Genomic DNA, 72089 nt, shown 5'->3' on the forward strand with positions numbered 1-72089 from the left:
GTTCACTTTCTTCCATTAATTATTCTATGACACACATCACTTGCTATAAGTACTGCATATCATTTGTATATCTGTTTCTAGTGAAAGGACTCAAAACTACTCAGAAGATCAGCATCAACAAAGTGTCATTTGAAAGTAACATGGCATTTGGGAATACATATGTGGATTAATTTAATGATAATTACTCATGGACCTTGAAATTCTATTCTTCACGTCTTCCCAGCTTACCTTACCATTGGTGTTGAAATAGAATGCCTTCTCTCCTTCATGAGTAGCAAATTTGAGGGCCAAAAGAGCTTTTGCATATGATTTAAATAAATTGGAAGTCTCACATTGGAGAAAATTGTCTGTCAGATACAGAATGAAGGGAGCTGCCATATAACAAGTCAGACTATTGCTCCATCTAACACAATGCTGTTTACAGTGACTGGTTGCAGTACCCCAGAGTTTCAGGCAGGAGTCTCTTCCAGCTCTTCCTGGAGATGCCAGGGATTGAACTTTGAAACTTTTGCATGCAAGGCAGATGCTTTACAACAGAACTGGTAAAGGGGAGAGGGTGGCGCTGTGGTCTAAACCACTGAGCCTCTTGGGCTGGCTGATCAGAAGGTTGGCAGTTCAAATCCTCGTGATGGGGTGAGATCTTGTTGCTCTGTCCCAGCTCTTGCCAACCTAGCAGTTTGAAAGCATGCCAATGCAAGCAGATAAATAGGTACCGCTGTGGTAGGAAGGTAAATTATGTTTCCGTGTGCTCTGGCACCCATCATGGTGTCCTGTTGCACCAGAAGCAGTTTAATCATCCTGGCCACATGACTCAAAATGCTGTTTGTGGACAAACGCAGGCTCCCTCGGCCTGAAGTGAAATGAGCACCGCACCCCATAGTCGCATTTGACTGGACTTAGCCATTCAGTGGTCCTTTACCTTTACCTTTTTTACCACTGAGCTACAACCCCTCCCATCGAAACCTAGTTGTGTAAAGTTCAGCTATGGCTTTGTAGGTCATAATTAGCACTTTGAATTGGGCCTAGAGAGAGCCAATGCAGTTGTTTCAGCAATGGGGTGATATGCAATAGGGAGCCAATGCAGTTGTTTCAGCAATGGGGTGATATGCTTCTGATACCTTTTCTGGGCCATCAGAAAACCATTGGATCCATTAATCTCTTGGGGCAGAACATTCAGATTCTGGAGGTTGAAGAATCTGGGAAGCCTAAGCCACAGGTGAGCAGCCTGTGGCCCTGATCTCATTTCATTTGGTCCCTGATGCCTCCTAAAGTTGCCCCCATTCTTCGGTTCTTGCCTAGGATTAGGCATTCTAATCTGAGGTCACCATGGCAACTGTGGGTTTCATTTTCAAAGTAGTCATGGGATGAATATTTTATTAGTATATTGAGGGCAGATTTTCTTTCTTTCTTTAACTGATTTGGCATTCAGTAGCAGAATGTTCAAACCCTGGGAGTTGTCACTAGTGTAATCAAGGGCCCATTGGTTGAGAGATGATCAAGAAGGCAAGGTGACCCAGACATGGTTAGAAATGACCTGACCATTGTCCACCGCATCTCCCACTGCACACTGCTCTTTCAATCTACTCTCTTTTGTGTGCTGCATTGTAATATTATATGTCAGCAATGTGTCAAGTCACTTATAATGAATGCTTGCCACACTGTTAGAAGTTTGTTGACAGGCATTGGTGCTGTGATGGCGAAGCAGCACCAATTAGAGTTTCTCTGCTCATTTCAATGAAGAGAATATCAGCATATGCTAAAGCAGAGGTAGTCAAAATGATGCCTTCCAGATATGGACTACAACTCCCATCAGCTCCAATCATCATTGGTTAGGAATGATGGAGCTATAGTCCACAACACCTAGAGACTACCCCTGCACAAAATTAAGTATGACTAGATCAGATCCATTCCTTGACATTAACTTGGCTTGCACAAGTGGTCTACACATGCACATACACAGGATCTAATGGCTGAAGAACAATGCTGCATTGTAATCTTTATCATAATCATCCTTATCAGCAATTATAACTGCGGAATGAAGAGTAGTAGTTAGTAAGAGCTCAATTATAATGATTCTCTGTTCTGGTAAATCAAAAGCACTTAAAATAGATGAAAGGGCAACATGAATAAAGTCACAATTTCTTGTGTAATCCCTAATCCTGACACTGTGTGACCTTCTGTGAAAGGATTCTGTCTTTTCAAAAGTCTGTCATGCTTCTGTTTGTATGGGTAATGCTCACTCTGTGAAGTTAGATCTAAGAATGCTAGCAGTTGTCAAGCTTTCAAAAAAAGACACATGAGCTCAGCCAGTTACTAGTATCAAGTCCCCCTTAGGCTGTAGTGACAAATTTTGTTTAGCACTGGAGACTTCTGAATAGCACTAAACAACAGCAGTTAGGACTGGTGTCAGATTTCAGTTTCTGTAATTCTAATGTTTGCTATTGCCTTAATGAAAACAAATGAAGTATCACTGGTTAAGCTGCAATTGCCAGTGTGTGCATTCCTTACCAAAGGAGGGACCACACCACCACCTAGTCTCATTCCCTCCCTGTTCTGGATGGAAATACCAATATGCATAAATAGCTCAAAGGCAAACGACTGAATTCAAATGTCTGAAATTCCTCATCTTCCTTCTGAATCACAGTGAAACATACGGTACATGTTTTGCTCTCAATTTCATTGGGTCTAACCCTCCCTAGGCTGCCCATGTCACCTTCCTGAAAGTAGCTTATTAGTGTGAATTATTCTACAGAAACATATATGATCTCCCAGGAATCTGCATATTTTCTTAGGGGCCAAATTTGATAAGACCCTTCAGTCTTAATCTGAATCTGACCCCTTGCATCTGCTATTTGCCTTGGAAGAATGGACATGAGCAGATCTTCGAATGCAAATAGCAGGCACGGGGGGCTGGATCTGGATTCCATCTCCCCCCTGCCCAGTGTCTTCTACTGACATTTTAAAGGCTATTCATGTAATTGTTACTTGTGTGGGTGGTGTCTCATCTAGTCTGTCTCTAAATCAGAGATGGCTAACCTGCAGAAAACCTCCAGATGTTGTTGGACTACATCTTTGACCTTCAGGTAGGTAGCCGTGTTGGTCTGTCACAGTATCTGAAGAAGTGTGCATGCACACGAAAGCTTATACCCCACACAAACTTAGTTGGTCTCTACAGTGATGCTGGACAATTTTTAATTTTTTTAATTTATTACATCTTTAACCGTTGGCCATTTTGTCTGGGGCTGATGGGAGCTGAAGTTCAGTAACATCTGGTAGACGGGAGGACCTGTGACCTAAGCAATATCTACACAGAGGTTAAGAAAATAACTCCATCCAAGAAGGAGCTCTCCTATTTTCTGAATAGTAGATACCTTAAGACTCCATGGGGCAGTAGATAAAGTGACTGCAATCCCACTCCTTCCCTTTGAGCCCCAGAGAAGGTACTGTGGAGCCATCTTTGTGGAGGTGAGGGGAGGCAGGGCACGTGTGTGTGTGTGTGTGTGTGTGTGTGTGTGTGTTTGTGACTGTGCATATATGCAACCAATAAGAAGTGAGAATTTGGATGGTCTGTTTAAGGGCATCTATGCTGGCCCACTTGAAGCATGCAAACAGATACAGTGGTACCTCAGGTTAAGTACTTAATTCGTTCCGGAGGTCCGTACTTAACCTGAAACTGTTCAGGTTAAACCTGAAGCACCACTTTAGCTAATGGGGCCTCCTGCTGCTGCCGCGCTGCCGGAGCACGATTTCTGTTCTCATCCTGAAGCAAAGTTCTTAACCTGAAGCACTATTTCTGGGTTAGCAGAGTCTGTAACCTGAAGTGTATGTAACCTGAAGCGTATGTAACCTGAGGTACCACTGTAAACAGAATAGCAAAGGGACTACTGGGTTTGTGATCTACTTAGGCCTGTGGGATGCCATGGTAGTAGCTGGGTGTAAGGAATAGGACTGCTTGGGCAAAGGTGAGCAGTAATGCAGCTCAGTCCCAGCCATACAGAGTAACAATACGGAAGTCAGGATCTCGTCGCTAAGAATGGAAGGACCTGTCAGCTTCGACTCATGCTGTTCCTTGTTTTTCCAACCTTAAAAACCAGTTCTTCATATTTCTGCAGCAATTTGTGTGTGTTTAAAAAGAACATGTTCACATGATAATTCCTCAGTATTGCAGTGTGCATTTCTCCTAATAAACACAACTGTACATAATACCATGCACTTTTGTATGCTATTTTCAGTAGTATATTCGTTTTTAGACACACTTTCCCCTAATGTATTTGTTTTGGAGAACTGTATAGCAAACTAAGATAGTTGCAAATTTTGAAGGATGGCTGTGTTTCAGTTCTCATATTGTTTCAGAAAGTGCAACTTTGATACATTCACCCTTGAATGTGAACAGAATTGAGTGTCCCTCCCACCCCCTCCTGCTGGTGGACATGCATCTGCAGCAACAGCAGGCCTTTTTTTTTTTTACCATGTTTTACAATGTTAGTGGCTAAGAGTGCATCTTTTCTGATGATAATAACCTGGTTTGAGGAATTTCCTTTTAATTGTGGTTAATATTTATATTCCACCCAACTCTTTTTAGATACTGCTTGGGCACTTTCTGGGAAGAACGGAGCTCTGACATTAGGATTACTAGAGAGTAATTACATACAAATTATTATGCTATCCATAGTCATGTACGTGCTTATCTCTGGTTCTCAGATCTTGCTTCACTAAAAGGTGGATCAAAAGTCAAAGTGTTGCTTTGATTAAACCCATAATTAATCCTCGCTAGAAATCAGTTCCAAGGGCAACCTTGTAAGACCCTAAGTAGCCTGTTTGTGATGCCTTATAGCAAAAAAAAAAAAAAGAAAAGGTGTCATGGAGATAACGCATATGTGAAATGCTACCTTTGTTAAAATGATGAAAATCCACAGGGCATAAAGGGTACTGCTGATTTTAGAAAGGACTAAAACAGAAAGTGAGTGATTTTTTAAAAAAGTATTATATATATATGAGATTTTTAAAAACCGGAAAACATGTAGGTATATTACTCTTCAACACAAAACAAAATATCAATTTATCATTTTGAACAGACAAATATTTTCTCTTCAAGTTTTATTTTTTTATGCTTGTAATAATTCAAGGCAAATTCTGTGTGTGTGTGTTTGGATTCTAATGGCAAAAAATATACCTTCAATGGAGTTGCATATGCATGAATATGAATATTCATATGAATATTCTTTGCCTGACTGTGTGGCATGAAGGCCGCTCCTTGCAAGTCCCTTTCCACCTGGCCTAGGGCGCGGGACAGTTCACCCCTCTGCTGTGGGGCATGAAGGCCAGTTACTTGCAAGGCCCTTTACACCTGGCCTAGGGGGCGAGGCCCAGACTCACCCAGCCCTACTGAATAGGCTCCTCATGAGGCCAGAGGAACATTGCCCAGCTATTGCTTTATTGCTTTAATATGCTGTAAACCACTTTGAGATTTTTATTTTTATTAAAAATATAAAGCGGTATAGAAATTTAAAAATAAACAAATAAATGCTTAAAATTTCCTCACAGTGTAAAGCACAGTGAAGTGTGTTGTGGTGACTGACTTGAGTATAGTGGCTTAATTGTTTGTGGATTGTAATCTATGACAAGGGTGATAGATTACATTATTCTCAGGATACTTCTATTCTCAAACATTATGCCATCCACTCTTGAGTGTCTAGAAGTAAAGTCTTCAAAGGTATAAAGAACTTGAGCTTAGATGATACCAAATCATCAGTGGCAGGGGAGGTTGCTGAGGGATGTATGGGCTTCAAGAAGATCTCTTCTGAAAGCAGATTGTCAGTGAATTTTACCTTTCCAGAATACAAATGGTAAATATGTGAAACGCAGAGACAAATCAATTTCTTCTTCTTTTCAAGTGAAATTTCAAGCATTTTAAAACCACCCATTGATTACAATTAGGGCCAGATGTTGCTTTATGGCCTCAAAGAGATCAATACATAAATATTGCTTCATGATGTGAGGTGACACTGCAGTTCATGTCAGATCATTCAGATGAGTACTGAGCTGTATATGCCCTAACCTGAAACACATTACTCAGAAGTTAGCCCCACTGATTTCACTGTAGTAAGTTTAATATGGTGGTCTATGTCAAATACATTGTGGAAATGTTATCTCTATGAACGCACACAAATAGGAACACACACATATACCTGCAACTGAGAATTGTGTCTCTGTAATCAGGACTCAGTATACCTGCTTTGCCACTGGAAGTTCAGGAACAGCTTCCCTCTGCAAACCATTTAATGTGTGTGGAACTGTACTCCATTGAAATTCATCGTAGAATCAAATACACCACAGACTATAGTTCCTTTTCCCCACCTAGATGGGTGAGAACCAGCTTGACTTTAGAGTAGGCAAATTTGGCTTTCAGGGATCCGATGTACATACTGAGCATCTGTGTCCAAGTCCTGTGTATCTCTAGCCTAATTCTATTTAGCAGTTGAGAACTTTGACTATTTAATTTTGAGCTTTCGTATCATTGGGCAGGCAGGGTCGGGGCCCTGCAGAGGTACTGCCTTTGAGGAATGTTCAGGATTGGTAATTCTGCTTAGTTGTCACAAATATATGTGAGGCTGGACTGCTGCAATGTGACAATGGGTTCAATAAAACAGTGCCAACATCTTCACATTAAACTGAAAGTGGGCGTCTGCAATGACAGAATTCTTGCTGAGGTCTGGGTTTCTAAGGAATATCACAAAGCTGCAGCCTTTTGAGTTTTTTCAAAATTGCTCTAAAATTAAGACTAGGAAGGAAGTGAGAGAAAAGAATACAGGCCTATACATTTTTGGAACTGAGCACTAAATCTTTCAGGGCAAATAATGGATGCTGACAGTGCAAAGGCATTATTTGGTGCTGTTTGAAATTTGCCTGTCCTTGTTATCCCACTGTGTCTCAGGGAGTTGAAAGCTATGAAAAGGCAATTACATTTGCTGAATGATTAGTGGGAGATGTGACATTTGTGTATGTCAAAAATGTTTAACTGCATTAACCTTTGCAAAATTTACACTGACACCTTAAAAATTATACATCTTGTGCGCCACTTGAAAAATCTGAAATGCCCTCCAATGTAAAGCTTATTTACATTTGCTTTTTTACAAAATAAATGGCCCTCATATTTGAAGAGAGATTTGCCAGAAAGTTGAGAGTGCTGAAGCAAGGAAAGTCAAGTGTGTGAAGGTGCTTGGTTGCCTCCCAATTGGAAAAGTGAAGTTGAAAAGCAAACAAAACCCTCACAGAATGCAATTTGCAAGAAGAAGACAAGTTCAAATACAAAATGCATAAGGTATTTAAGTCTCAAGGAAGCAGCTTGCAAACTTTTATAGACCTTTACTTTAAAAAATATTAATACACAGGATGTCAGTAGATTTTCAAAATGTTTTCCCCAAATATATTCAAAGTGCAAACAGGCAATTAAAATGCTCTATGCCACTCTTCTTTTCATTGCCACTTCCTCCAGCATGCTCTGTTTCTGCTGGGACTGCTCACCTAACCAGGTTTCTTTCTTCTCTAAAGAGTCTTCCTCACTGGCGTCAATGTGAATGCTCAGCTGATTGAACTCCATGCCTCTTGTGCTTCACTCCACTGAAATCTGATTTGTTATGAGACAGACTCCGGTGGAATGAAGGACAACAGAATCCATGGAACTTTCTTTGTGTACCTTGGTAACTGGGGCAAACAAACATGTCATGAGAAAAACAGTCAGTAGCAGACACAGGTTGAGTGAAAATTAACACTGGAAACAACATTAAAGGCAGTATTTGTACAGCTCTCCCCCCTCAACCTGATACCCTAGATGTTTTAGATGGAAACTCCCATCAGCTTGGCCAATGATCATGGATGATGCACATTTCTGCCCAAGGCTTCTGAAGGGCAGCAAGTTGGGGAAGATTTGTATCAGGCCCCCTTATTGTTTACTTAATATACTTTATGCTTGGATACTCCCCCCCCCCCCCATTTCAAACTATTCCTCCAGTACATCATCTTTTTGTTTAGCACACAGGGACATTGAAGAGGATTTGTTTTTCTCTGTATCCTCATCCTCTTTAGATTTATCCTTTTGTCATGAACTCTATCAGCAGGCAAGAAATTCTGAAGCACTTAAAGGATTATCCGTATGCTATCTTTGCAGCAGAGATCATTACAATATCTCTGGGAAAGCTTGCGGTTATTATTCATTTGTTGGTCTTGTCGTCTAGTTTTGAGGATCAGATGCTTCACATCTGTGCATTTGTCCTCACATTTATAATAATTCAGAAATACCGACTTTTGAAATGGATGAACATCTGTAGGCAAATAGTTAGATAACACTTAGTATAAACAAGCCCCCAGCAAAACCTAATGGTTTATTTCTAATCTTGCCTAGAATCTTTTCTCTCTTAGGGTAAATTCAGGTGGCTGATGTTTTCACACTACTGTATTTCATTTTCAGTCACAATAGGTAGGGGTCCACATGGACATCAGTTGCCTAAAGGGTCTAGCATGTAATGGATCCTATTACCTCTATACTTTCAACAAGCTACCAAAATGGCACACAAGAATTCAGTGTACAATGTAATAGACATGTGACACAATGCAATAGAAAGGGCAGGCCACAGTCTTATGCAAATAGAGTGATATGGACAGAAGTACTGTGATAGTTATGGACTGAAAGCAACACCTACTTTATTGTTTTCACAATCTCCTATTGTGGTAGATAATTTGTTATACCTAGGACAGGGGTTGGTTTTGTTTTGTGGATGTGCCTGAGGAACCCACTGGAGATAAAACTGCTGTTTTATTACACCCTGTGGAAATACAGAAGAAAATGTGGGTATGACCCCAAAGATCTTACAGGGAAAAGTAATCAAAGGAAGAAAATTCATGAACAAGGGAACATTCAAAGTTTTCGCAGACATAGAAGGGTAATTCATACAGTGAAGTTTAAAATGGCGCTATTCAAATGAATTTCAAAGAGAGCAGATCATCATTTTCATCCTTTGTGGGAAGACGAGCTTGCTTTATTTCACAGCTTGTTGACTTAATTGTGGAAACTTTTATTTAACATTCACTCTCAGATGTTGAATAGCATCTTCCATTTAAAGGTGCATCTTTATTGATTTTCCAAATAATACAAATAAAAGAATAGAAAAGCACAAGAAAGGGTGGGACCAAAAAAGTGCATGAAAAAATGAGTTAAAATAAATGTCAGAAAAATCACCATGAGAAAAGAAATAATCATTTCCACTTTACATAGGAGGAAAGAAAACCTTATATCTAAGAATACCTTAACTAACATTTTGTAATTCCTAATCTTTGATTTAGCAGTGCAGTCCAGTCCTCTATATTTATTTGTTTAATTTCATAAAAATGATAGATCATTTGATTGTAAGAAACAACAACCCTCAAAGTGGTTCTCTTAGAGGTGAGCCTCACTGAATTTAATGGGACTTGCTCCTAAGTAAGTGTACATAGGATTGCCATCTAATTTACACCCAAAATCTAGCTCTGAAGCAAAAAAGTGATGCTCCTACCATTTCACAGAGATCAAACTGAGAAGCTGAGAAAACAAACTCAAATGTACTATAGAGCATTCATTCCAGAGCATAGGACAGAGTTCATTTTTCCTAAATCTCAAGAAATTGCATCAACATCATCTTTCTTTCACATCCTATACACATTTACTTCCAAGTACATGTGTATAGGATTGGGTTCTTTTTAAATGTTTCCAAATAATGTTCCTTGTAGTGTCTAATAAATGGGTCCAAGATCTATGAAGCCAATTTAAGCCCTATACTGACAGAGTTCCTTCTTAAATTTTTAAATCATTAAGAAATAAATGTTTGGCATTTACTTAGAAATACATCCCTAGTGAGGCATAATTCTGAGTATAGGTGGGTAGGATTGAGTTGCAAAAATGTTTAGAAAAGTAGCTTTGGTATAAACAGATTGTGTTGTGAATATTCCCCTGCAGAGATAATGAGATCTTGTGATAGCGAGCAAAGATTCTAAATCCTGAGTTACTAAACCACAGAAGTGCTGATACAGGTCTTCAAAATGCTTGAAGGCTTTTCTTTTAATGTACAGACCTGCTTTTGCAAGTCCTCTCCCTTGGGTATGTTAAGACTTGTTTGGAGGTTTTTGGGAACTTCACAAGAACAAAAGGAACCTGTCTGCTGAAATTCCTCCCTGAAAACCTGACTTCTTTGTAATGCATTTTCATTAGGCATGTTTCTACGGGTCTTGGGTGAGATCAGCCCCCAGACTCTCAGCTTCCTTCCCAAAGTGTTAACCCTTTCCAAGGCCAAGCCTTTAGGGTACATGAAACTTGAATAGAATGGAAACCAAGCTGAGGACATTAGTAATGCTCCCAGCCAATAACTACCTAATAAGCAAACTGCAGGTTACCAAAGCGATAATGGCTGCAAGAATACGATGGGTGTTGTGGCGATGTGATGAAGCACATTCCACAGAAGGAGCTGACATCCAAAATTCCTTTTTGCAGGATCATTAAACAAGTGTACTAAACCATACCTGTTTGATAGACGTTAATCAGAGCTGTTTTAGACAATCTTGCATTAGTTTCCAAGAGAGTTTTGAAAATAGATGGTAAAGAACTATTACTATATACATTTGCATCCAAATTTCAAATCAAATTCTATCGGAAAGGTCTGAGTGAACTTAAAAACTGTCCTCTGAGTGATCTTCAATGTTTCCTGGGCACATTAATGCAAGCTATATCCTAATTTATTAGGCAGAGCTACCATATGCTCAAAGAAAGGAAGACAGCTTTCTTCCCAAAAGCTGTCTTCTGTGCTCAGAGAGGACAATATTTCATGTGCTGAACTTTCAGTTGTTTCCATGTGTCTGAAATCAGTGCTACAGATACATATTCTCCTGATGAGAGACCTTTCCAGTGTCATCCCCTCAAATAAGTCCCACAAGGTTGTCCATTTCCTTGTAGAAATGAATGCATGGAGGGGTGAAGCCGTGTTTGCTACCTGACCCCAACCTCTAACTGTTACGTGTTCAAGGCACCATTTGCACAAGAGCATATGCTCCTATCAGAGATGTTTGACATTGGTGGACTCTCCTTCACTGGAGGATTTTAAGCCATCTGTCTTGGATGCTTTAGTTGAGATTCCTGCATCGCACTGGGTCGGACTAGAAGACCCTTGGGCTCCCTTCCAACTCTACAGTTCTATGATTCATATACCCAAACATGTGTGGGCATTCTACTTGTAAACTATATGCTCCAATTTTTGCAGCCGATGCATCATGCATAGAAAATGAACGTATGCTTAGGTGTATGTGTGTCTAGCAAACCAATGCATGTTTAGGTTCCTATGAACATGGGCATCTTGGGAATATCGGAGGTGGGCTAGCAGTCCACAACCTCAACCTACAACCTGCAATCTCAACCTCCCTCCATTCATTTATATAATGGAATGAATGTTTGAAAGGGTCCATGCATTATACATCAAGCCAAGTCATTGGAATGCCTAGCTTTTTCATTTGAAAATCTTTCTACCTTTTTTATGTTTGAGGTGTTTGCTGCACAAATTGGACTGCCTTCCTTGGAGATTTCTAAGCAGAGGTTGGATGGCCACCTGCCATGTATTATTTAGTTGAGATTCCTGCACCCCAGGGGGTTGGACTAGATGACCCTCAGGGGTCCTTTCCAACTCTGCAGCTCGATGATTCTTTGATTCTAACCTGATTCATGTGGCTGGCTTTGAAGAGCCCAGAGTGGTTATTCAAACCATTCTTGAATGAACTGGCTGGTTTTAGGCAGCTTTCTGAAAGATCAATTCCCCAAAACTTTAAAGCTGTTTTGAGGAGGTCTTTCTCCTTTCCTTTTCATTATATGATGCTGTGGGAATAGCATATGAGCACTTGGGGGGAAGAGAGCGGGAGGTGGGGGTGAGAATCTCCCCATACAGATCAAGACATTCTGCCAGTTATTTTTTCTGCTTACCTTCCAACATCAATGAAAACAGCAATTTATCCCTGTTTAAATTCAAGGTACTTTATAATCCTAGTCAAATAAATATGGATTTAAGACCTTGGGTCTTTTTAAGGAGAGAATATTAACAAGACTGGTGATCAGTTGATACTGCTGTAGTTCATATTGCTTTGACTTTCTCACAGCCATTATCTCTTCAGAGAATCTTGGGCATTTTAGGGGGGGGGGGAATTCCCTGCCTCCCGCCACCATCCCAGCTACAGATGGAATGTGTTGAAAATCTTTCTTAAGGGTGAAATCTTGGGTCATTCAGGCCAAGTCTCTTTACAGTAAAGGTTTTGTGAGTGTACCCAAAATGAAAATTAAGGAGAAAATGGACACATGCACAGATGCTTGACACAATACATTGCCTTCAATGAAATTTGGAATTTGGCTGTTGGGGTACATCTAGATGAGCACCATAAAGGAATGTGTATATACAAATAAATAAGCATGTTCTTCTCTGCTAATTAAAATGGGACTGCACGGATTCCTAAAGGTAAAATGCAACAGTTTTGACATTCTGCATTCCATATTCTTTTTCTTCCTGCACCTCATTTCCTGTTATACTTTCTGCAGCTTCAACATGTTTACTTGAAAATACATCTCTCCTTTTTACTTACTTTCAATTAAGTATATACAGGCTTTGAGACATAGTATATCCTTTCCAGTCCTGTCTCTGCAGTAACAGAACTCCCTATTCTGTCCTTTCCTTAACTATCAGCAAATGTTTACATTAAAGGATAACAGCAGCAACAACAAACAAATATAATCATACTGTATAGTAACTTACCTGTATTTTGATCAGTTTTGAATAGTTCCAGGCCTGGGGCATCTCGGCTTTTACTTTAAGCCATTACAAAAACAAACAAACAAACAAAAAAATCCAAATCAAGAGAAAGAAAAAGGAAGAGAAAATATAATATAAATTACCCTTTGCTTTTAAAAAAAAGTTGCTCTAAAAAAAGTAAAATAAAAATAGAATAGAATAGATTTCAATCAAGGTTATATTGTTCATACAGATAGGCAGGGAAAATAGAAGAGAAATCAGTTGAGCACTGAAAAAGAAAAGAAAAAGAAAGCAATAAACTCATGTTAAAAGTATTTTAAAAACAATACAACAAGCAGCACAGATATAGGACTAAATGTCTGCCCATTCAAGGTGGTGTCCATCAGTGTGAGTCTTTATTTGTCTTATGCATCGGGAGGGTTCCAGTTACCTAAATAACTTAACCAATAGGGAATGGAATCTCTCTACCTGGTTCCACCCACCCAGAACCTCACCCTCCAGGGATAAGTGCACCTTTGCATATCTGTTAGCAAACCTCACTTTTCCCCTGCACTCCATACCTTTTTTAAGTAAAGCCAAACCCGCAGAAAAGTGGCTCTTGAAGGGGATCCTTTTGAGAGCCTGCAAATGCAAGCTGACTGTCTCCAGTGAAGCGGGGGGTCTTTTTTCAGTCTGAGATTTTGCTATTAGAGAGGAAATTGTGGTCTTAGTGAGGATTTCTCTCGCATTTATCTGCAACACGTTTACTCCTTCTTTTGTGACAGGATTTCTTGGACCCGTGAACACAAAGGTGGTGCCTTTCAGATGCTGTAGGACTATTATTATTTTTATTTAACACATTTATATACCACCTTCTTTTCCAAGGAGCTCAAGGTGGTATATGTGGTCTCTCCCTCCCCCACCCCGCATTTTTATACTCACAACAATGTTGTGAGGTAGGTTAGACTGAGGCAGTGACTGGCACCCAGTCACCCAGTGAGCTTCTTGGCCATGTGGTGATTTGAACCCTGGTGTCTCAGGTCCTAGTCTGACACTCTTAACCACTGCACCACAATGGAGTACAATTCTGACCATTTTTGACCAACCATTGGTCATGGTGGCTGAGGCCTATGGGATTTGGAGTTCAAGAGCATCTCAAGGCCACATGCTGGCTCTGCTGGTTTACACTACTATCATATAAACCTACAAAGGAGTCTAAATATAACATTACATGAAGACAAAATAAGACAAGTGATTAACTTACAGAGCAGTGCTTGAATAACAGAGTGGCAGAGTGGGCTCAGCCACTCTACCTTTATCATGGCTCCCTTAGCTGCTGTTTTTAAAAGGATAATGGGCAGGGGCATGATTTAGCTAAAACTGGAAGGAATCATTGGTTGGTCTTATGAATTAAGGGTCCCTCTACTTGCTCCGCCCCCAAAACCTATACTGTTGTAGAGAGACATTGGGAGTGGGGAACCCCTCAATTGTAATGAATCCCTAGCTTATGTCTATGTAATGGGTGGGCCTCATTGAAATCAATGGGGTTTAACACTGAAAAGACACGTATTGGATTGGACTGTAGACATTTTTGTCCTGCTAATCCCACATTCCAGAACTGAGTACAAAATTGTTTTCCTGGCCAAATTCTTAGAGTCCCATAGAAATAACTGCTACTTTGAATTAGAGATTAACAGAAACAGAAGCGGAAATTTCTGCAATTCTCATGGTCATCTGAGGTCAGGAATGGAAATCATGCAAGTGAATATGAGCAGTATTTGCTTTCATAGTTTGTTTTTTTTAGTCTGCAAACATTATGGAAATAATTGCATTTTTTCCTGTATTAGTTTTGACATTTCCATCCCATAGAAATGCATTGAAATTGATTATGTAATTAAAGGCATTATTACGCATGTAAGCTTTGGCCATAGTGCATAGCGGGACAAACAATGTAGGCTTTAGCTGAAGCTGAACTGTGGTGGAATGGAAACAGTGCTGATTGCAATGAAATGCCTTCTTACATCCTAAATTGCAATAAACCCAAAATATATGTTAATCTACCTATTGGCTTTGGTTGGACTTCTCAACCATCTAGCTCAAGATAAAGGTCAAATATTAGATGTTCAGTCTATACTTATTAGTATTACAACAGCCAACACAGATGAAATACAGGGGATGTAGATATCAAAGCCATCCTGCTAAAAACTGAACCTCAAGCTCACTGAAGCTGTGAAGAATTAAATTACCCAGATGTCATTAAATTATTATTGCACAGTATACGATACTTGCTTATAGAAGGATGTCAATCAAGAAACGTTCTTACTGATCCATCTCTACCAAGCACACTTCACAGTTCACCTTTGGGGAAAATATGCTTGTGTGGTCCTGAAGCTTTGTTGGTTTTGTCCTCTACATTTGTCCAGAAAATGAAATCAAGTTATTTACTTTGGCTGCTGGTTTGCAGTATCACACGCAATATAGGAAAGCTCAGGGCCACAACATCTCTTGGAATTGTCCACTGTAAATCCAGACAACAAACAGCTGGAGAGTAATTGTATGAAGGCTTTTCATCCCCCAAACCAGGCCTTGAATTTATTCATGACAGGTGAAAAATTGTCTTCTGAAGGAGCTGCCTATTCAGGAGTGAGGAAGTATCTGGTTCCATTCCATTGCCATTGTAATCTTACTTCTAGCAAAAGAATATATATGTTAGTCGGATGGCTGCCGCAGGTTTTCAGTGCCACACAATTATTAAAATATAACTGTGACACTTTGCTACTTCCCTACAGCAAGGAATGTATACATTCATACAAGAAAAAGAATCCTATCCAAAAGGATCAAGCTCTGAAATCTACATTTAGCCACAGACTGCCCATTTTCATTGTACTATATGTTGCTTTATATGCATGTTGCATTTTTGCTGTTGATTCTAGACAGAATAATGCTATTTATTAGGAATGTGCTCTGTGGGTTTGTGTCATCCTAAAGCAGTTTCTAGAAACATGCACAAAGTGGGGTGGATGTGGTTTGAACATAGATTCACTGTGTTTCAAGCCACATGTGTTTAATTTAAGGCTGAACAAAACATCCGCATTTTGGATTGCTAAAAATACATTTCCAAGGATTGGTTCAAATTAGCTGATTTTTCTAAAAGGGTGAAATTTGCCAAAAGTATTGCAGAAACTCAACACTGTCCCCCAATGTTCTGCATTCTATAGATTATAACTTGTGATGTGTGTGCTAAATTAATTTGCCTGGATCACATAAAAGCAAATTGCCTCAAAAACTTGTGAATTACATATCCCTGAAAAGTGCTGTGAATAATCTAATCCCACCACTGAAAGCTAAATGGCAAGTTGAAGCTTGCATCTTTTATACCACCTGCCTCTGTGCATGACGTGGACTTATTTCAACACAGCCCTCTGGGTTAGTAAAAGCATACTGGTGATGGTGACACATCATATGATCAGTCTATAGCTCACCAATGCTGATAGAAAGGCCAATTGTGGAAGAATCTACCAGGTTGCCTGAAAGGCCCCAAGAGACATGCAGTTTATTACTTGCTGAAAGTTGGAAAATTTGAAACATCGCTCTCCATTCTGCTGACTGCCAAGTCCGGTTGTTAGGGGTTGCAAACAGAGCTTGTGATTCATCAAATTCTAGCCATTTGCTTTAAGAGCAGCAATTAGAGGTTCCCTTTGATTAGCATCCTTGTTCAATAATCGTAGGCGAGGTGGGATTTTTTGGTTCTCATCTGCATAGAATCAACCACAAGCCAATTTTCTGAGGTTTGCGCCTCATCAAAAAACAGAGCAACTGAACAGCAATATAGATTTCATTCAGAAAGACAGTGCTGGCTGCTTTAATTGTTAAACTAAATGTACCAGGCAGTCCCCAAACACCTCCAGGGTAATAGAGCCTATAGAGCTAGTAGTTGTGGTGACTGTGTTAAGGGTCTCAGAAGGGATTCTCCGAAGGAAGGAAGATAAATAATTTTCAAGTGAAACAATTAAGGATGGGTTGTAATATAATTGTAGAACAATATCCTAGGGCCCTAAAGGTGCTTGGATTTTACTTCTTCATTAATTAAAGATAAGCCAGGATGGTCATGTTTAATTATTTAAAGATTCTTACCAACATTTCTGGTCCTCATACACAGAGGAAGATTTTAGCTTATTTTTACTATGAGTCCCCCCCCCCTCCCATACACACAGATAGAGAAACACTATCATGAAGAGAAGACTCCCTGGAAAAGACCCTGATGCTGGGAAAGATGGAGGGCACAAGGAGAAGGGGACGACAGAGGATGAAATGGTGGGACAGTGTTCTCGAAGCTACGAACATGATTTTGACCAAACTGCAGGAGGCAGTGGAAGACAGGAGTGCCTGGCGTGCTCTGGTCCATGGGGTCACAAAGAGTTGGACACAACTAAATGACTAAACAACAACAACAACAACAACCATGAAGCTACAACTGCATTTTAAGAGTAGATCTCCTTACATGCAGAGTGAAATGATAATAATGCAATGCAAAAGATCCACATTGCGTGGAGGAAACACACATGCAGAGGCAGAAAGGGGGTTATAATCGTAGGCTCCAATAATTAGAGTCTAATTGATTTAGTTTGGTGGGAAGTTTGTACACAGCTCAATTTGGGACCAAGCTTTATTGGTAGCTTAGCCCTGGAACTTCTTTCTTAGCCCTGGAACTTCTTTCTAGTGTCAATTTGCAACAAGAAGGGTTTGTTCAGATACATTTGTTGCCCTCCTTACCAAGATTTGACCTGAACCAAGACTGATATGTACTGATATGTCTGACAATATATGTTGGCATGTTTAACTTATCCCACCACTTCTGAAGGAGGAACTGCCTAACCAGAGGTGCCAACTTGAACAAAACATTGGGGGTGGGGGAGAGGTACGCCCTGACCTGAATAATTGACCATATTATGTTGTACGTGCACACCATTTAAATGGCAACACCCATCAACTGAGGGGACATTATTTATTATTTTATTTTAGGGGGGAACAAAAACCCCTTGGCTCCTAGGAGTTGGCTCCTATGCGCCTAACTGAAATTCTAACTGAATGTTTCTCTGTGTTTCCACTGCTAAGAGAGGCCTGTATGAAATGACATGGGTGAGAGTGACTGCATCAGTACAGTGGAACATTTTGCCCCATGAAACCCACATGGTCTATTAACTGGCTGCCTTTTGCTGCCTGGGGTGTGTCTCTCTGTATGTATAATTCCAGCAGGTTTTTGCTGTGAAGGTTAAGTTTCCTCTTTGACTTTTGTTTTATTTTTAAGGCATATTTTATACAGTAAAATAAATAAATTCAAAAGATGCATGATTTCAGGTTTCTCAAATGGGATTTTAAGGACATGATTATAAAAACACTGCTGCATCCTTTCTTTACCCACCCATGCTGTCTATCTCCTATAAAAGATAGTCGAATCACAGAAATCCTCAGGCATACCTAGAAATTCAGATGCCACATTGCTTAGATGCCACGCAGCAGCCACCTGAGTGATTGCAACTACTCTCGGAAATATAATCATGTAATCATTTAGACTATTACTTTCAAGATTTCCCCCAAAGTTGGCAGTTTTTTTTCTTGTTGCCAACAAAATCGTGTTCCATCCTGTAATGAGCAACAAATGAAATAATCTAACATTCAATCTCACCATTTAAAAAATTAAACGCAAGGATAGAACCCTACAGACCAAGGAACTGTAAACTTCCCAACCAAACAGCACACGACTCAACAGGATTATGCGGTGTTGACTTTACTATTTTAGAAACTTCTAAGCCTAATATCAAACCTTGCCGCTTGTATATATGGAAGGACGTGATTTACTTTCAGATCTTACCCCTCCCATTGACAGTTCCTGTGATTCACCCACTTAAAATTTTGCACAGTGGCCCAGATCCAGAAATCTTAATCTTCATGAGGAAATGGGTTCCTACAAGCTATTTGGTATGCCAGGTGTGCAAAAGGTATGGTCTTGTGTGGGGAGTGAGGAGCCTAGATTGCCAAGCAGTGAGACAAGGCATGTCAGAATCTAACACCTTACCCCATCACCATTCTCATTCTTTCAATTTTAAATCCTGTTTCTGCTTTTGGGCTTTGCGTAGGCAGTGAGAACAGGATGCTGGACTTTTAGGCCGCTGGCCTGATGCAGCAGACCTCTTAAATTCTTTTCTTTTCTTTTTTGCATGTCCAGTATGCAGCAGATTCCAGTGGGGGTGGGGAAGCTGGAGTGCTCATTCCCAGCTACTGAATATGTCCCTCAGAATAGCTTTTATTGAATGAGGGAATAACAATTACCTGAGTACCTTTTAAATTGGAGAAAGCAGTACAACAATCCAGACACTAATCTGAGAGTTCCCTTCTCTGCCATAGATATTCCATGACAATCACAGAGCAGTTGATTGCTAATGCTTGAATATTTACCACACAAAATTAATATGTGTTATTAGGGCAATGCCTTTCTCAGGCCAGTCAAACTATCACAACAGTGTGCAAATGTTTCTGTTCTCTTGAGCAGGCTAGATGACAAACCAAGCTGGTTCTCTGGATCTTTGGCCCATGCTAGACCCTAAATTGATAACTAACAGAAGGCCTCTAAAAATCTGAGAAAGTGGAAAGGGTGGTATCACTGTTGGATTGGAAGCAGGGGCTCCAGAAACCTCAGTTCATTTCCAACCCTTGTTGGAGCAAGTTGCTCACTGTCAATGATCCTTGATGCTGCCACAGCTCACCTGCTTTGGAACCAGAACTGGATACACAGCAATAACGTGACAGAAGGAGGCTCTTTTTGTGTAGCCATTCCATAACTATCATGACATCCCCTCCAAGACAAGGCCAAAAACCAGGCTGTGTTTCTTCTGGCCTGTGCTCCTGGGCAAAATCAAAGTGTAAGATTATGGCATCCACAATGGCCACTGTACGCTTGTGTGAGAAAACGGGAGGTTCCAGTTTTCCTGGGGCAGTTGAGGGGTATGTCATGATCTATAACTGCACAGGCACCTGAACAACAAATATCTGCATCTCAGTTACAAATCTGCAAACTAAGTAACCTGCATTGTCATCTCTTATGAGAAAATCATTGTGAAAGAGCTATGGAGTATGAAGTAATCTAGAAGGCCTGGGAAAGGACAGAATCGATTAGCGTTTGAATATCTTTAGGATAAAAAAGACGCTTGCTAGATGAATCATCCACCCTAACAACTGAAATAGCCTTGAGGGTGAACACAGAAGGACAGAATAATTCCTATGTTTCTTCCAAGGCCTAAAAATAAAGCTTTAGTCTGCAGGCCTTGCCCTGCCCATGTGGCACTGTGATGGATGTGGGACTCTGTAATGGTGACATAAGGTGATTATTCAGCTGTTAGGAAACGAAGTCTAACTGTATTCTGGCTATTGCTTCTTTGAAATCCTGCACATTTCATCATGGGAAACAACAGGTTCCTTGAGAACCTATTGTCTCCCATGATGAAATGTGCAGGATTTCATCAGCATAACACACCTTTCTCCACTACTGAGAAACTAGCACTTCCCAAGGCACACTTTTCAAACTACAATGCTGATAAGTGGGAATATGGCACCTTTTGCAAAAGTGTGTTCTGGATGATAATGCCACTAGACTGTGGGAGAGGAAAGAAGCATCCCTTTGTGTGGAGGACATCTTGTAATGATAATAATAACAACAACAACAATAATTTATTACTTATATTCCGCCCGTCTGGCCAGGCCTCCCCAGCCGCTCCTGGCAGCTTCCAACAGAATATTACAACACAATAAAACATTTGTACTGAGAATAAGCCAAATGATTTATTTACTGTATATCATGTTTAATCCCTGAGTTGAGATAGTTAGGAATCTAAATTAGGTAAAATGTATAATACAAGAAACAAGGAATGTTGGAAATGTAAAGAAAAGGAGGGAAATTTCTATCACAGGTGGTGAAATTGTAGTAAGTTAAAAGCTTATTGGGAAATGATATATAATGAGTTAAAGAAAATGTACAAAAGTACCTTTGTTTAAAAAAAACCAGAAGCATTTTGTTGGGTATAGTAGATGAAGAGATTCCAAAGAGAGACCAAAAACTGTTTGTGTATGTGTCAGGGAACTGCCATCGGAAGAACAGGTGGTGGAAAGGCTCCCGGAGAATACCAGAGACACTGCAGCAGAAGAGGGAACCAGTAGGGGGGGAGCAGGAGCTCCAAGGGAAAGGGAGTCGGAGGGGAGGCTCTGGGATACTTCCAGTGAGAACAGTGAGGAGGTATCAGGACCCCCTTTAGGGACCCCCATCCCTCGCCGGAAACTGTCACGCAGAGAATCCAGGAGACGCGTTTCCGTTAAACAGCTTTTATGTTGGAAACGTTTCCGCAAACGCCCACTGTCAGATTCTACCAGCGACTGACGGAGCCATGCCAAAGGGCTCCGCTCAAGGCAGAGATTTACTACACTGAGTAATCTCTGAGGGATCAAGCTTTTACGCACAAGCAGCTCATTATCCCATCACAGCAATCTGACAGTCACTGAAAGCAGCTTGTGCAAGGAGAGGCATCATGAGCAACCCAGCCGGAGCCGGAGATGGGGGAGCAGCTGCAGCCAGTCCAAGCCTGGAAGAAAGGTACAGGATGTTGGAGGTCCAGTTAGCTCTGCAAATGGCTAGGCTTGAGGAGAGGAGGGCTCAGGATGCAGAAAAGGGAAAAGCCACCCAACTCTCGAGGAAGGTGCCAGGACTGGTGCAGAAGTTTGGGGGTGATCCCAGGAACTATCAAGCCTTTAGGACAGAGATGCAATATGCCCTCAATCTGCAGTTTGATGATTTTCCTGATGAGGAATCGAGGGTAGCGTTTGTGATTGGCCATCTCGAAGGGGGGCGAAACACTGGGTGAGACCCCTAATGGCAGCCAATAATGAGGTCCTAAAGGACACAAGGAAGTTTTTTCGCGCCATGGATCTGATGTTCTCCAGCGAGATTGAGCAGGGAGTGGTGCGCAGACAGTTAATGGCGTGTAAACAAGGGAACCGATCTGTCCGTGAGTACTGGACTGAGTTCACCATGTTGATCCATAAATTAGGTTGGGATTTGTCAGCGGAACCGATACAAATGCTGTTCGAAGAAGGACTATCTTCGGCAGTGAAAGACGAACTTTCCTGGGCGCCCAGGACGGAGTCTATGGACCATCTGACTAAATCCGCGCTGGCCATAGGAGCACGCCAGGAGGCCAGAGTTCTGGAGAAGCGGGAAGGGAAAGGGGAGCGTTGGAGGGATTTCCGCATTCCAGAGATTCCAGAGCAGCCTTCCCTGCCAGCAGAGCCGATGGAAATTGGAACAGCGCGCGCGCGCGCAGTTTCAAACCCCAGTGAAGGGTGGAAGAAGGAGGGAAAAGGCGCCAAGAAATGTTTTCTCTGCCAACAGCCAGGTCACTTTGCCAGAGTTTGTCCGCAAAGAAAGGAATGGCAAGGAATGGCGGGAGCTGTTGGGGGGGAGGCAGAGGGAGCTAAGGAGCAAGTAAAAGCCAACACCTGGCTGCCACCATCGGGGCACAGCAGCCAGGCCAAGGAACAGTGAATGTGCCCACGCCAGAACCCCCAAGACCAGCTCTTGTAATAGAGGTGTTGCTAGAGCTGGCAAACGGACACCCACTAAAGGTGAAGGCTCTATTGGACTCAGGCAGCTCCTGCAACTTTATGAGTAAGGAGTTTGCAGCCGAACACCAGATACAGACTATCCCCTTAAATAACCCTCTGCAGGTGACCACGATTGATGGGAGGGAGTTGTTGGGAGGAGCTGTTAACCAGCAGACGGTCCCCATGATAATGAGGGTGGCAAGGCACACAGAACGGATAGCGTTTAACATAGCCACCTTGGGGGGTGCACCCATTATTTTGGGAATGAGCTGGCTAGCGCTGCATGATCCGCTAGTGGGATGGCACCAGAGGGTGGTTTCCTTTAGGTCAGCGCACTGCCTGGCATATTGCACGGAGAGGGAGAGCCAAGTAGGCACCCAAGCCACGCTAGCAAGGATGGAAGTAATAGACCCAGGGAGGGTACCACGACAATATGCCGATTTAGCTAACGTCTTCAGCGAAAGAGAAGCAGATAAACTACCCCCACACAGACCCTTTGACTGTCAAATCAACTTACTCCCAGGAGCACAGTTGCCAGTGGGCAAGCTGTATGCAATGTCAGACAGAGAGATGCAGGAGTTAAGGGAGTTTATAGACAAAAACCTCAAGCGAGGGTTCATCAGAGAGTCACGAGTGGTGGTGGGTAGCCCAGTGTTTTTTGTGGACAAAAAAAATACAGATAAACTGAGATTGGTCGTAGACTTCCGGGCCCTAAATGCTGTGTCCGAACCAGTGGCTTTCCCCATGCCCAGGATCGATGACATTCTGACCAGGGTGAGGAAGGGGAAGATTTTTACCAAGTTGGACCTAAGGGGGGCGTACAACCTGATACGTATGAGAAAGGGAGACGAGTGGAAAACCACTATGTTCACCCCTTTGGGGGCCTTTGAATACCTCGTTATGCCCTTCGGCCTCCAGGGGGGGTCGGCCGTTTTTCAATCATTCATGAATCACGTCCTAGGACCATTGCTTTATAAGAACTGCGTAGCGTTCTTAGATGACGTACTAGTGTACTCAGAGAATGAGGAGCAGCATGTGCGAGATGTACGAGAGGTACTGAGCAAACTGCAAGAAAACCAGCTGTGGGTGAAACTGGAGAAGTGTCAGTTTCACGCCAGAGAGGTGGAATTCCTGGGGTACCGGTTGTCAGACAAGGGGCTGGCCATGGATCCTAGCAAGGTTCAAGCGGTACTGGAATGGAAACCACCGAAAACTAAGAAAGACGTGCAAAGGTTCTTGGGTTTCGGAAACTTCTATCGGAAGTTCATCAAGAACTTTGTCCACTTAACGACGCCCATCACGGACTGTCTCAGCAGTAAGAAGAAATTTGTCTGGACGGAAGAAGCGCAGCAAGCGTTTGAAAGGTTAAAGAGGGTGTTCGCTTCGGAAGAACAACTCTTACACGTGGATCTGCAGCAGCCAATGAGAGTGGAGACCGACGCGTCAGACAGAGCGGTGGGCGCCGTGCTCCTACAGCCGGGAAAAGATACGTCAGAATGGAGACCGTGTGCCTTCTTCTCGCGGAAGTTGAACAAATCCGAGAGGAACTATACAGTGTACGACAGAGAATTACTCGCCATCCATGAAGCGTTTCGGAAATGGCGACACCTGTTGATTGGGGTGCAGCACAAGGTTCAAGTGCGGACAGACCACAAAAATCTAGAATACTGGAGAACGGCCCGAGTACTGAACCAGAGACAAGTAAGATGGGCGCAAGAGTTCTCCAAGTTCAATTTTGAAATTCGCTACGTGCCAGGGCCAGAGAACGTCAGGGCGGACGCTCTCTCCAGAAAACCTGAGTACTTGGAGGGGGAGGGAGCGGCGGAGGAAAGACATATCATCCCCGAGGACCACTGGGTTTGTGGGGCGGCATTGGTGGGGCAAAGAGAACTGGTGGAGGGTACCGAGAACGATGAATACGCCCAAGAAAAGCTCAGGGAACTCAGGGGAACAGGGGAGAACACAGGGGGTTTTGAGGAAAAGAACGGAAAATTGTATTACAAAGGAGCACTCTACATACCAGATGGTGAACTAAGAGGCCGAGTGCTCAGACAGTTACACGACAGCCCCACGGCGGGGCACTTCGGGCAGCACAAAACCATGTGGTCCGTTACCAGGGAGTTTTGGTGGCCCAAGGTAAGCGAAGATGTACGGGAGTATGTCCGGGAATGCGACAGGTGCCAGAGAGCAAAAGGAAAGAGGCTGGTGCCAGCGGGGCTCTTAGAACCCTTACCCACACCAGAAAGACCATGGGAGATGGTATCCATAGATTTTATGACAGATCTGCCAAAATCCAGAGGAAAAACAGCTGTCATGGTGGTGGTGGATCTATTAACTAAGATGTGCCATTTTATAGCCTGCTCACATGCAGTCACAGCGGAAGAAACCGCAAAGTTGTTTGTAAAGCATATTTTCAGGTTGCATGGCGCCCCCTTGAGGGTGGTCAGCGACAGAGGGAAACAATTTACTTCCAGGTTCTGGAGGAAGCTAATGAGCTTGCTGCACGTGGAAGTAAGTTTTTCCACCGCCAGACACCCAGAAACAAATGGGCAGGCAGAAAGGCCAAACGGGGTGTTGCAACAATACCTGAGGTGTTATGTAAAGGACAGAGAAAATGATTGGGTAGACAAGTTACCTCTGGCAGAATTTGCCTACAACAACGCAGAGAACGTGTCCACAGGGATGAGTCCCTTTCTGGCAAATTATGGGTGTCATCCTCGGGCATTTCCAGGAGAAGGAGGGGAGAGGTGGAGTGTACCGGCAGCGGAACATTTTGTTGAAGAGATGGAAGCGATCCACCGTCAGCTCCAACTCAACTTAGAGAAAGCCAAAGAAGAATATAAGAGGCAAGCAGACAGAAATAGGAGGGAAGGTGAAACCATAAGGGTGGGTAACCGGGTGTGGCTATCCACCCAAGGACTGCCGTTCAAGGGAGGGTGTAAGAAATTGAGACCCAAACGGTTGGGACCCTTTGAGGTCATACAACAGGTCAACCCAGTAGCATTCAAACTCCGATTGCCCAGTCACATGAAATTGCACCCAGTATTTCACAGGTCATTACTGTCGCCGTACAGAGAGGGACGTGAGTGGGGGGAACATGAGAGGGAGGTCACCCAGACACCCGTCATAGAAGAGAGAGAACGCAACATGGATGTGGCAGGAATCATTGATTCCAGGTGGAAGGGAAATCAGGTGGAATACTTGGTAGAATGGGAGGGGGAGGAAGAGTCAGAAAACACATGGGTACCGGCAGAGGAAGTCAATGACGAGATTTTAATAGAAACGTTTCATCGGCGTTTCCCAAGAAAACCACAACCCGTGGCACGATTTAGGAGGGAACACTTCGGGACTACAGATGAGGAAGGGGAGTTTGAAGGGTTCCCAGAGTCAGGGGTGGAGGAGGAAACAGATTCCGATGAAGGAGAGGAAGACGGGGAAAGAGACGGAAAGCCGTGGCTAGAAGTGTTTGAATCCTCTGATGATGAGGAGGGTTCCTTCCAGGGCTTTCCATCCTCACCGCCAGTAGGAGAAGAGGCGGGAGGGGGTGAAGGGGGCCCTGGGGGGGAGGTGGATGTCAGGGAACTGCCATCGGAAGAACAGGTGGTGGAAAGGCTCCCGGAGAATACCAGAGACACTGCAGCAGAAGAGGGAACCAGTAGGGGGGGAGCAGGAGCTCCAAGGGAAAGGGAGTCGGAGGGGAGGCTCTGGGATACTTCCAGTGAGAACAGTGAGGAGGTATCAGGACCCCCTTTAGGGACCCCCATCCCTCGCCGGAAACTGTCACGCAGAGAATCCAGGAGACGCGTTTCCGTTAAACAGCTTTTATGTTGGAAACGTTTCCGCAAATGCCCACTGTCAGATTCTACCAGCGACTGACGGAGCCATGCCAAAGGGCTCCGCTCAAGGCAGAGATTTACTACACTGAGTAATCTCTGAGGGATCAAGCTTTTACGCACAAGCAGCTCATTATCCCATCACAGTATGCAACAACGGCAGCAAGAACTCTTTTAGCCCCAAAATGGAAGCAACAAGAAAAACCAGTGATAGAAGAGTGGCAGATGAAAATGATGGATTATGCAGAACTGGTGAAACTGACCGGGAAAATCCGAAACAAGTGTGATCAAGCTGTCCAAAAAGACTGGAGTAAATTTGTACATTACTTGAAGGACAATTGTAAGCAATTAACAACACTAGCAGGGTTGCAGTAAGAAGACTTGTAATGTTAATGATTATTACCTTTTTATATTTGTTTTAAAAATTGTGATAATTGGAAGGAGTGAAACATGAATTGGAAGATGCACAAATGCTATGATGTAAAAATGAATTATGAAAACCATGAGGTGGGAGGGAGGGAAGTCGATAAGCTCGTATGAGCAAATACGTAAAGAGTACAACAAGGATGTATTTAAATCTTATAAAATAGAAATTTAATAAAAAATATTATAAAAAAGGAATGACATAGTAAAAATGAGGACATCATGGTGTTAGAGGGCAAATGACTGAAGGAAAATGTAGCTGTTCTGTTGTCATCACTCCAAAACAGGGAAAATTGGGCAGATAATGATAGAATTGGGCAGATAATGATATAATAATAGAATTGTAGAGTTGGAAGGGATCCTGAGGGTCAGCTAAAGCACCCAAGACAGATGACCATCCAACCTCTGCTTAAAAACCTCCAAGGGAGGAGAGTCCACAATCTCCCGCAGGAGCTTGTTCCACTGTGGAACAGCTCTTGCCATCAGAAAGTTACTACTGATGTTAGTCAGAATCTCCTTTCTTGTAATTTGAAGCCATTGGTTTGGGTCCCAACTTGCTCCATCTTCCATGTGACAGCCCTTTAGATATCATATCTCCTCTCAGTCTCCCCCCCCCACTCCCTCAACTGTTCCTCATAAGCATGGCTAGGCAAACTAAGGCCTGGGGGCCAGATCTGGCCCAATCGCCTTCTCAATCTGGCCTGCGGATGGTCCAGGAATCAGTGTGTTTTTACATGAGTAGAATGTGCCCTTTTATTTAAAATGCATCTCTGGGTTATTTGTGGGGCATAGGATTTCATTCATTTCCCCCAAAAAAATATAGTCCAGCCCCCCACAAGGTCTGAGGGACAGTGGACCAGCCCCCTGCTGAAAAAGTTTGCTGACCCCTGCTCATAAGGCTTGTTTTCCAGACCCTTTCTTAGAGGTGGAGCTCACCATTAGCAGAGGCAGTAGCGCAGCTTTCTTTCAGAGCAAGATTTTGCTGCTGCTGCTGCTGCTGCTGCTGTGTGTGTTGGCAGCCTGACCACCATTTTGCAATGCCCTGGAATTAGCGTCACTCTGGGATATTTAGGATGACTTACACACATGCACACATTGTGCAGAATATTCAGAGAAAATTCTGCGAGCTGGCCTTCTTTTTCTAAGAAATCTTTCTCTGCAGACTGGTTTCAGGTTAGTTGTAGATTGCATGGCAAAACTTGTTCTGTGTGACTAGTTGGGGCAGCTCTGCGTATTTGTATGCACATCCAATGGAAATAAGTGTTGTGTGGAATGATACCATTCACATCTGAATGTCAATCCGATTTCACATTCTGCCCCAGGTCAACTATGTGCGGTTTGAGGAGAATGAGGGAGCATTGGCTTGTTTGCCTCACCTCAGCAATAGAGACATTTTCTCTCCCTTGGCACTTTCCCCCTTGAAAACTCTTTTGCACCCTTTAAAGAAGGGGTGTAAAAAGGTGCCATATGGGGTGGTGATGGAATATCATATCAGGCTAATGCTAATCACAGCAAACACAGAGAGAGAGGGTGGGGAAAGAGCGCATTTATAGCTGACACATACAAAAGCACTGATAGTAACTGATTTTGAAAAAGTAACAGTAACTTGCAGCAGACCTCACTGGCCAGGTTTGTTTGGTTCTCCTTTCAATGCCTTTAATATCTTGCCAGCAGATTCAACATGTAAAACCCATCTTTATGCATCACACATAGTAATTGAATCATAGTAGAATACACCTCCTTATCACCCAAGGCACTCAAGAAATTGCAAAGTTTGCTTGTCTTGTAAACCACTAGAATTTGCCCCATAGCAAAATAACAAACTAATGCAGAGCAAGTTTTCCCTCGGATTAATCATGATAAACATTTTAAGCATTGAGAAGAGAAAGCTTAGTGAAATTAGCTATCTCTAAATTTATGGCATGTGAAGTTCCTAGCCACGTAGAAATCTGCTTAGATGTTATTTTTGGAATATTAACATGATTTTGGACTATTTAGGTGGAGTGGTGGGGTAAGGTAAAGGTAAAGGTACCCCTGCCCGTACGGGCCAGTCTTGACAGACTCTGGGGTTGTGCGCCCATCTCACTTAAGAGGCCAGGGGCCAGCGCTGTCCGGAGACACTTCCGGGTCACGTGGCCAGCGTGACATCGCTGCTCTGGCGAGCCAGAGCCGCACACGGAAACGCCGTTTACCTTCCCGCTGGTAAGCGGTCCCTATTTATCTACTTGCACCCGGAGGTGCTTTCGAACTGCTAGGTTGGCAGGCGCTGGGACCAAGCAGCGGGAGCGCACCCCGCCGCAGGGATTCGAACCGCCGACCTTTCGATCGGCAAGTCCTAGGCGCTGAGGCTTTAACCCACAGCGCCACCTGCGTCCCACAAGAGTGGTGGGGTAGCAATCTTTTAAATACATAAATGCATTTGCCCTCATTGTGAGCGGATTTGACGAAAAACAATGAGAATTAAACAAACTGTTTGCTTTTTGGACAAACCATAATCTGAAAGTGCTTGGTTGGTTTCTGCAGAAATCATAACTTTAAAGAAATATGAGTGTAATACCAGTTGTGCAACATAGCGTATATTTCAGCCATCCTTTGCCATCTTTACAATATATGCAAAAACTTGCACAACAAATGTTTATTATGTATAAAGGTAAAACAAAAGTATCTTGCACTGAGGCAGCAATGCTATTTATTATTATTTCTTTGCTACTTTGACTAAAAGAATACTAAAAAATTAAGCTGTTTTCCACCACAGGTGCCTGATGTCCCTAGCTAGTGCAGGGAGGATGAAAAAAATGAACACAGGAGATTGGCATTGGGTTGAATTAGTCATTGGGCATGCATTGGGCATGCATCCAGCACCAGGCAGCCCACATGCTGCCTGATAGGAACCCAATGGGGTTGACCCTGTCCTGAGGAGTCACCCCCAACATGAACCGGGTGCTATGACCCAGCATAGGCTGCCATTGGGAGAGGTGTATTGGCCCATTGGTATATGTGGGCTCCCAGACAGAATCACCCCTCCTGGACCCCTTTAACAGTGAATCCCCATGACTAAGTATCCAGCCAAATGCCTTATCCACCAAAGTTGTGACAGTTGCTATGAGGTAGGTCAGGTCAGGCATGCCCAACCTTCAAGAGATTGAGATCTACTCTCCCCAAATCAAAGTTGTTGAAGCTTTTTTTGGGGGGTTGGGGGGATTCCATGATCTACCATGGACACCCCATGATCTACCAGTGGATCGCGATCTGCCTGTTGGACATCCCTGAGATAGGTGAAAACCTGCAAGCTTGCAGGAGAAAATTCATCCGTAGTCCCAAATACAGTGACTGAGTAAACCACTTCAAGGTTCATGGGCCCATTCCCCCACTGAGTGGGCTCCAAACACACTGGGTGGGTGGGTGGAAAATCCCGCGACAGTCAGCAAATATGGCATGGGTGCTCCTGCCCCTGCCCCAATTGGCCTTGCAGGTCAGGCCTGCAAAGAAACGAGGGTCTGGCATGGCCAGAGGTGGGTAGCACCAGGTGAGCTTCCCTCCTCCAGTTGTGCCAGAAGATGGCAGTCCCCCAGGATCAGTCACATCCATGCCACATGGCAAATGCTGCTCCCCCGGAGCCCCAGCTGAGTGGATATTCTAGGACCCTAAGTGGCATTACATTCAAGCCCCCTGCCATCACATCACTTCCTGCTTGGAATATTTACTCTTTCTTCATTCTGCATAAAACCTGATACCAGCAGTTCACTCACTTGATTTCCTGTCTTTTCATCCATGCAAATCTTTCTGTATATTTGCACCCTATAATATGTTCTGCTGCGGCTTTACACTTGGCTCTCTACCTGCAATTTGGAACACAACTGTGAATAAACCGAGCCCTTTCCTTTCTGAGGGCATGAAGACACATGCTGACTTATCCAATGTCAGTTAAAGGCATGCCTTTGGGAATGCTCTGCTTTGAGCGTCATTCAGCTCTGGATTGCCCCAACTTGTTTGGTAAAGCTGCCTTGAACAACAGCACATATCTGACCAAAGAGCAGATATATTTATTCATTGCAAAGTAACACAGCTGCAAATGAAGAATGAACCCAAATTGGTAAGGAATTTCAAACTACAGTGGTACCTCGGGTTACATACGCTTCAGGTTACATATACCTCAGGTTACAGACTCCGCTAACCCAGAAATAGTACCTTGGGTTAAGAACTTTGCTTCAGGATGAGAACAGAAATCATGCTCTGGCGGTGTGGCGGCAGTGGGAGGCCCCATTAGCTAGAGTGGTGCTTCAGGTTAAGAACAGTTTCAGGTTAAGAACAGACCTCCGGAACAAATTAAGTACTTAACCCGAGGTACCACTGTACTTGTGTTGCAGCCCTCTGCTCTGGAAGTGAAACACTTGTCGGAAATCAAGCCTTTATCGGGAGAAACTGGCAAGTCTCCCAGGCACCCGGCTTGGTCTCCTGTTGACCTCCCTGGCTGCATTCCCCAGCAAGATCCAGGCTAGGTCACGATAGGCGATTCTTCGCAAACGTGGGAAGAACACACCCCCTCCCTCCTGCTCCCCGGCAGGGAAAGGAGATAGACAGAAATGTATTTACATGCCTTTATTTCTGTCTTTACAGCATTACAGAAAACATGTCTGCTCTCTTCAGACTCCAGCAATCAAGTGACAAAGACTTCCTGTACTTCCTGTACAAGAGCAAGAGGAAGAGCTCATATTACACTCTGAGCTAATTCCGGTGCATCGCCCTGTGAACTGACTGTCCCACTGTTTCCCACGGACAGTCCCAACATTCCCATCATGTTTTGTTTTCAAGCTAGCAGTTTGCAGCTGCATTGCATCCATATCCTAACAACACTAACAGTCCAATCCTATATATATTTACTTAATTCACATTTTGTTCAAAAAGATTACATATAGAGCTATATGTTATAAAACAAAACAGAGATTCCAAAATAAATGCTTCTCTTTAAATCTTCTTGTGAGTAGGAGATATGGATCTTTAGGAAAGATGGGCAGGGATGTTCTAACCAGCCAACAAATTAACTTACCGGTACTTTGCTCTCTGTGGTGAACACTGCTGTCCCCTCTGGGGGTATCTCCAAAGTTCAGCTTGATAGGGAGAATGATTAACCTCTTGTCCTCCTTCTGAGTTTTGAAGGAAGGAGAATTCAGGTCAGACATGCTGGACTTCAGACACACTTCCAAAGCCAGGAGCTGGGTTTTGGGGCTGCTCTAATTTTTCTCAGGAAGAGGAAGGTAGTGCTCATCCTTGACCTCATGCTGCGCTTCAGAGGCCATCTGCAGTCCCACTAAGGATAACTCAAATTTGTGGAATCTTGTGCTTACCTCTTCCCCTGCTTGCAAATTTCACCCAACAAACCTTTTCCTAAGTTATTTTAGCATAGATTCTCCCTGACCTGTCCCAGATATGGTCTAGCTGTGCTTTGCTTCTGAGTAGATCTGAGAGACTGGGAATTCTAATATAAGGTGGAAATCCAAACAGTGTGATCTTTATTTCAGATCAGTTAAACCAGAGGTCTTTTCTCTGACTCTGCCCTCTGATAGTTTACCCTGAGGGAATCCTCAGTGGCAGGGGGAAGATAGCTGACCCTTGATCTTGATAGTGTTGCTTCTTTTTATATATGCTCTCAGGGCCAGTTGTAAGAAATAGCAAGCAGTGAGTAGTAAGGAATGAGATAGGTTTTAGGTTATGCTATGCTTCTAATAGGTTGTGTTATATTCTGGATTATGTATGTTTTAATAGATTATGTCTGAATAGGATGAGAGTGTTGGAGATACGTGCAAATGTGTATGTGAATCCGGTCTTGGGTGTTTGATTTTCGTTGTTGTGTATACTGTGTATATACGGACAATGACAATAAATTTATCTAAATCTAAATCTAAATCTATATAAATATTTTAAAATTAATTTTTACATAGTACATTTCAATTTAAACATATCATTCACCTTCACATTTGTGATTCTCTGAATCCCTTGACTTCCCCCATTGTATTTTGAACTTTACAAGCACAGTGGTACCTCGGGTTACATATGCTTCAGGTTACAGACTCCACTAACCAATAAATAGTGCTTCAGGTTAAGAACTTTGCTTCAGGATGAGAACAGAAATCGGGCTCCAGCGGCACGGCAGCAGCAGGAGGCCCCATTAGCTAAAGTGGTGCTTCAGGTTAAGTACAGTTTCCGGTTAAGTACGGATTTCCGGAACAAATCAAGTACTTAACCTGAGGTACCACTGTATTACTCTAATCCTGCCAAAGTTTTAAGTTGTTTACAGTGTTACTTCTTATACAGCTGCAATCCTTGTGAGGGAACAGAATAGACAGGAAAACAATGAAGCACTGGAGTAAGTTCTACTTAGGTGTTGAGAGTGAATTCTGAAACTGAATAATGGAGAATTGAAATATGCCATGGTTGGGCACAATTTAGGCAAGGAAAGGCAAAAGCCCGATGCTAAATCAAATAGAGGTTGCAGCTGTAGTACCTAAAGGAAAGAACAAGCTTGATCTACAAAAATTGTAGGAGCAGCCAATTATCTAACAATGTTTATTCCAAACATCGCAACAGTAACTATGCCATTATGATGTTGCTCTTTCCTGGATAGCAGTCCATAAGGCAATTTTTGAAAAGTTAAAGCAGCTACGTTTAATTATTACAATGGGAAAGAGGCAGCTACCAATTTTGCAGGATTAGCTGTGTTGCCATTGTAGAGAGACTCACTTATTACCCTTGTTTGGAAGCAGTCATGCTTGTGGATACCAGCTGCTGGAAACCACAAGCAGGGAGAGTAAACTTGTGCTAAGGTTCTGCTTGAAGTTTTCCCACGGGGAAGTGGTTGGCCACTGTGAGAACAGGATGCTGAATAAGATAGGCATATAGAAACGCACACAAAGGCCCATGTTACATTGACAATTCCCGCCCCCAAAACACTGCTCTTTTCTTCTTCTTTTTTGAAAAATGTTTAGATGTGCAGGGGTATGCATGGAACAACTAAGAGGAATAGACTTCAAGAAAACACCTCTTGGTAGTTTATTTACTAATTTTGCAGATCCAAAACTGAATAAATTTAAAATTGTTCCTGCTAATGATAGGAGCATTGCAAACCCTTAAATATACAATTTTGCAGAGATAGTCCAATTGTCTCCAGGATATCAGGCAGGGTTCTCTCCCAACCTGGGGTTGGGAGTCTTCTGCATGCAAAGCAGTTGCTCTACCACTGAATTATGACCACTTCCCATAAAATGAATTTGTGAGGCTGCATGTGACTCTGAGGCTGCAGGTTGTCCACCTGTGCTCAAATGGTGATTTTGTAAATCTGTGTCTGCCAGCTAATTGGCTAAATCCACTGCTGGCATTGAGAGTTGAAATGAATTCTGCTCATGGTAACTTACTGTGATTTCTTTTACTGTAGGCAATTAAAAATGCTTCCTCAGCAGTGCTTTGTTTGTGTCCTTTGGTTCTAAATATATTCTGATCTGGTCTTTGCTAGGCCTTTACACAAGTATTGTATTGAATAATTGTTATGTTTTGACCTGTCTGTGGAAAATGTTCCCTGTCTGTGGAAAATGTTCCCCACTGAGGTCTGCTTGGTGCCTTTGCTGACATCTTTTTACCACTAGGCAAAAATTTACCTTTCCACCACACTTTGAAGGATTGTGATTATTTTATTTTGCTTTTAGTGTTCTACTATATGCTTTCTACTGCTGTTAAGGTGGGGGAATTGCTTTGTGTAATATTTAAATTAATTGCATGTGGAGGGGGGGTTGTGTGTGAATGTGCTTATAATATAATACAGTTTTACTTACGCTTATAAATTTGTTGTAAGTTGCAAGGAGACCTTTCATGTGACAAGTGATTAGCAAGTTTAAAATAATAAATGATAATGCAAATCAGTTTATTCAGAACATTACTCCTCAGCATCACCACAACTTTCTGTGGTACATAAACTACAGGCAGTACCTGCATATATATTGTAATGGAGTATTGGTTTAATAAGTTGCCTAGACCCTGAGACACTTCTTTGTAATTTTGGATTAACACCCCATGGATCTTCCAGATTTGTTTTGATTAGTCACCTAGAGTTTGTGCACTTGGGATTCTAGGTAATTCTTGTCTTTACACCTGCAATGGGGACTGTATTTACCAAACACTTCCACTCTAGATGTATGACTGTTGAAGCAGTTCAGGATTCAAAGCTTTATAAGCTTTTAAAAGGCATGGCATTAGCTTCTGCCCCTGTGCCATTTGTAACGTTCAGTTTGGCTGTCATTTATGAGAACACACTACTTATCTTCCAGAATGAAAGAATGTAGTGTACCAATAAAGAAATCATGCTGTTCTGGCAGCAGAGGCTTTACTTTGATATTTCCAATCTCAGCTTTCACATGGCTCACCAGCACTCACTTCTGTAAGTACCACTGTTTGTTTACACCACAATTTCCTATTATCATTACAGCTCCCTTCAAAAGTTTCAGATTATACATGCTAGGGGCGTGCATTGGCACTGAATAAAAAGGTGAATATGGGTGATTTGGGTTTCTCTCCCCCTTCCTGAGTTGAAGCATAATGTCAATAGCCCTGCATCAAATCAAGGCCCCTCACAGCCACAGAGTGCTCTGTTTCTGTGTTTTTCTCTACCTATACAATTCTAAATTTACCTATACAATACTTATATCTTTTTCTAGGCCCACAGGCTTTGCAAGAGGTTGTCCAAAACATTGCCTATTTTTTTAAAAAAATAAACTAAAACCCAGAGCTCCCCCAAACTTTGCAGGCAGTGCTGTAGACAGTCTCACAATGTAAGGCCTATTGCAGACTTGTACAATCCAACAGGCCTATAGGAGAATACAAGCAACTGTATTCTGTAAATAAGCTGCAAAGTTTTTTTTAAAATGTATAAGCAAGGATATACACCACTTGGCCACCTTTTAATTATTTCATGATAAGAAAGGCAAATGCCCCTCACTCCCTCAAAAGGGATTATGGAGGAGAATGAATCCCTTTTCCTCCCATTCTACCGTACCATCAAAACAAGACAGTCCCAGGAGCTATTTGTGTAGAAGGGTTCCTGTGCCTGTAAATTTTATCCACTTTGACCAAAAGGGGTAAAAATTAAAGCCATCTTTCAAATGGGGGAACAAAAAGCTTTGTTATCAAGAGTGGCTCAGGAGCCAAATTACAGATCAAAGTGGAGAGTTTACAGAATAATTCTGAAACAGATAGGATTTTTAAAAAATAAATGAATGTATAGATGCAAGGTGAATATTGGAGCCTGTGCACACTCCTAATATATGTATATACACACACACACACACACACACACACATATATATATATATATATATATATATATAGTGGCTGCAATCCTAAACACAGTAGAGAGCAAATCATGTTGCTCAAGAAGGCTTACTTGTACTTAAGACTATACTACAAGAGCATTTTTGACTGCTTTGTGGTGAGGAAACATCTGTGATGAGGAAACATCTGAACTGTGTCAGAAAGTTTCTCTTAGTAAATAACAGCATTGTACTTTTAGTAGTGATTAACTAAACACAGGCAAATTATATTTTGGGTTAATCATATCAAGAGTGGTAGTAGCTGTAATGAGATAAAATATGAAATGAGATGCTAATTTGAAGGCCTTTAAAAAAAATTCAACATATGATAATAATAATATAATAATAATAATTTATTATTTATACCCCGCCCATCTGGTTGAGTTTCCCCAGCCACTCTGGGCGGCTCCCAATCAGTGTTAAAAACAATACAGCATTACATATTAAAAACTTCCCTGAACAGGGCTGCCTTAAGATGTCTTCTGAATGTCAGGTAATTCTTTATCTCTTTGACATCTGATGGGAGGGCGTTCCACAGGTCGGGCGCCACTACCGAGAAGGCCCTCTGCCTGGTTCCCTGTAGCCTCACTTCTCGCAATGAGGGAACCGCCAGAAGGCCCTCGGCGCTGGATCTCAGTGTCCGGGCTGAACGATGGGGGTGGAGATGCTCCTTCAGGTATACAGGACCGAGGCCGTTTAGGGCTTTAAAGGTCAGCACCAACACTTTGAATCGTGCTCGGAAACGTACTGGGAGCCAGTGCAGATCTCTCAGAACCGGTGTTATGTGGTCCCGGCGGCCACTCCCAGTCACCAGTCTAGCTGCCGCATTCTGGATTAATTGCAGTTTCCGGGTCACCTTCAAAGGTAGCCCCACGTAGAGCGCGTTGCAGTAGTCCAAGCGTGAGATAACCAGAGCATGCACCACTCTGGCGAGACAGTCCGCGGGGAGGTAGGGTCTTAGCCTGTGTACCAGGTGGAGCTGGTAGACAGCTGCCCTGGACACAGAGTTAACCTGCGCCTCCATGGACAGCTGTGAGTCCAAAATGACTCCCAGGCTGCGCACCTGGTCCTTCAGGGGCACAGTTACCCCATTCAGGACCAGGGAATCCTCCACACCTGCCCGCCTCCTGTCCCCCAAAAACAGTACTTCTGTCTTGTCAGGATTCAACCTCAATCTGTTAGCCGCCATCCAACCTCCAACCGCCTCCAGGCACTCACACAGGACCTTCACCGCCTTCACTGGTTCTGATTTAAAGGAGAGGTAGAGCTGGGTGTCATCTGCATACTGATGAACACCCAGTCCAAACCCCCTGATGATCTCTCCCAGCGGCTTCATATAGATGTTAAAAAGCATGGGAGAGAGGACGGAACCCTGAGGTACCCCACAAGTGAGGGCCCAGGGGTCTGAACACTCATCCCCCACCACCACTTTCTGAACACGGCCCAGGAGGAAGGAGCGGAACCACTGTATAACAGTGCCCCCAGCTCCCAGCCCCTCTAGACGGTCCAGAAGGATGTTATGGTCGATGGTGTCAAAGGCCGCTGAGAGATCCAGCAGAACTAGGAAACAGCTCTCACCTTTGTCCCTAGCCCGCCGGAGATCATCAACCAGCGCGACCAAGGCAGTTTCAGTCCCATGGTGAGGCCTGAATCCCGATTGGAAGGGATCCAAATGGTCCGTTTCCTCCAGGCGTGCTTGGAGTTGTTCAGCAACCACCCGCTCAATCACCTTGCCCAAGAATGGAAGATTTGAGACTGGGCGATAGTTGGCCAAATTGGCCGGGTCTAAAGATGTTTTTTTAAGAAGCGGTTTAATGACCGCCTCTTTCAGCGGGTCTGGGAAGGCTCCCTCACAGAGGGAAGCTTTCACCACCCCGCAAAGCCCATCGCCCAGCCCTTCCCGGCTCGCTTTTATCAGCCAGGATGGGCAAGGATCAAGAAGACAGGTGGTCGGTTTCACTCGTCCAAGCAGCCTCTCCACATCCTCGGAGGTAACAGATTGGAATTGATCCCATATAACAGGACCAGACAGAACTCTAGCACTCTCCCGCCCTGGCCCTGCTCCCACTGTGGAGTCTACTTCCTTCTGAATCTGAGCGATTTTATCTGCAAAAAACTTTGCAAAAGCATTGCAGGAGATCTTGGGGTCCCTACCAGGCCCCGGTGGTACAGGTGGTTCCGATAAACTGCGAACCACCTGAAAAAGTCTCCTGCTGCTGTTTTCTGCAGATGCAATGGAGGCGGCAAAGAAGGCCCTCTTCGCCGTCGCCATTGCCACTTGGTAGGCTCGACGTTGAGCTCTAACCCGTGTCCGGTCTGATTCAGAATGAGTTTTCCGCCACCGGCGCTCTAGCCGTCTCAACGATTGTTTCATCACCCTCAGCTCCGGGGAGAACCACGGGGCTGTCCGGGCTCCATGCAATCGGAGAGGGCGCTTCGGAGCCAGACAGTCAATAGCCCTGGTTAACTCCGCATTCCAGCGTGCCACCAGGGAATCAGCTGAAAGGCCATCAACTTGGGATAAAGCATCCCCTACCACTCTCTGGAAGCCAATTGGATCCATTAAGTGGCGGGGGCGGACCATCCGAATCGGTCCCACCTCCCTGCGGAGGGGAAGGGTTGCGGAGAAGTCCAGTTGCACCAGGAAGTGATCTGACCATGGCACTTCTTTTGTTTCGCTTTTAGTTAATGTCAGATCACCAACATCCGTAGAGGTAAACACCAAGTCTAAGGCATGTCCGTGGCTATGAGTTGGGCCAGACTTATTCAGGGACAGCCCCATGGAGGCCATGCTTTCCACGAAGTCCCGAGCTGCCCCTTGTAAGGTCGTGTCGGCATGGATGTTAAAATCCCCCAGGACAACCAAGCTAGGTGTCTCCAGGAGCATATCCGCCACGACCTGAAGCAGCTCGGGCAGGGAATCCTTGGTGCAGCGGGGAGGTCGGTACACCAATAGGAATCCTGTACTGCCCCTATTGCCCAACTTCCAGAACATGCACTCAGAAAACTGGGTCTTCCCAATAGGACGCCCGGTGCAGACTAATGACTTCCTAAAAATCACTGCAACCCCCCCTCCCCGCCCACATGACCTGGGTTGCTGTGCGTAAGAGAAACCTGGTGGGCAGGCAGCGGCAAGGACAGGCCCATCTGCCTCATCCAACCAGGTCTCTGTCACACATGCCAGGTCAAATCCTCCATCCACAATCAGGTCGTGGATGGCAGTGGTTTTATTCATCATTGACCTGGCATTGCACAGCAACACTTTCAGGTCATGTGGGTTTCCCTTGCTGATTACTGTATCCTTCCGGTCAGGACCAGACCTGGAGGCAGGGATAGTCCTCAAACAACGACTAAACCTGCCTCCTCGGTAATGACATGGTCTCCTCGGTAATGACATGGTTCATTGCACAATTCTCTATTCTATGAAATTCCACTTTACATTCTACCCGTCTGCAAAACCATCCCACTTCCATAGCCTTTGTTCTTATTTGCACATCCCCTTTGCTGATGCTCTATTAATGATACTGAATTGGGGTCTGTTTCCTTCCTGATAGATTTAATTTCCCTGAAAAGTAATTAATTTTATTTAGATGTAAGGGACTGAAATTAAATATCAATATAGACATTACTTCAATTAGTTCAATTCTCCTGTCTAGTAAGACTGCTAAGCATTGTCGCCTGAGGCTTCGAATCTATGTCCAATTACTTCAGAGTAAGACCCATTGAACTTAGTGGTTCCTTCTTCTGAGTAAACAAGCATAGGATAAGTCTGCCTGGGATGCAAATCCACTTAGATCCTTTCATGTCTAATTAAGAAAAGGCAAATGGCTGTTTTCATCTCCCCTTCAAAATTCGGCCTCCCATTCTTCAGTCCCATCACCCTGCTCTGAATCTGCTCAGTTGAAAGATGTTCGTGTTTTGCAGCAACAGCCCATCCCTAAATCTCCAGAAAGAAAAGAACGCCACCTTTTGAATTTAAATTCCCTTCTTTGTCTAAGTAGCGAACATGAATTGACATGCTTTGCAGAAGCTTTGCTGTAGAGGAGGCACCAAGCAGAGCCTGGGGTAGCTGACATCACTCACTGTCTCCAAGGTATATTTCATTTCACCATCTCACGCAAACTCTTCTGTGTCTGGACTTGCACAATCGGGCAGGGTCACAGGATTTGCAAAGCTTGCAATCCCTCCTACAATAGCTCTAAAGTGCTCCATAGCAGACTTCATCCAAAAGTTATTTATCTAAGATAAATGCACCTTTGTGATAGTAAGCTATGGGACTGTGAATTGTAGGCAAGATGCAGTGAGATTTACAAGATGCATGTCAGACGCATATCTAACCATTCTAACCATTCTGACATTTACATTCTGGGCACCACAGTTCAAGAAGGACACTGACAAACTGGAACATGTCCAGAGGAGGGCAACCAAAATGGTCAAAGGCCTGGAAACGATGCCTTATGAGGAACGGCTAAGGGAGCTGGGCATGTTTAGTCTGGAGAAGAGGAGGTTAAGGGGTGATATGATAGCCATGTTCAAATATATAAAAGGATGTCACATAGAGGAGGGAGAAAGGTTGCTTTCTGCTGCTCCAGAGAAGCGGACACGGAGCAATGGATCCAAACTACAAGAAAGAAGATTCCACCTAAGCATTAGGAAGAACTTCCTGACAGTAAGAGCTGTTCGACAGTGGAATTTGCTACCAAGGAGTGTGGTGGAGTCTCCTTCTTTGGAGGTCTTTAAGCAGAAGCTTGACAACCATATGTCAGGAGTGCTCTGATGGTGTTTCCTGCTTGGCAGGGGGTTGGACTCGATGGCCCTTGTGGTCTCTTCCAACTCTATGATTCTATGATTCTATGACATTAACCCCCCCCCCAATAGCATATCATTAGAATATTCTGGTTGCTTCCTTCCAGCATCACTGTCTTTCTTTCTTCTCTCACAGTGGCCAACCAGATTCACTCAGTAGCAGGACAAAGCAGTGACATTCATATTCTTTGTTCCAAGCAGTTCAGGAGTGGATGGCCCTATAAAAAACACAGTATAGGAGAACATGGGCAAATGTCTTAACTGAGCCGAGTTAGCAAGGGCAAACTCTCAACCATCAAGTATCCTTTCCTTATCTAGCTGTCTGTAAAGTAAGTGTCACATGAACCAGCATGCTGGGAGTCCAAACAGCAGTCTCTGACCATGTCTTGGGGACAGCTCAGTTGGTAGAGCATGAGACTCTTAATCTCAGAGTCATAGGTTTGAACCCCATGTTGGGCAAAAAGATTCCTGTATTGCAGGGGGTTGGACAATGACTTTTGTAGTCCCTTCCAACTCTACAAGTCTATGCTTCGATGACTCTCTACTGAGGAATATCTCTTGCAGCAGTGTACACTCACTTTTTCTTATGAGAAAGGTGGGTTAATGTTGTTGGCTTAGGGAAACAGGGGCAGCCCAATACATTTTAGTGCCTGGGGTAAAGGACAAGATGCCGCCTCTCCCATGACATGTAACAAATCTGACCAGACAAGCGGTTGAATCTAGCTTTGATGGTGGCAATGGGACAGCTCCACTGCACTTAAAGGCACCAGGTTTAGCTTAGGGAGTGCAGTGCAGGCTATGTGACACAGACAGTTTTGTCACTCCCTTCCTCTTGACATTTGCTGGCTGAGGTGGCTGCCTCATTTTAGCTTGTGGTAGGTAAAGGTAAAGGTACCCCTGCCCGTACGGGCCAGTCTTGACAGACTCTGGGGTTGTGCGCCCATCTCACTTAAGAGGCCAGGGGCCAGCGCTGTCCGGAGACACTTCCGGGTCACGTGGCCAGCGTGACATCGCTGCTCTGGCGAGCCAGAGCCGCACACGGAAACGCCGTTTACCTTCCCGCTGGTAAGCGGTCCCTATTTATCTACTTGCACCCAGAGGTGCTTTCGAACTGCTAGGTTGGCAGGCGCTGGGACCGAGCAGCGGGAGCGCACCCCGCCGCAGGGATTCGAACCGCCGACCTTTCGATCGGCAAGTCCTAGGCGCTGAGGCTTTAACCCACAGCGCCACCTGCGTCCCGGACATTAGCTTGTGGTAGGGGAAAGCAATTACAGTTTACTTTGCTTCTCCAACACAAGTGTTATGTGTAACACAAGGAACTACAGGATTGTAGCCCGTGCTAATCCTACTAAAAGTAGATCCATTGTAATGAATGACCCTAAGTTAGATACATTCATTAACTTTAATGGGTTTACTCTGAGTAGGAGTAACATTGGAAGGGAGACTGAATTCTTCTTCTTCTTTCTTCTTCTTCTTCTTCTTCTTCTTCTTCTTCTTCTTCTTCTTCGTTAAGAGAGGGAGGAGTGGGGGTTGGGCTGTCTCTCCACCCAAGTTTCTGACCCTCTTTGTTATTGCTTAGGAGGAGAATGGAGGGCTTAGCGTCTTTTAGTAACTGAGGACATTTCTCCCACAGTGCATGTGAACTCCCACTGTGAATATTGCAGGGTTTCCACACAGTTAATTCCCAGCAGTTTCCTTTTTCACTTACACAGCACGCTGTGAGCCAATATTTCCAATAAGCTTTTGATTCTGGGCCAGGTGTCATGCTTGCTTGCTTTCCTTTTACTTTCTTTAAAAAATACTGTTAATAGCCTCCATCGTGGTCTGAAGGAAAACTGTCCCCAATGGCAAGCTTCCGTAGGTTCATAGAGAAGATTGCCTTCTGAGAAGCTAATTTATGGCATGGAGACAATTTCAATTGGGATTGTGGCAAGGGAGGAAAGGGTTAGGACCCTTCTCAAATGGCAGATTCCAAGCAACCCACCGCACCAGCATTTAAAGTAAAACAACCATTATCTGGATCCATTTTGCCCCAGCTTCATGACACTGAAACTGCCCTGGACACCCCAGTTGATGACATTTGTGGGAGAACAACCATGCTCATTCTTCTTGACCCCTCAGCAGCTATCAATATTTATGACTAGGGTGTTATTCCATCCCCACAGAGATGCATCTAGCATCTTCATTATATAGATTCCACTCCTTTACCCTGGCTTTGCATATTCAGGTATTTGTGTGTGTGTGTGTGTGTGTGTGTGTGTGTGTGTGTGTGGTGTACTTCTTCTGTCTTATTTAATCAATATGACGTGGCTTTTGTTTTAAATAGTTTTACTTTATTATTATTATTATTATTTATAAACTGATTTACCTCTTTTATTTGTTTTTACTTGTATTGCTGTGACCTGCCCTTTGAACATCTGATAAATGAATACCCTTGACTTCAAGTGACACATTTAGCATCATGAACTCTTTTGTCTATAACTTCACCATATCTCTATATACAGTAGAGGCCAGGATCAGGGAATGGATCTATCATAAACCTTGTTCTCAAAAGCTTTTCAAAAGCTTTCCAAATTGTGAAATATTTCTGCCCTGAGTATCCCTTTCCCTCCTTGACAGTCATCATCTCTAACAATGATGACCTTTCTACAAAGATACTAATAATACACAAGTGAGAAGATTTTGCAGAATGACTTTTCATGCTCATATGAAGGATAGCTCATTTTAAAAGTGCGAAAGCTTTTCAGTGTCAAAAGCTTCGTATGCCTACATTTCTTACACAGATTGCTCACCTGCTGTCATTGAAGACACTTCCTCATCCAATCCTGTATCACTTAAAAACTCAAGTGTACAAGTGCTTAAGTATTCACATGGAAGAGCAAAAGTAAGTTCTCCAGAATTCCAAATCACCCAAACCCCCTTCAAAATAACCCTGAGTTATACCAGCTGAGGTTCCAACCCCTTTGTATGAAAAAAGGAAGCAGGTGTTTGCAGATTCTGTAGTTTGCACTCCAGAAATGTATGCCTGGAGGGAGCAACACTTTTTGTCTAGAAGAGCAAAGGAAAAAGATTAAGCTTTGTATATTCATCTGAGTGCTTCATTGCTCTTGACTTGAGCCTCTTTTCTAGCCAGAGGCTGCTCTGACAAAAAATTTTTGCCCCCCCCTTTTTAATAATAATAAAAACACTCTGCTCTACTGTTTTCAGAGAAAATATGTCTAGAAATATTTTGAGTAACATTCAGATTATTTTTTTGTTTGGATTTGTGCAGACACATTTGGAAAAAAGTTGGGATGGACCTCTGAATGAACACCTGTGAAAGTAAGAGAGCCTGAAAATAGTTGCGGTCATCCATCTCTGTGGCAATTCATCCTTACCACAATTCAGTAAAATACGCCAGAATTATTATCACCATGTTAACCGAGAAGAGCCCAGTGACTGATAAGCAGTGGTTTGCCTAAGGTACTGGTCTTCAGCTGATGGGTTGGCATGCACTAGTGAGTTGAGGCCTGATCCAAGGTGGGTCTCAACAGGACCACTAACACCATGCACATGGCAGAAGATTAAGAAAGATTTTATCCTAAAGTATCTCCTACTATGTTTCGTTAACTGTGTTGTGCTCTGATCCATGTATATGATGCACTTTTTCTATGCCAATAAAGTACAGTAGATTGATTAACCTGATTAAGAAATGGGTCCCCAAGTGCATGTTTGGGTTAAAAGTGAGTCCTGGATCCAAAAAAGTTGACTAAATCTGGCCTAAGGCTACCTAGTGAGCTTGTGGGTGAGCTGAACCAGAACATGTAAAGTGGCCTTCCCTAATCTGGTGCCTTCCAATTGTTGCTAGTGTGGTGTAGTGGTTAAGAGCAGTAGACTCCTAATCTGGTGAACTGGGTTTGCGTCCCCGCTCCTCCACATGCATCTTACTTTACTTTATTATTATTACGGCTATTAGCCCATAAAATATGTACAAACATAAACATAAAAGCACAGAAGCATAAAAAACCAATACATCTAACAACAGAAGGGGAACACCACGATGCAAGGGTGGGTCATTGAGCAGTGACAAATAACAGCTTGGGGCCTGGAAAGATCCAAGGGATGGTTCACAGAAAGGACGGTTCACAGAAAGGAAAACTAGAGGCGAGATCCGTCATGCACTCTCATTATAACTGTCCGATTAGTTTTTGTTGTTGTTGTTGTTTTTTGGTGGTTTTTTTTTTTTGGGTGGTTTTTGTGTGTGAAATAACCGCATTCAGGAATCTTGCCACCTGCAGAGTTACAGAAGGGTCTGTGTCCTGCAAAAGCAGTGCGGCATGTGACTCAACGGGCCTGCCAACCGAGCGCAGTAAAGCAGGACCCAGGAATTTAGTCCTGGCTATGCTATGTAAGGGACAGTTGAACATTATATGTGGAAGAGATTCAACTGTTTTCCCGTCACACTCGCATAGCGGAGACACCAAACCCTTGGAAAATCTGTGGCTCAGCAGGTTCGATGGGAAAACATTGAACCTTGCACGAATAAATGCAAGTCGGTGTGGTACAGATGAAAGAGATGACATGTATGATGGAAGGCCAAGTGGTGGGGTTATTCCGTGATACCTGGGGGAGCAGACACCCCCACCCCTGGAGAGGTTGTGTTGATTTTCAATGTCTGCTAATCTTTGCTCGATAAGGCTTTTGGCTGAGCGTAGGTTCATCTTTAAGGAGTCCGCTGGGGAAATTCTGATGCTCAGAAGTTTGGCATGGATTTTTCCTACCCACGGGTTAACAAAGTCATCCCGCCAGAGGCACTGAAAGAGGTAATGGTCGGGAAGCCTATGCCAGCTGGACAGCCAATAGCCAAAGACTCGCTTCCAGATGACAGTCTCCAATGATGCAATCCTTAACTCCAGATGTATGGCTGCATTGCTCACACACATGGGGAGTTTCAGGAGGCGACGGAGAAACTGATTCTGCAATGTCCCCAACGATGTAAAATTGGACCCTGGGGCCCAGAGCGGGGCAGCATAACAGAGGGTGGAAACCACTTTTGCGTGGTACACCTTCAATGCAGAAGGGATGTGGGAGGCTCCGTCGACCGCGAAAAATTGGAGTAGAGTGTAAAGTATTGTTTTCCCTTTGTTCAGTAAATACTGTATCTGTGGCTTCCAGCTTAGGTTGTAGTGAAAAAAGACCTCTAGGTATTTAAATTTGAAAACCTGTTCTAATTGGACTCCATCTAACTTCCAGCCGTAAGTTTTCCGAGACCTGGTAAAGACCAGTACTTTAGATTTTCCATGATTAATTGTCAGATGGTTGAGTTTGCAATAAGCCGCAAAAATCTTTAGAGCTCTGCATAAACCGACTCCAGAGTAGGAAAGGATCACTGCAACGTCAGCATATAAGAGCAGAGGGCAGCGGAAATCAGCTAGGCAGGGGGCATGAATGTTGGCTTGAGACTCACTCAGAAAGAGCTTCATGTCGCTAATAAACAAGTTGAAGAGGAGTGGGGCCAAAATGCAGCCTTGGCGCACTCCTCTATTTATTGGGACCTCATTGGATAGGTTTCCCGCCGGTGTGAGTCTCACTCTAGCCGACGACCCGTGGCATCTTAACTTTGTATAACTTTGGACCAAGGAAGGCTGATGCAAAGAGTGGTATTCAGCTAATTTTGGGGGAAGCCCTAGAACAGATTTGGGAGTGCACTGACAAGAGTGTTCATGTAGCACTACTTTAGATACAACTCGAACTGTTTAGAGTTTTGCCACTTGCCAAAGAAAGAGAAGATGACATTGATGACAAAAGAAGGTAAGGGGTGTATGTGAAAATAATGGACAGTAGCATATTGGATGGGACAAATATTAATTGAATGCATTGTGTGTGATGTTACTATTGACAGGATCAGGTTGTTATCTCTATTACTGATACCCAGTGTGAGTAGAGGAAAAGCAGCAAACTAATTAAAAGAAGCAATATAACTTCCCTTTTACCTCTTCATCATATTTCTGAGTAAGGTTTGTGGGTTTTTATGGGCATTTACAGTGTTGTTTTAGGGGGGAGTATTTAAAAGAACCCCATAGAGACAGTTAGTCCTGGGGCTGAATAGTATGCTGCAGTTAATATATTGGATTGACTGTTAAAACCTCCTATGCTATTATAGGCTGGTTTATCTGGAGAAACTTGCTTAAGGCTATAGACAGGCAGGAAAAGCTAGAAAGAAAGTGAGAACATTTCTTCTTAAAAGAGGGAGAAAATGCAATGGAATGAGGTTAGTATTGGCTGATTTCTCCTATAGGCCCACAGACTTAAAATGGATAATAGTGAACAAAGCATCCAGTAAGCCTTACTAAGTAAAGGATATAGCATCTCCATGCCTTTAATAATATGTTCAGAGAGGGGACATTGGCACTTTTACTTTTTTTGCCTTCCACAGTGGAGCAGTTACAGTTGTCTGGAATTCTCTCCTCAAAAGAAAAGAAAAGAAAAAGTCACATAAGTTTTCCCTTTAAAAAAGAAACAAGACCTTTACTGATATAGTTATTGCCCTATAAGAAATATTGTCTCTATCTATATAAAGTTAAGGAGTAATCCAGTAGCAGGTGTGGGAGCTTGGTTCCTCCATTGCATCTGACCATCATACACTGGGAAAGTAGCATCTAAGGGCTAGAGCACATGCCGTCCCCATGGGAATGCAAGGCATCCTGTGTTCTTGAAGATTCAAAGTATCTATGCTTGAAAGCAACTGCTGTGTGTGGTTTCCATTTCAATGAGAACTGCATGCACATTGCTACATGGGTTTATATTAAAATAGGAAACTATATGTATTCTGGTCCGTAGGGTTTGCTATTCACAAAATATAGAAATTTAGGAGACACAATTGCAAATAATCTTGTACGAATGGAAGACCATCTCTAGATTTGGGTCATTTTTCTCACACAGCACTCTTCTGCTAAGTCAGAAAAGGCCTGAGTTGAAGAGATTACCTGCTTCTAGAAAAGCACCCTTGGATTTAAGCTCAAGGCCCAAATAATCAAAATTGAACATTTCTTGTGACTATTAAGCATGGTTATTCAGTATCCAAATCAAACCCAAGCTTAGGCAGTATGATAGAATGTGTACTGAAGCCACAAATCAAACCCCAGACATTTCTTTTTGTGTTCATCTTACTTTATATCTTGCATTTTTATGGTGGTGGGGGAGAGAGTTTGAGGCCTCGACAGCTCTTTTATTCTCCTCTACAGGACTTTGACAGGTAGTGAGGAGGGAGGAGGGAGTGTACTGTCTTCTTAAATTACTTACTAAACTAACTCCTGCACTTATTGGATTTAACGTGCATTCCAAAGTTAAGCTAGTCTGGCCTCAGGCAAGATAAAATCTGCCTCCATGCTGGGGAGTCTTGGAATCCTTTGCTAGTTTACCTATTCAATGGAGCCAGAATGATGAATTTTTCATAATGAAGAGAGTTGTGACAAGAGGGGTAACCTGAGCTCCACACTCCAGCATACATTATCTTTTTTCCATGAACTCATTACTGCATGTACTTAGATGTCTGGCCCTTTCACTAGCACTTTTCAGGAGAAGCCTACAAATGAGTTGAAATGTACCAATCAGGAAATCAAGTCAATCCTGGGAAATCGCACACTGTCTCCTTGAATCCTCTCCTCTGCTCTGCAACCCTTGCCTCACATGCTGACCTAAACTGCTACAAACACTTTGGAGGCTTCAAGTTTTCTGTGGTGCCCCTCATTATCCATTTGTTAAAGGCCAGTAATACAAGACTGCTGTCAAACTCAGGTGTGAGATACTGTTGCTAGGGTGACAACTGTAATATGCAACTTGGCTCCTGTGCCTTTCAGTACTGGCTACAAGAGAGCATTCTAATAGGCACTAGGATATATGAAGGGTTCGGACGCAGGTGGCGCTGTGGGTTAAAGCCTCAGCGCCTAGGGCTTGCCGATCGAAAGGTCGGCGGTTCGAATCCCTGCGGCGGGGTGCGCTCCCGCTGCTCGGTCCCAGCGCCTGCCAACCTAGCAGTTCGAAAGCACCTCCGGGTGCAAGTAGATAAATAGGGACCGCTTACCAGTGGGAAGGTAAACGGCGTTTCCGTGTGCGGCTCTGGCTCTGGCTCTGGCCAGAGCAGCGATGTCACGCTGGCCACGTGACCCGGAAGTGTCTCCGGACAGCGCTGGCCCCTGGCCTCTTAAGTGAGATGGGCGCACAACCCCAGAGTCTGTCAAGACTGGCCCGTACGGGCAGGGGTACCTTTACCTTTACCTTTATATGAAGGGTGAGAGAAATTAAGGGGTCAGAAGGTATAGCAACCACTTGAAGAGTTGGACTATTTCTTCAATCCATCTTCCTCTCTCTCCCACCCCCCACTTATTCTTCTTTTTCTTCCTTCCCTAACACTTGGCTGGCCACTTCATTCATTGTCAGTTTCTGCTTGTTCCTTCTTTTTCCCTATGTCCTTTCTTTCTGACTCATATATAGATAATGAAACAGAAGGGATTTAATTGTTCCACTTAAAAATAACACATCTTTGGTCTCACCCACACTTACCATTTGCCCCACTCTTTCCAGGCACAAGTTTGCATTTTAATGCTCCATGTCTGAGAACTTCCCCGCTTTTAGTTTTGCTTCAAAGCTTTCCCTGAGAAAACCCACTCTCTAAAGCTGAATTGGAGCAAATGCAAAGTTGTGTTTTCCACAGAAAGGGAAAGCTCTAGAACAAAAAAAAGGGGGGGGGGCATTCAGACACAGAGCTATTAAGTGTGGACAGTACCTGGAAAGCACAGGGGGGAGGGGGAAGTAAGTGTGGATAAGCTCTTTCTTTAGACTGAATAAAAGGTAAAGGATAAAACCTGGGTTGGTTCATTTTCCTCCCTAGAATGCAAGCTGAAGCATATAGATAATTACTCAGCTTAACTCTGCGGTTGGTCTTATCTTGTTAACCTATTTGAATAGCTCTTGTAAAAATATTCCATCTGATTGTCTTGCGTTTTCTGTTTTGTAAATTGTAATCCCAAACAAAAATATGAATTACAAAATTCAAATTGGAACACCCACATGGGCATTAGGCTTTGAAATATCTTAACTGCACCACTTCTGTTAACATTCATCTGACCTTCCTAACAAGCAGCCGCTGGATCCCTCTATAGGAAATCTTTGACATCTTTGGGCTTTGTCTGATGAAAGCTGCTCCTTTGCTCTTCAAGGCTTTGGTTCAGGAATTGCGTGAACATTCTCAGACAAAGATTCAGTTTTTGACTCTACCTCTGGAATCCCAAAGGAGCACCTTGCTCCTAATTAAACACTAGACCCTTTTGAACATGCAGAATTCTATGGGGAGTTCTTTTCTCCTGTTTTTGTGTCAAGAAAAACATTAATGGACAGAATTTAGCTGGGGCTAAGAAGCTCTTGAGGGGCTATACCCCCCACTGTCACAAACACACAATGTAGGCCAACTTTCATATCTCCAGCGTTCTTTGAAACATATGGAAGTATGAGGGCAAGGTATTATATTTTTATTCATTAAATTTGTATACCACCCTTCATCCGAAGATTACAAAGTGCTTTACAACATAAAAATATAACATGAAGAAACAAAATACATAACAAAGCAAAAGTAAAACAAACCAGTAACTCCCCCTCCCACAGACACATTTAAAAGCCATAGAAGGTTAATCAGTCAAACACCTGGTTGAAGAGAAACGTTTTCGCCTGGCATCTAAAGATATGTAACAAAGGTGCCATGCAAACCTCCTTGGGGAGAGCATTTCACCAATGGAGTCACAGCAGAAAGTCCCCATTCCTGTGTCACCACTCTATGGACCCCTCATGGGGGAGGTACCTGAAGAAGGGCCTAAGATAGGTTCATTAATATAGAGAAAGGCAGTCCTTGATGTATTGTGGTGTTTAAGGCTTTATAGGTCAAAACCAGCACTTTGAATTGGGCCTGGAAACTACGCAGTAGCCAGTGCAGTTGGGCCAGGATCGGAGTAATATGCTCAAACCGCCTTGTTCCAGTGAGCAACCTGGCCTCTAAATTCTGCACCAGCTGGAGTTTCCAAACTGTCTTGAGATGCAGTCCTACGTATATCCCATTGCTGATTATTCCAGTCCATCGCTGAGCTAAATTCAACGTGTTACTGTTATAGCACAATTCAAATCCAAGATCCAGCTGGACATAAGAGTTTAGATTTGGTAGATTTGGACTTTCGTGGCTGAGCTATGCTATCCCACCCCCTGGCTGAGCCAGAGATATACCAGCAGAAGTCCCTCAGCAGAAGTATGGCCATAGTCATGGTCCCTGAAGATCTTGCTTGTCTTAATATGAAATGAAAACAACAACCGATGGGTGAGGATGGTTGTATTCCAGCTGCATGCATCATCAGATGTTTTCTTGTATGGTGGTGTCGGTGCCTGCCTTTGCACAGGCTCTGCCTGTGGCAGGTAAGAGTGGGGGTGAATACCAGTGGAAAGTGGACCAAAAAACAGAGAGAGAGAGAGAGAGAGAGAGAGAGAGAGAGAGAGAGAGAGACTTTACCACCTGCTATCTAATGATCACTTCCCCTGATAATTCTGTCTTAAGGTGCATACCAGACATGAAGGGCTTGCCCAGACACAGCAAATAGCAGAGGGGAATTTAAAGAAAGCCAGAGACATAGTAAAAGGAAAGAAAGGAAGCAAATAAATAAATAAATTCTAAGCCAGTTCTTTCTTAGAGATCAGATTTTGGAGAAAAATAACCCTACTTGACAGTTTGCTCTGAAGGGTTAAATTAACACCATCTAAGGCAAATCAAATATTGCAAGGGAGATACTGCCAGGCTTTCTTTTCATGATAGGGCATTGTAACCGGACCGTATTGTGAAACAAATTGCACATTTGTAGTCTGGGAACAGGCATAGGTTTCAACCGACCTCCCCACTCCACCACCCTGCGACTGAGAACCAGGGGAGAATTAGACTTCAGATACCACTTAACAACACTTTGGTAAGCACAGTAGCTGGCTAGTGTTTAAGAATATGGTGGACATTCCCTGAGTTTGGTGTGGTTATTTCTGCTTGGTTCCAGGAAGAAGAATCTAAAATGCCGGTATTAAAGTTGTCATCATAGTTAGATTAAAAAAGAAGTTGAATCAGTTGAACTTTCAGCCTTCTTTCAGATCCTGCAAAATGTTTCAGAGTGTAAGGTACATGATAACAGCAACAATTTATCCCATTAAATACTACTCCTCGGGCAGGTAGGATGGTACTTTCCTCCTTACCAAGACCACTGCATGGAGAAGACCAGGCCGGCCAACCTTCACTGCCCATCCAGAACACTGGCCCTGCCTCTTCCAGCCTTGGTCATTCACATGGTGAATATGACATGGTCCAAATATGGCCTACACACATGAAATACAATGTGTACAGGCAACAGTCATGCAATTGCCACATTCTTTTCCCTGGGGGGATTTACTATGGACATTTTGTCTATGTACATTGGACAGGATACATGTGCAGGCAGTATTCAGGCATCCCATTTGCCCATTGACAGCTGAGGCCAATCGAGGCAGGGCTGGTGTTTGGGTTGGTAGGAGGAGCAGATGTGCTCAAACAGATCAGGAGGGGGTCAAATATAATCTGATTCTGCCCACAACCCCAGCTCATTAACCACTACCCACAACACATCTTCCCAGTATTTACTCTTGTTGCCACTATATTACACTATGTCCCAGCTCCTGCCAACCTAGCAGTTCGAAAGCACACCAGTGAAAGTAGATAAATAGGTACTGCTACGGTGGGAAGGTTTCCATCACGGTGTACCGTTGTGCCAGAAGCGGTTTAGTCATGCTGGCCACATGACCCGGAAAGCTGTCTGTGGACAAACGCCGGCTCCCTTGGCCTGAAAGCGAGATGAGTGCCACAACTCCATTGTCGCCTTGACTGGACTTAACCATCCAGGGGTCCTTTACCTTCTTTTTTAAAAAAACCTTTTTACGCTATGGTACTGTTACCTACACATCATTCTACATGGGGCTATCTATTAAGCATGAAGTGATTGATTTAAAAATCCGCAGGGTGCTCCGAAACATCCCAGCCTTGCAGAACTTAATGCGGTCAGTAATGATTTAAAGTTCCTAAGGGCAAAATATATTGGGAGCTTTTCCAAGGAAGATGTCAGGAAAGGCCAGATCTGTAGTCAGATATACACTATCCCACTCTGTGATCCCCTTGATAAAATGAAATATTTGTAAACCTGAACTCAAGGAATTATACATTTCAAATTGTTTCTTGAACCTCTTGCAACATGTTTAAATCCTTCTTTCTTGCTCTCTGTCATATGCACACATCCATGCACAAAACACATAGCAGAACCTCTTGCCTACACTATAGTTGTTTAAAACTCCTAGTTATTTCAGTTCACTGCAAGTTGCATATTTCCTCCTACTTAATATAGTTATTATTCCCTGTTGAACTGGATGTGTAGTTGTATATATAGCTGCAGCAAATGGTTATCTTTCTTCTTCTTCTTCTTCTTCTTCTTCTTCTTCTTCTTCTTTTTTTTTTTCTTCTTCTTCTTCTATCAATATAAAAACAGGATTGCATTTTTGAGGTTGTGGTGCTGAATAATTATTTTATAAATTAATAAGTTCAGGGCTCCCTCCTCAACATTTTCAAATAACTTCCATCCTCCATTTGCTCTCAAATTATTTGTTCAACATTTCTGCGACTTTCAAATTTGAGCTCACAATCCACTCCACATTTTGAACTAACCATTTACACCAGTCTTCTCCAAACTGCTGCCTGCTAGGTGTTTGGGGTTACAACTCTCTTCAGCCCCAAACAGAACAACTGGGAGTCTGATAGTTGTAGATGAAAGCTTCTAAGTTGGTAAAGCCTGATTTGGACATAGAGGCTTCAGAACATCTCCATTTAAGTTCAGTGTAATATTTTGCACCTATTAATATTACTGTTTCAGAGAACATTTGAAATCCAAAAATCCAGAACTATGAATTGTTAATCAATCAGATATCTCCCTCCATCCTTCTGTCACTCTTTTTACCATAATCAAATCCACACTATAATTTAAAGCATGTTTACACCATGTTAACAGTTACAACTTCCCTCAGAACTATAGTTTACAGCTACAATTCCCAGCAGCCTTTCCTAGGATACTCTGAAGGGAAGCCATGGCTGTTAAATAGTGTAGATCTGTGCAAACTGTGCAAATTACACATATGATCTAAATGTGTTACACAAATCTATTGATCTTAGATTGAGTTATTCAAGTTGTAAAAATCCAGGCCCTCTATGGCATTCAACTGACAGCGAGTCACCCTGTGATATGCAAGAGACTGAACCTGAATGATCTGAACAATCCATTTTGGATTTAAGGCCTATGAATCATCAGGGGGTGAGAATGATTGTTCTGACTTTCTTTCATAATAGCACTGATGGCACAGTAAAATTTCCTTCACTAGGGTACAAAGTACACTTCTCTTTTTGACAGCTACAATATAAAATGGCTAATTCAGTTGGATTTGTCCCAGTGAAATAGAAAGGCAGAACAAAGTATGATTGTAAGGACAAAAAAAAAAATTGTTGCTGTGATAAAAATCAAATCAGCCAGTAAAAATGTTGTAAAGCTCCTAAATTTCAGTTTCTGCTTGTCATGCAATCTCCAAGCAAATGCGCTCCCTTCGAGGTTATAAAAATTAAGCGGCAGGCAGGCAAGCACTTTCTCATATGAAAGTCAGAATGTATTGCTGGAGGACTGAATGTTAGCTTGAATCTGAGCAGTTTTTCCTCGCAAAAGACAGCTAATTTCAATAAGCAATTTGCCAGAGATCTGTGCTTTAATCTTTGCCTCCCAAATCTTTCCAAGAAGAATATTCCTGAGAGTGTTAATACATTCAAAAATAACAACTTGTAAACTCATGCAGTGTGCCTATCTGAATGAGAGAACTAAATGAGAGAAATGAATTTTGAGGGAGGCTTAAACCTCTTGTCTCCTAGATTGTCTGCAGTTACTATAAATGTGCTCTGTTTAATTAATAAAAGTGTCTAATTTATTTGTAATCAAAGAACTATTTTGTTCCTAAGGATATAGTTAAAGTTTGACTGAATTTTGAGAAGTATGATGGGCTGGAATTAAACAAAAATGAGCAGTTTAACATAATTATGCATAACAGTTAGTAGAAGTTGGCTTTTGTGGGATTATAGTCTTGGGGTTTCTGTCACACAGTTATTCACCACAGAATCAATTGTAGGCATTAGTAGAATTTAAATAAATGTAAGGCTCTCAGTAAAAGCACTTACAAACTACAAATGGTCCCCCCTCCCACTTTGTCTGCATCAGTTATTTTTCATATTACAAGATCTGGAACATGTCATAAAGTACAGATGCCATCTCACTCTCGGAGCTGTCCAAGGCCAGCCCAATACATTTTGCTTCCTGAGGCAAATAACAAGATGGCGTCTCCTCCCCATTCTACGTACAGAAGCCAACCATACTGGAAGCTGAATCTAGTGACAGGATTGTGTTTTTCAAGGTGCAACAGGCTAGTTTAGGGGGAGCAGGACAGGTTGCATGGCATGCACAGCTATGTCCGCTAATTCCTTGCAATCTCTTTCTGTTCCCCAGCAGGTGGCTACCTTTCTCTGTCTAATCGTAAGGCCTGCCCTGGTCCTATCTCTAATAAAGGGTTCCATTACTAAGTTTTGTCCTGATAAACTTGATGTTTCATTCAGTATACTGCTAGTTTATAACAATAAAAATGCAACAGTTATAGCATGTCAAATGTAATCCATGCTATCTCTTATGCAATCAATTGATAAATGTGAACAGAAATCCCATCCAACATGTAGACACCTTTTGGAAATAATTTGGTCATACCCCTAGCATTTTCCCTGGATAACTAGAAGCTGTGGTAGCTGGTGCCCATGGAGACTACTAGGGAAGAAGACAATAAGACAAATAGTAGTGGGAACCAAAGCCAATGGCAGGCAGGTAAGGGCTGGCTGAAGGCAGACCGAGATTGGTGTGACCCTGATAGACTGCTTGCCCTAATAAACCACAGACTAGCAGACCTTTATCTAGAGCTGTCACCCATTCATAACATGCACAAATTGCTAATATTTCACAGGCTGTATCCATAATACGTAGAAAACCTATTAAGAACCAAAGCTGTATTATTTTTAAAATGAAAACCAGGTTTAGGAGACAACGAAAGATCAATAGTGCACTTTCCACAACTCAAAATGGGTACGTGTGAAAAAGCATAACGCAGTTGGTGTTGCCATGTGGGAAAATAAATACCAATTATGTTTATGAGGCTTCATCAGTTTTTTATCCACTGCTACATTTAATAATTAAAATGCTTAAAATGATGCAACAAAATGCCCACAATTACACTGTGACCACGTTCCACATTGTACTTATTCAGTGGTGGACTTGGGGCTTTAAAGGTTTGGGGGCCCACCTCTCCTTCCCTTGTTCATCGCTGTTGCTGTGCCCCCTGCAGTGCTCTCTCTGCTCGGTGTTCAGTGCAGGTGAACAGATTATGCTTCCCCAAAGCCACCTCTAACTTATTCTACTCTCTTGGCACAGCTGGTGGCATGCGGATAGGCAGAATTTCCTCAGCACAATTGATGTGCCAACAAGAAAGGACTATAAGTAGCTATGCTGAGGCCCTGAGCCAAGGCAGTTTGTTGCAAAATTTGAGACATAAGCATAGTTCCAGTGCCTCAGCTTTATAGGATCTCACACTATTTTGTTTAGCTCACCTAGTAGTTGCCACCTGCGTGCAGATCGTTTAACTGTATTTAATAAAACTTTGTTACTATTTCAAACCCCAAACCACATCTCCTTTTTACCAGGGTGTGTCAAGACTTTTTGGCATCCTACCTGGTTTGACAAGTAATGCAGTGAAGGTTGGGACTTCCAAATTCCTCTCCCTCTGATTTCCCCCTCTAATTTAACCATACCTTGGATTGGATGCTGGAGCAACATGGGGAGTTTGCTTTCAACTATTTTGGAATTTGTAAAGACCATAAAATATGCACAGTTGCCATGGTAAGTCATGCATAGTAGCCCACCTTCATCAAAACACTACACAAGTTCTCAGCGGTTAAATTCAAAGTTCTTGTGTGAAAATTGTGTATGTGGGAAGCAAGAATTCTGAAATCTTATTGTCAAGGTTTCTTCACGATCTCATCAACCAACTCAGTCCTTCCTGCCAACAATTTAAAAGCCACTCTATTGTCTCTACCCCCTTCTTTTAAGCTCAGGAAGAAAAGCCACAGCACTACTAAAATTAACACCATACTACCACCCCCAACCAATTGTTCCTGTATAGTGTATTTTCTTTCAGTGAGTTCCTCAGACTCATTAATGCTTCGGCTGGTTTTACGTGTCGTTTTTCCCTACATCCATCATGTCAGTTTGCTCTTAACTAGCGCTCCTGACATCCACTATGGCAAAGCTGTCACCTGACCACCTTTTACCTCCTTCACTATTGTTGTTGCTGCTCCCTAGTGGTAGAAGTCAAAAGGAGATGCACTGGCTGAGAGTTTATCAATTTCACATTTTGCTACATATAATGGGAATCATGCAAATTTAGGAGGCTCCATTTTTATTTACTGGAGGTAGCTTTTACCATCCTGCCATTTTGTGGTTTGGTATGCCACTGGTAGCTGCCTTTAGGATGTTCTCAAACTTCCAGATGCCCCCTGTCATAAGTCATTTGAGCTGAAGCAACTGCAAACTGTGCAGACTCCAATTCCATAATTAATTGTAGAATTTATTCCCGAAAACCTAAAGAATAACTGGAATGGAGTGAGGGGAATGCAAGTAATCATTCCACTACCACATAATAATACATCATGTTAAAAGTGCAACCCCTGCTTCTATCAGTTCATGATTCGCTTGCTAGCAAAAGTAGCCAAGACTGAGATCTACAAACTAGTTCAATCAATGGAAATTCCTGTAAGATTAAACTGGCTCAATTCCCAAACACCCTGGCTTCACTAGTTTGTCAATCGGCCTGTAAGTTATCTAGCAATAATAATTGGGAGGCCCAGAGATGCTAGTACTAATGTTGCATTGCGACATAAATATTCAATGAGGAAAGTAATGAAATTGCAGGATTTGCAAAGAATTAAAATCTCTGTCACCATCTTTCCTCCTGGCACTTCACCTTCAATAATAGATGATCTCCCCTTCCAAATAACTTACTTTAAAATTAAATCCTTGCGAGTTTCCTTCTGCCCCCGAGTGAAAGAACTTTATTTCTGAAGCCAGCTATAAAGTGAACCAAAATATCCATCATCCTCAATAGCAGGTTTAAATAAGTATAAGTACATAATTCAGGTCAAGCTCTCTCCTATGTAAATGGCCCAATATAATGCAAATGCCCATGGGTGTGTGTGGAACCAGCCTCTTTTTAAAACTCTGGTTCCTGCAGCACTGTGCCACAAGCTGTTGCAAAATCTCATTGCCTGCAATTGAGCTTGAGATGGAAAGAGGGAAAATTAAATGATTGTTTTGTGCTCTGCACTTCCTTGAGCGACAGGAAGTTTCAGAGCATCCTTTTGAAAAAGCAGTTTCCTTCTGAGAAGGAATGGGCTTATAATGTGTGTCTTTCCAATTTCAAATACAGAAGTGAAGGGGAATGAGAAAAATATATATGCACCCAGAGCTCTTTCCTAATCAACATCAATCCAGCACCCCAATATTCTATCAAGTTTGTCCTTATATTTTTGCCTCTTGGGGAACAATCCAAACCCCAGATCTGATGGGATGAGTGAGTTAGGATCCAGCATGTATCCAACTCAACTGGCTGATTCCCAGTGCAGTTGGGCTACACTGGCATAAGACCCACATATAATACCTGCTACACATTTCTAGGAAATCTCTCTGTGTGGCAGCATCTACTTTTTGGAACTCCCTGACTATTGATATCAGGCAGGTGCCTTCACTGAAACTCATTTCAGTGTCTGGGGGATCCCAGCTGGATGGGCAAGTTATAAATAATAACGTTGTTGTTGTTGTTGTTGTTGTTGTTGTTGTTTAGACAAGTCCAGGACTGGCCCTATAATGAGGCAGAGTGAGGCAGTGGCCTCAGGTGGCAGCTGCTGAGGGGCAGGGAAGGGGTAGAACTGTGATTGGCATGTGACTTGCCTTGTACCCGCTATGCTAGTTGGCTGCCCTCAAGTGCAGTGGAAGGTATTTTCCTTTTACTGGCATTGAAGTGAGATTCAGCTGACAGTCCAACTGGCTTCTATATGTGCTTTGGGTAGGGGAGCCATCTTTTCCTTTGCCTCAGACAGCAAAATGTCTTGAACTCGCCCTAGACAAGACTACCCTGTCATCTAGAATGTTCATACGTGTTTCAATCTGCTTCCCGTTCACTGCTGATTTTAATTTTTTGGATATTTTGAACTGCTGTTTTTAATTTCTTTCGCTAATAATTTTATTGTTTTATTCTTTTGATCAACCACTTTGAGGTTTGTTTGGTTGTTTTACATTCAAGCAGTGTATAAATTTAATGAAATAAATCTACAAACAAATAAACACATTCTCTTTTCAGCTCCTGCTGAAGACCTGCCTCTTTTCAATAAACCTTCTAAAATCTTTATCCTTTTAAAATCTTGCTGAGAACTGATCATATATGCTGTTGTTTTATTTTTTTTTACATCTATATATATTTAAAATAATTGTTTTATATCTGCAACAATTTTAACATTATCTTTTATATATGTTATTATATTATAAATCACTTTGGGATGCATCATGGGAAGTGATTCATAAATTACCTTAAGTAAAACAAAAACCAAAAACCTGTCTGACATCCTCTCCATGGCAGCCTCTAAAGACAACTTTATGCTTTGAAAACCTGTACTACTTTGATTTTTTTTTTAAAGCGAGCCCCAAACTGTCCATCTCACTCTCATCTTTTCCTGATATCTTTCATGGGATTTAGCCCAACAATGAATGTTTGAATCTCATTACCACCAAATGTGAAATTCAAATGAGGACAAAACAGAAAAAGTGTGTCTATAAATATTTGAGTGAGGGGTGGCTCTCTCTCCCCCCCCCCTTCACCTTTTTAGGTACACAGGAGTTTATACTACTCACAAGGAAAGTTGATTTACAAAGAGGTCAGCATTTTAGAGATGACAGTTTAAAACATAATCTTTAAAGCATATATATTCAAATAAATTCAAAAGAGACTGCAAGCCTGATAAAGGCCAGGCAATCTCTTTTGAGCCATTCTTCTAATTCTGCTTTTTCTTATCTCAATGCATTGTATTGCTTTCTGCCCATTGAGTCAATTTCAATTCAACTCTTGGATGCATCCTGATAATTACCTGGCCTAGTCTAATTCCCTGAGGTCTCAAAATGCAAAGCAATTCTTTGTAAGACAGAGATTGCTTTTTACTCTGAGCTGTAACAAAAATAAGGAAAGGCACTGCCGTGATGCAATCGGACAGAACTTCCGTGCAGGTCCATTCTATACCAGAATTATTTATTTCACATATAAATATGCACCAAGTAGCAGCAGCTGAAGGGCTAGGCTTTTCTTGAAGTGAACACTGGGTTATATCTTCATTTCATCCATATTTTATTATGAGGGTCTTTTTGTTTCCCCCATCCCATCCTAGTTGTGGAACATCCTCCTCAGAGAGGCTCACCTGGTACTTCCGTTATATTTATTTATTTTCAACATCTTTTGTTAAAAACATCATGCAGCATTTGAAATGATTATATTACAGCAAAGAAAAGCTAATAAGGTAATAGAGAATAGACTCTGCATATATCTGCCCACTTTTACAGACTTGTATTAACAAAGACTTCCAGGAAGAATAAGAAAATTGATAATCTACTCTTTTCCAAGTAGTCCTTGGGCAGAGTACACACATGACTGAAACAATATCGAAGGAATCTAAAATATACAGCAACTTAAAATGTGTAAAACAGTAACAGGAAAAATTAAAATTCCATTCTGCAGGAGAAGGGTATTGCTATCAAGCAATTCATATACATACCAGTTTTTATAGTTTTCTTTAGTCCCAGGTGAAGACCATTTTATTCTTCCAAGTCTTTTAATTTTAATTACAAGTTTTAGTTCATATAGATTTGGGCACAAACAGCTTTTTGTGGTTTAAAGGAGTGAGTTTTATATGACCTTTTTTGCTGGTTTTGGTATTTTATGTTTGCTTGCTTTTGCTGAGTTTTTATATTATTTGTATTTGTGTATTTTATTACTTCTTATCAACTGCCCAGAGGATTTTGATTTGTGGATTGAAGTCAAATAAAAGTACTGAATAAAATGCACTGAAACAGAAATTCTGATTGGCTGATGTGGTCTGGTCATGGAATCTGACTCCTGAACGGAATACTTTTCAAAGGATTCAGAGGTGACTATATTATTTGCAATGCAAGAAAACGGTTTTTGGCTCAGCTCTACTCAGAGGCCGTGAGAGACTCAATAAATGAAATCCTCTTACATATTTGCCTTCTAAATCTCTCTGTCCTGGACTGGTCGTTCCCCCCAATAGATTCAGCTCCTTGAAAATGCACCATAGTGCTGCCTCACCCATGCAGTTAAAAAAGGAGAAAGGGCTTCAGTCCAATGCTTTAAGTTGCTTGGCTGCTGTGAGTCTTCATTTATCTTTGCTGAAAGAAATTTCAATATTTTATGAAAAAGCATTTGAATACAGGGAAAGACTTCTGGCAAACACCGGCATAATTTAGCCATGATTTAACAGCTCCTTTCACTGACTTGTTAAATTACACCACTCCATCATTTACCCTATGGGCCTTCCCTCATCCCATCATGCTCATCCCATTACTTATTAACTCCCACACAATGTGTGGAAGAGGCAGAAATGCACAATACAAATCTTTCTGAGGGCTGATTTAATAACCCCTCAATGCCTGAAGCAACCTAGGATGGCATTCAGGCATTCTGTATTTCCATTGTGTATCTGCATGTGTGTGTGTGTGTGTGTGTGTGTGTGTGTTTCTTTTGTCCAGAATGTGAAGCAAGGCACCTGATTTTCAAACTGGATTGTTCTTGACCCAATATTGTGTAGGGAGTGTGATTTTGCAAGTCACAAGATGTTCCTTGCATAGTAACTCATTGTTGTAATTCACGGATACATGCCCATGAATTTCACTGAATGACCAAAATGGTATCTCTGCAAGACCCCTCCAAATATATTTTTATTGCGAAGTCATGATTATTTGTGCACACGATGGTATCAGGGTAGTGATACATAATATCACCGCTTTCAATACTGTTTGTGCCTGCAACAGTTTTGGAGCAGACATACTGCATTTTCAGTTGGGGCATGTCCTGTCTTTTCTGCTAAAACCCTCTCACTTTTAAAACCACAAATGTTCCATGTTTCTTTATTTTTCTCCTGCTTTTGCTGCACTACAGCACAGGAGTGCCTCTCTGGATGGCAATAATGTGATATTATTCAGGAAACAATGCAGAATAACTAATAAAGCGAAAGCTGTGCAGTCTAGTATAAACCCATTAGTTATGCACTATTATTCCATCAGGGACATGTTGCAGAATATACCTGCAAATAAACAAACAAACAAACAAACAAACAAACAGACAAAGACTAGTCTGAAGAGGCCCCAAGTGTGTGTGTGTGTGTGTGTGTGTGTGTGTGTATATATACGGTATATGAGTTAAAGTTTAAACATATACCCGTGGCAAGGGAAGGCTAGTACTTTATTGCATTTTTTTCCTCAGGCAGAAACAAAAGTGACTACTTAGGGATGAGCCTCTTTTTATTTCCTAAAATCTGTATTGGATGTTTTAGCCATCCCACCACATATTTATCTTTAAACTTATGAGAGTTAGGAAGTTAGCACCACATAAAATGGATGGCCTTATTGGCTCTAACTAGACCCTCAGCGGAGCCTGCAATAAAGGTTCTCAGGAGCACCCACAACATGGGAATGGCTACATCAGATGAGACAATCATATAGCTCTCTTGTGTGATTAGTGTCAACACGTAAGGCTATTTACACGCTACAGCTGAAATGAGTGTGTGGGGGAAAGTAACGAAGGCTGAAATCCTACATACACACATGTGGGAGTCAGTCTTCTTGAAGTCAACATTCATTCCAGTTCCTCACCCCTTTTGTGAAGATAGAAGTGCTTAGGACATGCCTAGATAGACAGCTAGCTGAGGGCTGGCGCTGACAGCAGAAAGCTTTACTGGTGAAAGGGGTTAGCAAGTTATAAGTGTTATATTCTTTGACTAATGCATGTGAGCCTGTCAGAATAGGTAGACCAGCTCTAGAGGTATAAGGTTTTGTCTCCAGTGCCAATCAAGTAGGCATCCATTATGAACACTTTGTGCAATCTCATGAATCTAACCCCAGTCTCTGCTTACAGTTACCTTGGGAGATGCAGTTATTAGAGGGTGTGGAATGAGGTTTCCATGAACAACAAAGGAATGCATAGTTTGCTATATAAGTAGCAACCCATTAGTCACACCTTCAAAGTATTGCTTTGATTCATATCTTTAAGGACAGGGGTGGACCATCCTCCTGGAAGAAAAATTAGGACACCTCCTGTTTTGAAGTTCTGCCCATTTTTCTTTAAAAACAAACAAAACAGAAACCTTTTCATGTTTCTGAAATGTTTCATTTTTCCACTGCGGGGTGAACTGAAGCTATTTCACCTGAAGTATCTCATAACTTTGGGCAGGGTGGAGATGGGCAGGGGGTGAAACAACCACTGGCTTTAAATTGCCAAAATAGGATGAAAACAGATGACTAGTCGTAACATCATGCTTTTCCACCCATCCTTCCATGGCTTTGAGGGGGCTGTTTAATTAATGTCAGCTTTCATCGGTTCTCATTATAATCTTACAGGAATGTTGAAAAGTAAAATTTTAAAGTTTTTAAAGCAATTTAAAACATATACAAACTGGTCTACATGTTACATTCACTGTGGGGGTCACCATCAGTGTGGAAAAAGCTCCATTCCTTGATCCAGTGTGTACTTCCAATCCTCAAGCTTGTCACATGCACCGACTTTACCAGGAAGGCATAGTGTCACTTAAAGCTCTAACCTTTAGGCATTTTTGCCACCAACTTTACATAGAATGTCCCTGGTTGATGAGGTCAGGGAGGCCACATAGCCTTTGGAGAGATCAACCTGGAAACAGGTAAACTGCCCTGTTGATTTCTCAGACAACACATGGAAAGCCACACATGTCTTACACAGGCCTTCCCTGTGACCCACTGTAAGATGGCCAGCACCCCCCTATGGGATTTATACTGCCTTCAGCACCTTTTTCTGCATTTCTCTATAGCTCTCCAAAGAGCTGGAGTGCAATTAGCAGTACTAATTAGCTAGGGGGCAAGGGGGGATGCAGGATGGGATCACTGAGATCCCAGCATTCACCTTTCCACCATCCAATTGACTGGGACATCAAGAGCTAGTTTGCATGTCAATATACCCCCTGTATTCAAATGTAGGTGTAAGACTCATGCTGGATCTGACCAAGTACACCACAGACAATTTGCCACTGAAAAATTACACCTGTTGAGTAGAAAATTTACCACGGGTGTGCTGTTTTCAGTTGCATGTAATGGAGCTCTCAGGCTCCAACAATGGAGCATGTGAGCCTACGGAGCAGCAAGAGGAGGACTTATATTAATGGTTCATGAACCCTGGAATGTATGCTGGTTGAAGCTGATGTCCAACTGTGTTCATATTTTGTAAACTGCTCCATGTGGAGTGGCCTGAGGCACCCTAGAGACATCTGACACGGCATGTCCATACCTACAACCAATTCCTATCACAATTAATACATGCAATCATGGTGATACTTTTTCGCCTTGTTACTCATGCATATTCTTGTCAGGACACGGCATTAGTATCTATAGATCAGAGTTAGTCAACATGGTGTTCTTCAGGTGTTATCAAATCACAACTTCCAATTGGCCAGCATAGCCAACGGTCAGGGATGATGGGCATTGTAGCCCAATAACATTTGGGTGGGACGATGTTGGCTGCCTCAGCTTTAGGTAATGTGGGCCAAACATTATTTTCTCCACAGGGCATGACTGCAAATACTCCATGTAGAGCAATTTGCAAATATCTGAAACCATCTGTATGTCTCTGTTAAGTACAAGTTGTTTGAGACCTGGGATAGAAATCAGAATGATGGCCTAGTTAGAAGGGATGGCAACAGACCATTGTATCATTATTTGGTCTGTCACATCTAGTTTTAGTCTTCAATAGCCTTTTGGATGGTTGTATGTTATCCTCAGGTAGGGTTTTATTCATTCCTCTTTTTCCTCAACGAAAGAACACTGGGAAATGCTTTGTTTTCTTTTATCTTGAAAATAAGTCACACTGCTGAGAGATTTTACATTTTTGTTCTAGCACTGAAGCCTCTGGGCTCTCCCCAAACTGCTAGCAGTATTGGGATTTAACTGTTTTATGTCTGTTGTTTGATCTTATCTGTCATACTTACAACATATTTTACTATCATCACATATTAACATTTGCAAATACTCGTTCCCCTCCTTCCTTGTTGATTTACACAGCATGCTCCCATAGGCTTAGGTGGAGTTTAAAGTGAGCCAGCTCTTACTCATGCCTATAGCCCTGAATCAAGCAGTTGGACACAACTGTGGAAGCAGGATTATTCACACAACCAGGAGTGTTAAAAAAGTGAGCCTCAACTTGTTTCCCCCTTTAGGATTTGGCTTCAGTTCTCAAAGATCCAAATCGTACTAATCCCCAAAGGGTAAAGTTCTGGCCTGCTTGTTACAGGCTTCCTTCTGAAAGGCTCTTTCCTTGAAAAAGAAAAGAGTCTCTAGGGTGATTGACATCGCAGGAAAAAAATATACTAATCTTGACAAAATCCTCTCTAATGTACCAGTTTAACATTAGGCCTGCAAGCTGCAAAGATTCTTCCCAACCACAACCTCTCCATTCACACGGTGGAGTCTATAAAGGTCACTCTCAACACAGTTTTCAGTTTCCATTTTGTAAGTCTGGGGAAGGGGTGGGAAAGCAGGCTGATTGCCCACAGGTCATATTTCATTGCTCTATGTGAGTGGAGGAATGGTGTGATCATTCTATGGGTTGGTCACGATGATGTAGTATCACTTATGGTTGCAGTTCAGAATGAAGTGGAATTTGCTCTTGCTTGGTATTTTCTGTTGGCATGTTAAGCCAACATAGTACTATGTATCACTAGCTAATGAAACTTTGGGGGTCAATCACATTTTTTCACTGTTGTCTCAATAAGCTATATTCTTTTAAATGTTTGAATACTATATGCCTCATTCCATGCCCAATAAGCACGGGATGCCTTTGCCAGGTGGTGCTGTAGCCCATAAATTACAGCAAAGTACTGAGCAATTTGCCCAATATCCTGTCTGCATGGGCTCATGGGAAAAAGCTGTCCCATGAGCCCTTGCACAGGGGGAAAGCCTATATAAGGCTGCTTCCCCTGGAGGTTTGGGCCATTTTGCCTCAAGAGCTTCCTGCCCACCCACCCTCAGGTTAGAGCCTTCACTGAGCAATTTTGGGTAGCTAGCTGCCAGGGCCGGAAATGATTTTTCGCCCTCTCAACCTGATTGGCACTTGGTGTTTTTTTTAACCTTTTCCTTAGTGAAATTATTGCATTCCTTTGTTAGGCAAAAGAACATTGCATGGGGGTGTAAATGGCATTGGGCAGGATCAACATAGCATAGGGGGGGGCATTCACCACAACACCCCCAAGCTCGGGTAAGGGTGTCTGCCTGGTTGGAATCTGCACCCTAGTTTCTCAGTGAGACATTGCTTGCCTGGCTTGCATCACGGCATCACCTGCCTGGGCAACCAAGGCTTTCAGATATTATTCAACCTTTTCACCTATCACTGTGTTCTGGGGTTCCCTTGCAGAATCAGATCCACTACCTCTTGGCAGATATCAGAAAGTGATGTGGTACCAAACACAAGCCTTTCGTACTGATTCAGGCCTTTGGAGATGTTGAATGTGAGGTATGCCTTAGTATCTTCTTCCACTTCCATTTGCAGAGTGGTCTGTGACTAATAAATCTTGTTGAACTGTTTGCCACCTGTTGTTAATGTGGCAAATACATCATGCTGCTGTAAAGGATCGTTTTCGACCTTCAGGACTAGGTTTATGGTAACACTAATCTCCACACAGCTTTATGGTCCCACTTATTGATGGGACAATCAAAGATGTTCACTTAGCCTCTTTTTGAGAATGAGCCAGATTTTCCAAATGGTGCAGTTGGCAATCTACCTCTGGGCAAAGGCAACAAGGAACAGGTCTGACACTGTTAAATTTGAGCAGTGCTTTTCACACCATGTTACTTTGGTTTCTAGAAGTTTTATGGCTCCTGCCCCTGCATTTAAAGCTTCTGAAATCTGTTTCAATATAGTTTAAACAAGTTTTTCCCCCTCTCTCTTTTAACAGGATACTGTTGGTGTTATTGCAGCATCTCTATAGATTTCCAGTTGAAGGAAGGTCTATTTACTCAGTCACATCCTCATACGTGCTAATCCCCTATCTAATGATATACCACCCTTCTGAAGCTCTGCTCATTTTTCTTTAAAAACAAAACTCAGTACATCATCAGAATCTGGGCTCATGGTCTAGCTTTCCTGGTCATGATTCATCTGGAGAGAGCTAAACCATGAGCCCAGGTTCAGATGATGCACTAAGCAAACCCATGGTTTAGCTCAGCACAGCAGCAGAATAACCAGGAGGAACAAATACACTCTTCCGCAAACTCATGTGTTCACACTAAGCCATGGCTTGGCTATCCTACTCATACAGTCTTGAGTTAATACTATCTGTGCAAAGGAATAGGTACTCCATTTTTTTCTTTTTTTTATAAATATTATTTATTTAAAAAATTTTGAAGGTTACAAAAAGAAAAAGTAAAAACATATCAAACAAGAACAAAACAACGTATCACAATAAGAAAGAAGAAGAGGAAGAAGAAAAAGAAAAGAAAAAGAAAAAACACAGCTAATCTTTCCATAACTTGTCTTTCATTTGCTTGTTTCCTTGACCTCCTCACACCTCCCTTTTTTGTATTCTAGTTCAGTTAACTATTTCAGCAAATCCTTCCCATCTTTTCCACTTTTTGTTCTGTAATTTATCTTAATATAATGTAACTTTACTTTCCCTCCTTTCACCAATTAACAATCTATTTTTTCCTAAACCCTTATAACATTTCTGCTAAAACCATATAACTTCATTCCAACATCCTTCTAACATTCATTAATTTTACAATGTTTCTGTAGATAGTCTTTAAATTTCTTCCAATCTTCTTCCACCGACTCTTCTCCCTGGTCTCGGATTCTGCCAGTCATTTCCACCAGTTCCATGTAGTCCGTCACCTTCATCTGCCATTCTTCCCGGGTGGGTAGATCTTGTGTCTTCCAGTACTTTGCAATAAGTATTCTTGCTGCTGTTGTAGCATACATAAAGAAAGTTCTATCCTTCTTTGACACCAATTGGCTGACCATGCCCAGGAGAAAGGCCTCTGGTTTCTTCAGAAAGGTATATTTAAATACCTTTTTCATTTCATTATAGATCATCTCCCAGAAAGTCTTAATCTTTGGGCATGTCCACCAAAGGTGAAAGAATGTACCTTCCGTCTCTTTACATTTCCAACATTTATTTTCGGGCAAATGATAATTTTTTGCAAGCTTGACTGGTGTCATGTACCACCTGTAGATCATTTTCATTAAGTTTTCTCTTAGGGCATTACATGCCATAAATTTCATACCTGTGGTCCATAACTGTTCCCAGTCAGCCATCATAATGTTATGTCCAACATCTTGTGCCCATTTAATCATAGCAGATTTCACCGTTTCATCCTGAGTGTTCCATTTCAACAGCAAGTTATACATTCTTGACAAGTTCTTAATTTTAGGATCTAACAGTTCCGTTTCCAATTTTGATTTTTCCACCTGGAAGCCAATTTTCAAGCCTCCATTATTGCTAATAATGAAGCCAGTCTCGCACTTTGTTTTTTAGTTTTTCAAAACTCTGCAGTTTTAATCTATCTCCCTCTTGTTCCAAAATTTCCCAATATTTCAGCCATTTGGCCTCCATATTGAGCTTTTTCTGAGCCTTCGCTTCCATTGGTGACAACCACCTTGGAGTTTTGTTTTCAAGCAAGTCCTTATATCTTATCCAGACATTAAACAGTGCTTTCCTGACAATATGGTTTTTAAACGCTTTATGTGCTTTGACCTTATCATACCACAAATATGCATGCCACCCAAATATGTTATTAAAACCTAAGTCCAGAATGTCAGTGTTTTCAAGAAGCAGCCATTCTCTCAGCCAACAAAATGCAGCTGATTCATAATAAAGCTTAAGGTCTGGCAGGGCAAATCTTTCTTTGGCATCAGTTAATATCTTAAATTTTATTCGAGGCTTCTTGCCCTGCCAGACAAATCTAGAAATATCTCTCTGCCACTTCTTGAAACATTCCATTTTATCCAAAATTTGCAATGTTTGGAACAAAAACAGCATCCTTGGCAATACATAGGTACTCCATTTTTTTCTTGCTGGTGCTATGAATTTGACCATTCTGTGTTCCTGAGTTTTGAATATTGCCCCTTTTATTTCACTCCTGGCTTCATGTATGTTTAAACCTGCACTCAGCAGGAACTTGTGATCTCTTTCCACAGTGATAATAAAGGACCATGTCCCAGATGGATTGCCTCTTCTATTCTTTTGTAATTTTTCTTTTTTAAAAATAATAATAATACTATTTTGCTCCTTTAGTACTGCTTGGGAATTTTACAGTAATCCCTTGCCACAGTTCTGATTGCTACAGCATTTTCAACAGCAGGACTGTGTAAGTGTTTTCCTCAGCTAAAAAATATCTTTTGTATACTCTCATTTGTAAAGTCCACATGCCAATTTGTCTCACAGTGCATCATTAGGCCCCATCCATAAAGTCACAATGTCCTAAAAATCTTTTTAATCCTGCTGCAAGGAACAGATTCATCTTGAAACTGATTCTACTTGTGGAAGCTGAACATTTCTCTGCTATAATCGGAAGCTTTGATGATAAATGCTGCTGAACAATTTTCCCTATCCTTTAAAAAGACTCGCTTGCAGGTTTCTCTTGAGCAATTACATTTGATACAAGACTGTAAGTGTTTCCTCCCATAATACTCAATAGTGTTGTTGGGTTTTCTTCCCTCTAGAGGGAATCTATTGGAAGTCAAAACACAGCTCCAACTTTTCTATAAAAGTCAAGGCTGGACACCCTGAGGTCCTAATGCCATGTGTGTGGCAAGGAGGATGAAACAAGGTGTCAGAAATAGAGCAGGAAGTTGTTTAAGAGGAGTGGCAGAAAAAGAAAGAAAAGGGGCTGGTCCCCCCCACTTTTGATTCCAGTCCTGCTACTTTGGCTCCATCCCCACCTATTGCTGGTTTGTGCCGGCCCCACCCCCACCAAAGAGAGAGCATGTGTCTGATATAGGGAGATATGGGAAAGTGGATAGGAACATGGGGAAATGGTAACAGAGCGATATCTGAAGTTGAAAGTAAGTATGGGCCATAACTCCCAGCCAGATGAGATCAGATTGTCCCATTATATGCATCCAGTTGGCAACTCAAGACCTATTTGTTTCAACACGGCTTTGAAGCATGAGTGACACCATTGGTATTTGTATAATTTAATGCTGACTTGTCAGCTATACTTTGTACTGTGCTTTTATGTTGTTTTTAATGGTCTAGCTTTGCTGTTAGCTGCTCTCGGCTCTCATAAGAGAAAGGGTGGGAGAGAATAATATCCCTTGAAAATTCCTGCACCTGATCCCAAATGCCAACCATATATTAAGCCTTGTTAAAGGGGTTCATCTCTCCATTTTGTTTTGCTGCTCTGAGTGGTGGAATTGGATGCTTAAATTAGGAGTAGGAAATCAAGTGTCCTTTAGATGTTATTGGAACTGCAACTCCAATCATCCCTGACCAGTGGCCAAGCCTTCCACCCAGAAGTTCAGAGTTGCCTTCTATCCACTTATGTCCTCATGAAGAAAAAGGACCTGAGTGGAGTATATACTCATGGATACTCTATGCTGGGGCTCAGGCTGGTCAGTTCAGTCTCCTCCCCATCTGCCTTTCTTTTCTAAATGACACTCCATTTGCCGTGGGTTCTAAAGGTCAATGAGAAGGTTATGTCCCATTCTGCATGTGTTTGTTCCCTTTTGTTTAAAACAAACAAATGTTTGTTTTACTTTGGGGTTTGCATACTTTGCATACTTTGGGGCTCACCTGAGCATGTGGGTATCTCCCATTTGTGTTGCAATGCCTCCATATTGATTCCAATACTGTAAGCACACAACCAACCTGAGTTTGCTATTAGAGAGAATGTTGTAAATTATTGTTTAGAGGATGTTAAGACCCTTTTGCAGTAATCATTTAAGAACAGTTCTGGTGAACAGTTGTTGACATCCATCTGTCTTGAGAGACAATGGAGTGAACCTCTGAGGGTAAGGTCAAACCACTGGGTTGGCATTACACCAAAGTGGCCTCCCTGAGACACAAGCCTGGGCAGTGTGTATGGAGGTGAGACCCCCTTCTCAGCCTTGCTGATGTGATCCAAAGGAAAGCAGAGCAATGCCTTTGGCATCAGCTTGGCTGCAGGATTTGCCAGAAAGAGGCATACAAAGCACCAGCCACCCTTCTTAGGGACTCCACTCTGGATTTGTGTAGGGTTTACTCCTTAGCCGTTACTTCTCTCGAAGATATCCTGCAAGGCAGCAGAGTGGTGAATAGTAGCAGTGGACTAAAAAAGAAAAGAAAGAAAACATTAGAAATTCCTGGTATGAAGTTCCTGCTTCTTTGAGGCAATAATCAGCTCTACCTGTAACTGAAGCCTTACTGTGACTTCATAGTTTTTCCATGTTTTTATTACATGAGAATCCCATTTTGCCAATCATAATTTCCCCAAAGAACTGGAGATCTCCCAGTGCTCCTGTAATACCTAAAAGCTTCTTAAGGGTCTAATGTAATTGCAGCAGGAAAGGTCTGTGGCCATATATAAGATTCTTTAAAAGAAGAAAAGAAGTAAAGCCCACAATAATCACAGACAAGATTTGCAGAAGGGTGGAATTTTCCAGCAGTTGCATAGGCTTGTTCCGACCACAGGAATGCTAGCAAGATGCTACATGCTTCTTTTTGCTATTGTCTGGCTTCTTTCACCCCCCAGGCTGAGGCAGCTGCTGCT

At 42.4% G+C, this 72089-nt stretch overlaps 3 long non-coding RNA genes across 3 annotated transcripts; 1 reads left to right on the top strand and 2 right to left on the bottom strand.

Annotated features, from left to right (window-relative positions):
- Positions 1–832: 832 nt before the first annotated feature.
- Positions 833–4119, top strand: LOC307218042. The gene is made up of 3 exons (XR_013839689.1): positions 833–1040; positions 1076–3620; positions 3869–4119. It is a non-coding gene; the product is annotated as an uncharacterized lncRNA (long non-coding RNA).
- Positions 4120–5460: 1341 nt separating this feature from the next.
- LOC307218054 lies at positions 5461–13200 on the bottom strand. Its single transcript, XR_013839713.1, has 2 exons — positions 12813–13200; positions 5461–6357 (listed from the first exon to the last, which is right to left on the bottom strand). It is a non-coding gene; the product is annotated as an uncharacterized lncRNA (long non-coding RNA).
- A 33984-nt stretch (positions 13201–47184) lies between these two features.
- On the bottom strand, positions 47185–58223 carry LOC307218133. Its single transcript, XR_013839809.1, has 2 exons — positions 58052–58223; positions 47185–47294 (listed from the first exon to the last, which is right to left on the bottom strand). It is a non-coding gene; the product is annotated as an uncharacterized lncRNA (long non-coding RNA).
- Positions 58224–72089: the final 13866 nt, after the last annotated feature.

This window comes from Podarcis cretensis, assembly GCF_951804945.1.
Source record: "Podarcis cretensis genome assembly, chromosome: 6".
Taxonomy (NCBI): Eukaryota; Metazoa; Chordata; class Lepidosauria; order Squamata; family Lacertidae; genus Podarcis; species Podarcis cretensis.